The sequence below is a fragment of the Oncorhynchus keta genome, chromosome 26, assembly GCF_023373465.1.
Source record: "Oncorhynchus keta strain PuntledgeMale-10-30-2019 chromosome 26, Oket_V2, whole genome shotgun sequence".
NCBI classification, from domain to species: Eukaryota; Metazoa; Chordata; class Actinopteri; order Salmoniformes; family Salmonidae; genus Oncorhynchus; species Oncorhynchus keta.
Genome location: NC_068446.1, coordinates 11,470,894 through 11,542,488, shown reverse-complemented (window position 1 = coordinate 11,542,488; position 71,595 = coordinate 11,470,894). Strand labels below are relative to the sequence as shown.

General features: G+C 43.3%; 3 protein-coding genes across 5 annotated transcripts in view; 2 read left to right on the top strand and 1 right to left on the bottom strand.

Annotated features, from left to right (window-relative positions):
• Positions 1 to 7,077, top strand: part of LOC118358930 (sarcalumenin-like) — a 17,608-nt gene extending 10,531 nt beyond the window's left edge. For all 3 annotated transcript variants that reach the window (XM_035736950.2, XM_035736951.2, XM_035736952.2), the window contains exons 2-12: positions 1,396 to 1,507; positions 1,756 to 1,849; positions 2,022 to 2,076; positions 2,291 to 2,431; positions 4,110 to 4,270; positions 4,855 to 4,953; positions 5,102 to 5,247; positions 5,417 to 5,588; positions 5,717 to 5,829; positions 5,924 to 6,008; positions 6,103 to 7,077. In XM_035736950.2, the coding sequence (XP_035592843.1) occupies positions 1,396 to 1,507; positions 1,756 to 1,849; positions 2,022 to 2,076; positions 2,291 to 2,431; positions 4,110 to 4,270; positions 4,855 to 4,953; positions 5,102 to 5,247; positions 5,417 to 5,588; positions 5,717 to 5,829; positions 5,924 to 6,008; positions 6,103 to 6,159 (1,235 nt within the window). In that variant the 3' untranslated portion in view covers positions 6,160 to 7,077. The remainder of the gene's footprint in view (positions 1 to 1,395; positions 1,508 to 1,755; positions 1,850 to 2,021; positions 2,077 to 2,290; positions 2,432 to 4,109; positions 4,271 to 4,854; positions 4,954 to 5,101; positions 5,248 to 5,416; positions 5,589 to 5,716; positions 5,830 to 5,923; positions 6,009 to 6,102) is intronic.
• Positions 7,078 to 32,253: 25,176 nt separating this feature from the next.
• Positions 32,254 to 61,894, top strand: LOC118358641 (sarcoplasmic/endoplasmic reticulum calcium ATPase 1-like). The gene is made up of 24 exons (XM_052480241.1): positions 32,254 to 32,531; positions 33,863 to 33,880; positions 35,806 to 35,888; positions 38,125 to 38,229; positions 38,726 to 38,864; positions 41,608 to 41,688; positions 42,158 to 42,243; positions 42,507 to 42,662; positions 43,022 to 43,163; positions 43,357 to 43,523; positions 49,690 to 49,778; positions 49,910 to 50,012; positions 50,154 to 50,285; positions 50,456 to 50,581; positions 50,718 to 50,936; positions 51,258 to 51,369; positions 51,697 to 51,920; positions 52,102 to 52,322; positions 52,608 to 52,810; positions 55,132 to 55,217; positions 58,312 to 58,445; positions 59,185 to 59,302; positions 59,952 to 60,069; positions 61,571 to 61,894. The coding sequence occupies exons 1-24, from the start codon at positions 32,414 to 32,416 to the stop codon at positions 61,606 to 61,608; spliced, it is 3,018 nt and encodes a 1,005-aa protein (XP_052336201.1). The 5' UTR covers positions 32,254 to 32,413; the 3' UTR covers positions 61,609 to 61,894.
• Positions 61,895 to 62,507: 613 nt separating this feature from the next.
• LOC118358929 (rab GTPase-binding effector protein 2-like) lies at positions 62,508 to 70,360 on the bottom strand. Its single transcript, XM_035736948.2, has 12 exons — positions 69,739 to 70,360; positions 68,896 to 69,015; positions 68,493 to 68,575; positions 68,099 to 68,422; positions 66,446 to 66,541; positions 66,250 to 66,348; positions 66,037 to 66,147; positions 65,846 to 65,924; positions 65,717 to 65,728; positions 63,981 to 64,135; positions 63,712 to 63,828; positions 62,508 to 63,507 (listed from the first exon to the last, which is right to left on the bottom strand). Exons 1-12 carry the CDS (start codon positions 69,779 to 69,781, stop codon positions 63,403 to 63,405), a joined length of 1,344 nt encoding a protein of 447 aa, XP_035592841.1. The 5' UTR covers positions 69,782 to 70,360; the 3' UTR covers positions 62,508 to 63,402.
• Positions 70,361 to 71,595: the final 1,235 nt, after the last annotated feature.

Genomic DNA, 71,595 nt, shown 5'->3' with positions numbered 1-71,595 from the left:
CCCCCCCCTGTTCAGGGACACATTATTCAATTTCTGTCAGTCACATGTCTGTGGAACTTGTTCAGTTCATGTCTCAGTTGTTGAATCTTGTTATGTCCATACAAATATTAACACGTCAAGTTTGCTGAAAATAAACGCAGATGACAGTGAGAGGACGTCTTTTTTTTTGTTGCCTAGTGCATATATAAATCACATGCGATTCATAAGACTAAGCAATTAACCCCATTCAATTCTTTATCTGACTCTATAGTATAAATAGGAATATGCAAGGAGACTTGAGTTACACTACGCATTGAAGAAAAGTCTGGGAATGGAATTCTAAATACAGGTGTATTTAAATACTTTATGAAATGGCTGGATTCCCATGTAAGGCCTCAAGCTTAAGTTTACAAGGCGTTAACAAGAATTACAAGGCATTATTCTAAGCATGGTCAGAGAGCGTGAAATCATAGCCTGAAAGGCCATGTCCCAAAAGTCCATGGGTTGGAGAGCGAGAGTGTCTCATCACAGCAGGTCAGGAACAAATAAGAGAAGGAACAATTTAATCTTAGACCCTTTTATAAGCATCTGAGTTTTTTGTTCAAAAATGTAGGTTTTGAATTGAATTGTACTACTGTAAAGTTAACCTCCAATTTGACACTACATGACCAAAAGCATGTGGACACCTGCTCGTCGAACATCTCATTCCAAAATCATGGGCATTAATATGGAGTTGGTCCCCCACAAACTGACATGTTGGAAAGTTGGCATCCTATGATGGTGCCATGTTGAAAGTCACTGAGCTTTTCAAGTAAGACCATTCTACTGCTAAGGGGTGTCCACATACACTATATATACAAAAGGTATCAGAGCTACATGTTAAGGGGGGGAGGGATTTATCTACACAATTTAACAAATTATTTTACCCATTGGTCAAAATATGCATTTTTTGGGGGGGGGCCCTACTTAGTTGCTTATACATTTATGGTATGTAGCTACACATGGATTCCTGAAGAATATGACGTATAAATGCCTGAGCTTAGTTCAACATTCGAACCCCATCAGAACCCTTGCATACATAGCGTAGTCTATGGATTTGAAGTTGTTCTATTTCTCCAGCCACATCCCTCAGCTTTTTACTGAAGCTGGTGGGCAGGACACTTTGTTAATATTTCAATTAGGATTGCCTCTTTAACGTGACTACCAGTAGGAGTTGTTAGCAATAGCTAGCGGTAGTTAGCGGCTAATGCTAGTAAACTAACAAATTTGATCAATCAGCGTTATACGAAACTCATCAAATCGATGTGCAAGTTTACGGCTAGTATTTATCCCATGGCTAGCTAGCCGATGTTCGCTTATCTAACGTTAGCTAATTGTCCTGCTCACATCCCACATCCCCTGCTGTCTCTATTCTAGGGTTGGTAGCAGTGGCCCAGTCAGTTGGCGTGACTCTGCTGGCACCCAGGAAAAAGATCACGGTCATGTTGATGGGCAACCACTCTGCCGGCAAGAGCTCCTTCATCAACTGGTAATGTTCAATCAAATCAAGGTTATCATTGACAATGCCAGAAGGGGTAGAGAGAAGGATGCACTTTGAAAAGTATTCCATCAGGGACAGGGACTTTTCTGTTCACTGATACTTAATGTCCCCTATACTTCCTTTTGCTTCAAAGTCATTGTAATTATGTCCCATGGTCCATTTGTCATTGTGTGTGTGTGTGTGGACATGAATGCCAGAGAGAGTGCTTGTTAATGTCTGCTATAACTTTGTCTCAGGTATGTGGAGGAGCACATCCAGCGCACAGGAGTGGCCATTGAGACGCAAGGCTTCAGCTTTGTTACTAGTGGCCGCAAGAGAGAGTCTCTCACAGTGAGTACTGTTGGTATAGAGTGAATTTCCCCTTCAGTTTGCTCCTCACGTCATGCACTTTGGTTGAGGTACTTTGAGGGGCTTAACCTTTTCGCTGAGTAAGTGCTCACACGGTGGATATTTGTTTTTCTCGCAGAATGTAAACTTTGTTTTGTTTCTTGCTGTATTTCAGGGAAATGCCACGCTGCACCTTTACCCACACTTCAAACCGCTACACGAGATCAAGGGTGAGACTTCAGAGTTGATTCAACCTCATTAGTCTGCGTCATCGTAAGACTCAGGAAACAACTCCCTCCCCTGTATTATATGATGCAATAGAAATACAATGGTAATGGTAGCATGACTGACGACCCATTCTAAACATTAGTCAGCACTTTGTGTGAAATGCATGAAAATACCATTCAAGTAAAGGGCTCTCGCACTCTCGCTCTCTGCCTGTAGGTGTGTCTGAGTACCTGGGCACTGAGATCTGCACCTCGCGGCAGAAACGCTTCAGCCTAGTGACGTTTGTGGACTCTCCTGGCCTGGTGGACGGGGACATGAAGTACCCCTTCGATGTGGACCAGGCCATCATGTGGCTGGGTAGGTCACCACAATATGGTGGTGTAGGGTGTGTAATTTTGTGAATATACAGTAACAGTCAAGTTTGGACACACCTACTCATTCAAGAGTTTCTTTATTTTTACTATTTTCTACATTGTAGAATCATAGTGAAGATTAAATAACCCATCTGGAATCATGTAGTAACCAAAAAAGTGTTAAACAAATCAAAATATATTTTATATTGAAGATTCTTCAAAGTTGACAGCTTTGCACACTCTTGGCATTCTCTCAACCAGCTTCATGAGGTAGTCACCTGGAATGCATTTCAGTTAACAGGTGTGCCTTGTTAAAAAGTTAATTTGTGGAATTTCGTTCCTTTTTAATGTGTTTGAGCCTATTTGTGGTGTTGTGACATGGTAGGGGTAGTATACAGAAGATATCCCTATTTGGTAAAAGACCAAGTCCATATTGCGGCAAGAACAGCTCAAATAAGCAAAGAGAAATGACAGTCCATCATTACTTTAAGACATGAAGGTCAGTCAATCAGAAAAATGTCAAGTACTTTTGAAAGTTTCTTCAATTGCAGTTGCAATAACCATGAAGAGCTATGATGAAACTAGCTCTCATGAGGACCGCCACAGGAAAGGAAGACCCAGAGTTACTTCTGCTGAAGAGGACAAGTTCATTAGAGTTACCAGCCTCAAATAGCAGCCCAATGCTTCAGAGTTCAAGTAACAGACACCTCTCAACTGTTCAGAGGACACTGTGTGAATCATGCCTTCATGGTTGAATTGTTGCAAAGAAACCACTACTAAAGGACACCAATAATAAGAAGAGACTTGGGCCAAGAAACACAAGCAAAGACAGTGGGAAATCTGTCCCTTAGTCTTATGAGTCCAAATTTGAGATTTTTTGTTCCAACCGCCGCGTCTTTGTGAGACACCGACTAGGTGAACGGTTGATCTCTGCATGTGTGGTTCCCACCGTGAAGCATGGAGGTGGGGGTACTTTGCTGGTGACACTGTAATTTATTTAGAATTTAGAAGGCACACTTAACCAGCATGGCTACCACAGCATTCTGCAGCGATACACCATCCCATCTGTTTTGCGCTTAGTGGGACTAGCATTTGTTTTTCAACAGGACAATGACCCAACACACCTCCAGGCTGTGTAAGGGCTATTTGACCAAGAAGGAGAGTGATGGAGTGCTGCATCAGATGACCTGGCCTCCACAATCACCTGACCTCAACCCAATTGAGATGGTTTGGGATGAGTTGGACCGCAGAGTGAAGGAAAAGCAGCCAAAAAGTGCTTAGCGTATGTGGGAATTACTTTTAAGACAGTTGGAAAAGCGTTCCTCATGAAGCTGGTTGAGAGAATGCCAAGAATGTGCAAAGCTGTCATCAAGTGGCTACTTTAAAGAATCTCAAATATATTTATATTAACACTTTTTTGGTTACTACATGATTCCATATGTGTTATTTCATAGTTTACAATGCAGAAAATGGTACAAAAAATAGTACAAAATAAAGAAAAACCCTCGGATGAGTAGGTGTTCATACTTTTGACTGGTACTGTACTTTTGACTTTATCGCATGTTTTCATATTAATCTCTGTCTGTGTTTCATCATGACACACACACCATCTGTGTGTAAAGATTTGCTTTTATCTGGCTAGTTGAGAAGAACATAACATGCTTGTCTCTGTCCCCTCCCAGGCGAGCTGTGTGACCTCATCCTGGTGTTCTTTGACCCCATGGGCCAGGCGCTGTGCAAGCGCACCCTCAACATCGTGGAGAAGCTCAACGAGAAGCACGGTGACCGCCTGCGCTTGTACCTCAGCAAGGCCGACGAGGCCGGGGGAGAGTCGGACAGACAGGTACACACACACTGTAGTGGGAAATTTAAGTTATTAACGCAATGTATTATACTTTTTATTTTCTGTAATACACATGATTCTGTTCGTGGAAGGTTTTTAATCACTAGACTTGGAGGCCAGACGTGAAGGAGAACTGTCCATAACCTATCTGCTGATAGTGTTGGTGCCAGTCTAAAGGTGCCAGTTCCGAAGGACACACGGGTTATTATTGTACTCTGTGAGAGTGTGTGATTCACTGCCTTGTCTTTTATGTGTTTAGAGAACATATGTGCTTGGGATATTAGGGCCAGCTCAGGGAAGGCTCGGAAGACATTTTCTCTGCTTCTGTGCTGGAGGTTTCTCCCTCGAGCAAATTGTACTAAAATATAGATATCTTTTTTAACTTTATCAACGGCCGCTTTTGTGTTTATTTCACCTGGAAATTCTCTATTACACACACCTTATACATATCTACATTATGAGCAAGGTTGACAAGGGGCTGGGAGGAAGTTGGCCAGTTTGTTATAATCTAACAGCTCCCAGCTTGAAGTTTCAAAACATTAGCTAATCAGAAAATATATCCCTGTCGTAATTGGCTCTTTCAGAGGGTGATGATGCAGATAGTCCAGGAGCTGTGCAAGAGGCCGGGACTCAACAAGTGTGGCTTTGATATGCCTACCATCTATGTTCCCAACCCCAACAAGGTAGCCACCGCACCCACCTTTTTGTACACGGCACCTGAAAGTCACTGGATGTGCCAACCTGGGCAATCTTGGACTATCCTAGCTAAATAAATAAAATGTATGTACATATGTTTTGAACTTCACTTCCACCTGCTTGTCCCAACCCCAGCCCAGTCGCTGTGTGAACCAGATTGAGGAGGCATGTCGCACCATCGAGAAGACCATCAACCAGACAGTCCAGAACACACTCAACTCACTAGAGAAGGACTGTGAGCTTATCACTGAGGCCATTGCAGATACACTCAGCCAAGACAGGTAACAAACGCATGCATGCAGTGTGTTTTACACCTACACTTATTCTCAACTTGCTGATAAAAAGACTGTATGACTGAGGATAGTGTAGATGACACACACACATCACTGATCTTCTCTCCTTTCCAACACAACAATACCACCCCCCCCACCCTCTCTCTCTCTCCCTCAGGCAGACTAGTGTAGATAACCGGCGGGCGCGCTGTAAGGGCTGTTTGTTGGCTCTTCTGGGCTTCAGTGTCCCCTTCATGCTGATGGCAGCCCTGGTGCTGGGCAGCTTCTCCAAAGAGCTGCTAGAGATGGCCGTGGGGGATGACGGCATTGAGGCCCTCTCTCTCTACCTGGTCAGTGTATTTGTAAGAGGGAGACGGTGTTAAGGGGTGGTGGTTGTTAGTCTGACCGTGGTTGTGTGTGAGACAGAGTCGTGGAATTTTTGTGTTTGTGTGACTCTCTGCCCCCCCCCTACCCACAGGCTCCTGTAGTGAGAGTGTTTGTCTCCATGTCCGTGGAGTACCAGCTCTACAGTTGTGGCGGACTCATCTTCCTCTCCTTCCTACTCCTCATCCTTGCCCGCTTCTCCTTCAGGTAAGAGCTGGGCACACACAAACTGCTGCATCTTGTTCAAGTACCACCAGTTATCAATTAATTATGCCTAAAGCATCGCTCTCTATCTCTGCAGGACTCAGCCCACTCTCTCTGGCCGACAGAAGAGGCAGCTACAGGAAAAGATGGATTATGTGCAGGAGGTGGTGAAGACAAAGAAGGTAGTGTGTGTGTGTGACCATGCAGTGGTATGTGTGTGAGCATTCAGTGCTGTGTGTGCTTGACCACTAACTGTGTATCTCTCCCTTCCTGTAGAAGAAGCTCTATGAGGAATACCTTCGCCAGAGTGTGGGTGATCAAGATATGGACTGAAAGAAAATGGAGGAAACCACTAACATTCCTACTGTAGAGGACCAAATGTAATGTAGGGTTTAAACTGTTCAGGCTTTATATTCCTGGCCATGCCTTATGGTGCATTCATGACAATTCTGAAACTCAAGAGTTAAAATGAACATAAGTTATTTGTGTAGAGCAGGGCTGTTCAATGTCAGTCATGGAGGGCCAAAGCACTTCTGGTTTTCATCCTTCTAATCAGAGACTGATTCAGACCTGGGACACCAGGTGAGTGCAATTAACTACCAGGTAGAAACAAAAAAGAAACAAAAAAGGGTTTCGGCTCTCCAGGACTGTAATTGAACGGCCCTGGCGTACAGCTTCCTATTGGTTGATTCTGATTCATTCCAAGTGGGAAAACTCTGGCCTCCTCTTTCTACAACGAATGTCCAAGTAGAGAATGTCTGAATTTCTGCGTTGTCTTGAACGCACCATTTACGTGTCCCTCCGGAGTACGCAGGGCGACATGGGAAATGTAATCCTTGTCCAAGTGTTGTCAGTCCAATATCTGTTCATTCATGTAGTTGTAAACCATAGATCGCCTCAATTTCTAATATGAGCATTCAGAACCTAACTCTGGCATGCACTGTAATATTCATTTCTCAATATTTTTCACTACCATGTTACCTGAGAGGTAGATTTTAAAAACAACAAACATCATGGGACCTGTATTTTTGTATGAGATTAGATACGGTTTACAAACTACATTATGAATTGAACAAAGCATTTATATACGTTTTTACAATGTTTGGTATCCACAGTTGTGCCTGTTTGCTACTCCAGGCTTCAACATCTGACTCAGACAAACACCTATGCTGCAATAAACCAATAATAATATGAGGATCATGGTACCTGTACAAGGTGAACTCTCAGCATTAAATTACTTATGCGATACTATTTACTTGCTGTTCCTTTTGTTCACGTAACTGTTCAAAGCAGCAATTGTGCTGTTCCACATGTTTTCTGACCATGAATGTCAATTGTTTCTAACTGTAAGACTAATGAATAAGCACAGCAGCTGTCTGTGAACAAGCAGTTCACAACCATGACACTGAGGATCTGTTGATGATCCGTAATGTTTAACTTTCTTTTCCTACATTGGTAGTACGTTTAATTCAAAATTAACTTGTTTAAAAATAGTTTAGACATTAAATCAACCGGCCTACACCCCAAAGAGCAAGCTAAGCAAAAGCATAATGGCCAGGAAGATCTCTAGAATGAAGAAACTTGGAGAGGAACCAGGGGTGGGTGGCTAGTCCTCTTCTGGGTGTCCCGGGTAGTCCAGGCATACTGTATTTCAGAAGCTGCTCTGAATAGTTGAGGGAACGGAATATCCTGACCATGAGGGTGTTTTGGGGTCTCCTTAGCAGGGGGCAGGTCCTCCTGGGGTGTGGAAGTGGATGGAACCTAACACTCCGCATCTGTGATAAGAGAACAGAAATGAACATGCATGGCTGCGTCTAACTTCTGCCTAAAACTGGTAATGTTAATATGACGTAGCCTACATTTTATCAGGTGAAACCAGGGACGGACTGGTACACAATATAGTCGTGGGAATTTCAAGTGTGAAGGGTGAGGGGGAATGCTGCATAGTGGGATGAAGGCGTGCCGCTGGACTCCCTTCGTGTATCCTATAAGTTTGTCAATAGTAGGCCTAATAATAAGACAGTAAATCTAATTCTAATCACAGGTATGCTCAGTTCTGTCATATGTCAATGTCAGAAACCATTCCCTCAGTTGAGTCATCCACTACGTGGCCACAAGTATGTGGACCCCTTCTCATCGAACATCTCATTCCAAAATCATGGGCATTAATATGGAGTTGGTCCCTCCTTTGCTGCTATAACAGCATTGACCCTTCTGGGAAGGCTTTCCCCTAGATGTTGGAATATTGCTCCAGGGACATGCTTTCATTCAGCCACGAGCATTAGTGAGGTCGGGCACAGAGGTTGGGCGTTCAGGCCTGGCTCGCAGTCGGCATTCCAATACATCCCAAAGGTGTTCGATGGGGTTGAGGTCAGGGCTATGTGCAGGACAGTCAAAGTCCCCCCCCCAGGATCGGGTTTGGGAAACCCTGGCCTAGGTTACTTTTCCATTTGCATTCCAGAAAAAACACGGTGCACCGGTTTAAAGCTACAATCAAATTCATTGCTGTTTGCCGACAGTGACTGAGCAGACTGATTGTTTGACATGGCATTTTCTGATAAACTTTCAAACGTTTAATTGTGACGTAAAGGCTAGACATGCATGATGTAGGCAACTGTTCTTACAGTGCTCAGTAGTTAGAATGTTCGAGATGAGTTCTTCTGTGGGTTTTGAACAAGTAGGCTATTGTTAGAACAGCGGGTATGTGAAATCATTTTATGTTATTGATACAAGTATCAAACTTGCTACACTAATACTAGATACCTTAATAAGGAACATTTTAAAGATTGGAAGCAGTCTAGGAAGGCTGTCAGTCAACCAGGGTGAGATTTTTTTATAAAATGGCTGCCAACCAAATTTCCCATTAGAAGACAATAGGGTAAAATCATTCCAAACAATACAAAAATTACTTTGTAATGTTATTTACCCACAAGATAAATCCCATAGACAATCATTCTGATCATAAAGTACTATTAAAACCTAATCAGGGGCATAAGAGGTAATGTTGACCATAGTCCAGCAGTTATGTGAAGATTTTTTGGACTTTGTGATAGAGCTACCAAATTTCCCACAGCTAGGGAATGTCTAAATAAAGTATTTTTGGCTATAGTGCAATTGCAGATTTTGTTCATTACTCCCCTGGGGGATCATTTCCAATATGGCCGCTGAAAAATAAGCTAAGAAACCCAAGAGAGGTAACTCATTGGATAGGTGTCACTATGGGTACTCTGCTCCATTATGAGAGCACGCAGAAAACAGACAGTGCCAAATTTAAAATATTTATTAACGACTTATGGTTGGACATGGTGAAGTTGGATTTGTGTGTGGCTCTGCAACAAAGGAGAGACACACGCTGGTTGCATAATATAAAAAGGTAATGGTGCTAAGGATGAATCTATTAAACCAATATATGTTAAATAAGTAAATTACATGCCATCTTAATGTTATGACCTAACTAAAATATATATGGACATAGAACCCAAATGTACTCTTAACTTGGACGCAAACAACTGGAAAGAAACTGAAGAATGTCTTGACAGGCTCATTCACACCTTTAGTTTGTAATTAAATCCTATCAGGGCAGTCCTGATAGTTAGTGAAAGCTTTGTGGCATTAAGAGTCAACAGGTGGCATCAAATTGGTTGATCAAGTTCATCTCAGTGGTATGCTGCTCCACTGAGGGCTTTTGTACAACCGTTAACCGGATGTATGGGGCTGTACTGTACACGATTCACATGGACATATCTCCATAAATAGTTGGTATATACTGTACATATGTAACGGATGTGAAACGGCTAGCTTAGTTAGCGGTGGTGCGCGCTAAATAGCGTTTAAATCGGTGACGTCACTTGCTCTGAGACCTTGAAGTAGTGGTTCCCCTTGCTCTGCAAGGGCCGCGGATTTTGTGGAGCGATGGGTAACGATGCTTCGTGGGTGACGGTTGTTGATGTGTGCAGAGGGTCCCTGGTTCGCGCCAGGTATGTGCGAGGGGACGGTTTAAATTTATACTGTTACACATCCCTATATCTGATATTGGCAGAAAGCTTCAATTCTTGTTAATCTAACTGCACTGTCCAATTTACAGTAGCCATTACAGTGAAATAATACCGTTGTTTGAGGAGAGTGCACACTTTTGAACATGAAAAGTTATTAATTAACACATTAGGCACATTTGGGCAGTCTTGATACAACATTTTGAACAGAACTGCTCTTGCATTTTGAACAGAAATCATCTTGCATTTCAATGATGATGGTACAAAAAAAAAAAAAAAAAACGGTTGTTTTTTTCTTTGTATTATCTTTTACTAGATCTATTGTGTTATCTTCTCTGGGATATGTGGGACGCCAACAGCCAGTGAAATTACACGGCGCCAAATTCAAAAGAAAAGAAATCTCATAGTTCGAATTCCTCAAACATACAATTATTATACCCCATTTTAAAGATAAGCTTCTCGTTAATCCAGCCACAGTGTCTGATTTCAAAAAGGCTTTACCTCTTAAGACTCTAGGGGCAGTATTTCATTTTTGGATAAAAAGACGTGCCCGTTTTAAGCGCAATATTTTGTAACGAAAAGATGCTCGACTATGCATGGAATTGATAGCTTTGGAAAGAAAACACTCTGACGTTTCCAGAACTGCAAAGATTTTCACTGTGAGTGCCCTAGAACACAAGCTTTAGGCAAAACCAAGATGTTACTGCAACCAGGAAATGAACAGGATTTCTGAAACTACGTTTTGCATTGTCTCCTTATATGGCTGTGAATGCCCCAGGAATGAGCCTACCCTTTCTATCGTTTCCCCAAGGGGTCTGCAGCATTGTGACGTATTTGCAGGCATATCATTGGAAGATTGACCATAAGAGACTACATTTGCCAAGTGTCCGCACGGTGTCCTGCGTGGAAATTGGTGCGCAAAACTCAGCTGCTGGTATTTTTCCATGGGATTCTGAGAAAAACCATGCTTCCACGAACGGCATATCAATGAAGAGATATTTGACAAAACACCTTGAGGATTGATTCAAACAACGTTTGCCATTGTTTCGGTCGATATTATGGAGTTAATTCGGAAAAAAGTTTGACGTGTAGGTGACAATTTTCGGTTCGTTTCGGTAGCCAAATGTGTAGTAACAAAACGGAGCGATTTTTTCCTACACAAAGAATCTTTCAGGAAAAACTCGACATCTGCTATGTAACTGAGAGTCTCCTCATTGAAACATCTGAAGTTCTTCAAAGGTAAATTATTTTATTTGATTGCTTTTCTGGTTTTTGTGAATATGTTGCGTGCTAAATGCTACGCTAAATGCTAAGCTAGCTATCAACACTCTTACACAAATTATTGATTTTCTATGGTTCAAAAGCATATTTTGAAAATCTGAGATGACAGTGTTGTTAAGAAAAGGCTAAGCTTGAGAACAGGCATATTTATTTCATTTCATTTGCGATTTTCAGAAATCGTTAACGTTGCGTTATGGTAATGAGCTTGAGCAGTAGTCACGATCCGGGATGGGGAGTTCTAAGAGGCAAAAGCACACCTTATGTTAGGTCAGCACCTAGCCACAGAAAAACATACAGCCATTTTCCAAAGAAGGAGAGGTGTCACAAAAGTCAGAAATAGCGTTATAAATATTCACTTACCTTTGATGATCTTCATCGGAATGCACTCCCAGGAATCCCAGGAAGTCCATCATTTATGTCCAAATACCTCCTTTTTGTTTGCGTTTTTAGCCCAGTAATCCAATTGCACAATGCTCGATCACTTAGTTCAGACAAAAAGTCAAAAAAGTTATATTGCAGTTCGTAGAAACATGTCAAACAATGTATAGAATCAAGCTTTAGCATTTTTTAATTATAAATCTTCAATAATGTTTCAACCGGAGAATTCCTTTGTCTTTAGAAATGAAAAGGAACGCAGCTCACTCTCACGGCCGCGCACCTGACTTGGCTCATGGCATTCTGCCAGACCTCTTAGTCAAACAGCTCTTATTTGCTCCCCCTTCATAGTAGCAGCCTGAAACAAGGTTCTAAAGACTGTTGACATCTAGTGGAAGCCTTAGGAAGTGCAATATGACCCCATAGACACTGTATATTGGATAGGCAAAGACTTGAAAACCTACAAACCCCAGATTTCCCACTTCCTGGTTGGATTTTTCTCAGGTTTTTGTCTGCCATATGAGTTATGTTACATCATTCAAGCAGTTTTAGAAATGAGTGTTTTCTATCCAAATCTACTAATTATATGCATATTCTAGCTTTTGGGCCTGAGTAGCAGGCAGTTTACTCTGGGCACCTTATTCATCCAAGCTACACAATACTGCCCCCCAGTCCCATAGAAGTGATATTATCCTGCATTCCTCTCACATTTCCACAAACTTCAAAGTGTTTCCTTTCAAATGGTACCAAGATTATGCATATCCTTGCTTCAGGGCCTGAGCTACAGGCAGTTAGATTTGTGGATGTCATTTTAGGCGAAAAAAAGGAGTGGATCCTTAAGAGGTTTTTAAATGTACCCAAAACAAACACGTAAACAAAATACTGGGATGTACCCAAACAAAAGAGCGAGGGTAAACCTTGTATAATGACACTGGGCAAAACCAGTAATACACAATGCACAAAATATGCAGTACAGGCTGAGACAATGCATAGGTACTCACACAACCAACGGACATGGGAACAATAAATCGACATCCCAATGGAGAAACAAAGGGCACATTTATACAAACATAATCAGTGAGGAATTGGAAACAGGTGTGCATAATGAAAGTTCAGTGCAGCCTAGAAGGCCGGTGACGTTGACCTCCGGAACTGGTGAACAGAATGAATAGCAGTACCGGGGGGGATCCGTGACAGTACCCACCGACGCGCTGCACCAGCAGCGGGACAACACCGGCCTCGGGGATGAACACAGGGAGCGGTGCGGTCCGGTCACTGACTGTGAAAATCCCTGGTCAGCAAAGCATCCAGGATGTCCACCACAGGAACCCAGCACCACTCCTCTGGGCCATACCCCACCCAGTCGAAGAGGCACTGCAGAGGCACATTAACCCCGATGCCTTGAATCCAGGAACTCACGGACCGAGTACGCCGGAGAGACACATGAAAGGTCGGGTTAATGCGATAATCAACAGGGAGTTGTAAACGGTATGTTACCTCACTAACCCTCCTCAGGACTTTAAACGGCCCCACAAACCGCGGGCTCAGCTTCCAGCAGGGCAGGCGGAGGGGCAGGTTCTGGGTGGAGAGCCAGATCCGGTCACCTGGGGATAAAACAGACACTTCACTGCGGTGGCGGTCGGCCTGTTCCTTGTGCCAACGCTTGGCGCTCTTGAGATGAGTTCTCCTCAGTGTGCAGAAACCACTTGTCCACCACAGGGGCTTCGGTTTGGCTCGGATCCCAAGGTGCCAGGGTCAGCTGATACTCCTTTCCAGTGCGTGTTGGGTTGAGGTTAGTAGAGGAGTGGCAGAGGGAACGCCTTCCATACACTTGAGGTGAACTGAGGGCCATGGTCTGACACAATATCCTCCGGGATCCCATAGTGCCAGAAGACGTGTGTAAAAAGAGCCTTCTCAGTTTGCATGGCCGACGGAAGCCCAGGCAGAGGAAGGAGGCAACAAATTCCACAATGACAAGAATGGTTGGGTTCCCGTGTGAGGTGCGAAGGTCAGTGACAAAGTCCACTGAGAGGTGAGACCAGGGTCGTTGTGGAACCGGCAGGGGAAGGAGCTTTCCATAAGCGAGGTGTCTGGGTGTCTTTGACTGAGCACAGATGGAGCAGGAAGAGACGTAAACCCAGACATCCCTAGCCAAGGTGGGACATCAGTACTTCACCGTTAGGCGATGGTACAGCCTATCCCAGGATGACCCGAAACAGGCGCCGTGTGCCCAGGAAAGGTGGCGGTCCCACATACCTGTGAGCATGTAGGCGCGGTTCTCCGGGCACTGTGCAGGTGCAGGTTCCATACGCAGGGCCACACTGCTGGCGTGATGACGTGGAACGGAGGGATGATGGGGATGTCTTCCCCCTGCCTCTCCTTTGCATCTTAGAGGCGAGACAGTGCGTCCACATTCACATTCTTCCAGCCTGGCCTATAGTAAATTGGAACTTGAAGAATAGAGCCCACCTGCCTGTCTCGGGTTTAGCCTCGTTGCTACCCTGATGTACTCCAGGTTGCGGTGGTCCGTCCACACCAGGAAAGAGTGTTTGGGCCCCTCCAGCCAGTGCCTCCACACCTTCAGAGGCTTCTTGACCGCCAAGAGTTCCCGGTCCTCTACGTCATAGTTCCTCTGGGCGGGGCTCAGCTGCTTGGAGTAGAAAGTGCAGGGCCGCAGCTTTGGAGGGGTTCCTGTGCGTTGAGATAACACGGCCCCGGCTCCTACTTCGGAGTCAACGATGAAGGGGAGTGAAGGGGTCGGGATGTGCCAACACGGGAGCAGTAGTGAAAAGTGCCTTCAGCGTCTCGAACGCCCTCTCCGCCGTCCAATGAAGCCGCTGGAGACCTCCTCTCAGCAGGGAGGGAAGAGGCGCGACCACTGTGCTGAAGCCTCGGATGAACCTCCGAAAATATTTGGAGAACCCCAGGAATCGCTGGGCTGCTTTCACGGAATTGGGGATGGGCCATGACCTGACTGCACTGACGCGTTGCTTCTCCAGCTCCACTCCCTCCATGGAGATGAGATAGCCCAAGAAAGACACGGACCACTGGAAAACCAACATTTCTCCTGTTTAACATATAAATCATGCTCCAACAGTCTTTTCAGCACAGACCTGACTAACAAGACATGCTGGTCAGGGTCAGCAGAATAGACGAAAATGTTATCTATATAGACCACTATGCCCCATCCCAGCATGTCTCAAAACAATTTGTTGATGAAGGCCTGGAAGACTGAAGGAGCATTAGACAGTCCAAAGGGCATCACGAGATACTCGTAATGACCTGTGGTCGTGGAAAAAGCCATCTTCAACTTATCGCCTGCACGAATGCGCACCAGATTGTAGGCGCTCCTCATGTCCAGCTTTGTGAAGTACTGCACCCCGTGCATTTGTTTCGATGATGGTTGGGATGAGGGGTAAAGGATAGCTGAACTTGATGGTGGCCTTGTTCAGTGTTTGATAATCAATGCAGGGGCGCAGTCCCCCATCTTTCTTCTTATAAAAAAAAAAAGCTTGAGGAGGATGGTGACAGACAAAACTCTGCTGGAGACTCTCCTGTACATAGGTCTCCATGGCCTCGGTCTCCTCATAGGAGAGGGGATAGACATGTCCTCTCGGGAGGGCTGCGTCAGACAACAGGTCAATGGCACAGTCCCAGGGGTGATGGGGAGGCAGGCGTGGAGCCTGGGTCTTAGATAAAACCCGGTGCAGATCCTGGTACTCCTCCGGTAAATCCACTTGAGGGGCGTGGACCGGACTTTCCACCGTAGTGGTGTTGACAATCAATCCCAGAGCAACAGCAAAGGACCTTGTGAAAATGCTGGAGGAAACAGGTACAAAAGTATCTATATCCACAGTAAAACGAGTCCCATATCGACATAACCTGAAAGGCTGCTCAGCAAGGAAGATGCCACTGCTCCAAAACCGCCATAAAAAAGACTGACTACGGTTTGCAACTGCACATGGGGACAAAGATCATACTTTTCATACTTTTTGGAGAAATGTCCTCTGGTCTGATGAAACAAAAATAGAACTGTTTGGCCATAATGACCATCGTTATGTTTTGAGGAAAAAGGGGGAGGCTTGCAGGCCGAAGAACACCATCCCAACCGTGAAGCACGGAGTGGCAGCATCATGTTGTGGGGTTGCTTTGCTGCAGGAGGGACTGGTACACTTCACATTATAGATGGCATCAATTATGTGGATATATTGAAGCAACATCTCAAGACATCAGTCAGGAAGTTCAAACTTGGTTGCAAGTGGGTCTTCCAAAGGAACAATGACCCCAAGCATACTTCCAAAGATGTGGCAAAATGGCTTAAGGACAACAAAGTCAAGGTATTGGAGTGGCCATCACAAAGCCCTGACCTCAATCCTATAGAAAATGTGTGGGCAGAACGCAAAAAGTGTGTGCGAGCAAGGAGAACTATAAACCTGACTCAGTTAAACCAGCTCTGCCAGGAGGAATGGGCCAAAATTCACCCAACTTATTGTGAGATGTTTGTGGAATGCTACCCAAAATATTTGACCCAAGTTAAACAATATAAAGGCAATGCTACCAAATACTAATTGAGTGAATGTAAACTTCTGACCCACTGGGAATGTGATGAAAGAAATAAAAGCTGAAATAAATAATTATCTCTACTATTATTCTGACATTTCACATTCTTAAAATAAAGTGGTGATCCTAACTGACCTAAGACAGATCATTTTTACTAGGATTAAATGTCAGGAATTGTGAAAAACTGAGTTTAAATGTATTTGACTAAGGTGTATGTAAACTTCCGACTTCAACTGTAGATTCTTGTAATCTTTCCCATCTCCCTCCTCCTCTGTCAGTCTTTCTGTGTTTCAGCACCTCTACTCCCTCCTTCTTTATTATTCTTTATTTCTCTCTAGCCATCTTCTTTACACATCTCTCTCTTTCTTTGTTTCTCCCTCTCTCATTTACTCTATGCCACTGTACCTCTCTGTCTCTATCCCTCCCACCCTCTCTCTAGCTCTACCCCCTCCCTCTCTCTCTACCTCTCTGACTAGGGTGGCATGGTGGGGAGAGACGTTAAACCAGGAATGTGCGTGCAATGTAAATGTAACCTCAGGGACAGAAACACAATAAAATAAAATCCACCCGGTATCAGGTTTCAAAATGGACACTAACAAATCTCTTCTCATTGCTCACACAGACAGGTTAGCATAGAGATTGAATATATTTCATTCTCCTTCAGTCTACTGGCCTGCAGAGGGCAGTCTGCTAGAGAGGTTTAACCAGAGCCCTATGGCCCTGTCAAAAGTAGTGCCCTATATAGGGAATAGGGTGCCATTTTGGTACAGCTCAGCATACATACATCAGAGTATATAGTTTCAGGAGCAATTAGGAACAGTGTACAGTAATTTAATTGGGACTGGCAAACTGTAGTGCACCTAAACAGAGTTTGCAAAGAAAATTGAGAAATAATAGAAAAGTAAAACACGTAATGGCAAAGTAATAATAGATACACAATGAGTGATGATAATTTGACTATGTACAAGTCGTACCAATACCGAGTCAATGTGCAGGGGTGCGAGGTAATTGAGGTAGATATGAGCATATAACTAGGACTACTAGAGCTATTTGGTTAACCATTTAACTAACTCCTTAGCAGTCTTATGGCTTGGGGGTAGAAGCTGTTCAGGGTCCGGTTGGTTTCAGACTATCGCTTGCCGTGCGGAAGCAGAGAGAACCGTCTATGACGTAGCTGGAGTTTTTAGGGCTTTCCTCTGACACGCCTGGTATAGACGTCCTGGATGGCTTTTTTGAGGAACTTTTTGAGGAACTGAGGCTCCATGCCAAATCTTTTCTGCCTCCTGAGGGGGAATAGGCGTTGTTGTGCAGTCTTCGCGATTGTGTTGTTGTGTTTGGACCATGATCATTAGTGAACTGAGGAACTTGAAGCCCTGTCAATGTGAATGGGGGGGTGCGCGTCTCTCCATTTTCTGTTGTCCACGATCAGCTCCTTTGTTTTGCTGTAGTTCAGGGAGAGCTTATTCCCTATATAGTGCACTACTTTTGGCCAGGGTATATGGGGAATAAGGTTCCATTTGGGACTCAGTGTTACGGCTGTTGAAGGATGAGGACCAAGGCGCAGCGTGGTGAGCGTACATTTTCTTTATTCTAAGCAAAATGATGCCAAACAAAACAATAAACACTACAAAAACAAACTGTGAAGCTCACAAGCAAAGTGCTCTAAACAGAGACAACCTCCCACACACACAGGTAGGAAAAGGGTACCTAAGTATGGTTCCCAATCCGAGACAACGATAGACAGCTGTCCCGGATTGAGAACCATACCCGGCCAAACACAAAGAAATAGAAATCATAGAACACAAAACATAGAATGCCCACCCCAACTCACGCCCTGACCAAACCAAAACAGAGACATTAAAAGGATCTCTAAGGTCAGGACGTGACACTCAGGCTATAGAGTAGGAGACCGGTATACTGTAATCTCTTCCCGTGCCTTGCTTTCTCCTCCTATGACCTCAGTCTCTCCAGCAGTTGCTGATAATGCCTCTGACCTTAATTATCCTTATGGCCTTTGTCTTTCACTCCTTTATGCTATCACACGCCTCTCGCTCTCATTCTCTCACTTTCTCCATCTTTCTGTGACTCCTTTTCTCTCTCACTCCTTTTATCTTTGTAATGGAGGTGTGTAATGTTGCACTGCAACAATTCAAATGTTTTGTTGAAGAAGACTTCTTGTATGTGGTTGTTTCAGGCAACACTGAAGCACATTGGTTTTATTAATAAAGAAGCACTTTTGAAATCTACTTCTATTGTCCTCCAAGAGAAGCTGAATATTTTCCTCTCTTCTGTTTCACTCTCTTCAATGTATATTGAAAAAAGGAGGTGAAGGAAGAAGAGGAGGTGGAGTAAAAAGGTAATGCTGCCGGTGGTGATGGTGAAGGAGGAGAAATCAGCAGTGAATATAATAAATCAACTCATTATTTAGAAAGATATAGTAAGTAAGGAGAAGTTTGTTCAAATCCATGCCAACATCGGCATTCCAGTCCTCTGTAGGCAGCGGCTTCAGTAACTGCTAGGTTAGTCCACCCCAGGCCACCATACTTCAGACGACAGTCTTCAAGCACCTTTTCCCCAATTGTTTCAGCACATACAATTCTCCTCTCTAAAACTCACTGAAGCACCGTAGAGGAGCGAGTGGACAGACCGTCGTTCCATTGGACATCTGTTTATCAAGCGGCCGCATTAACACCGTGAAGGATGACGATGAGGACGCTGGTGGTAGTGATGGTGATAATTAGTACGGCGAAGGCTAGGTGGGGGTCGAACACTGGACCTTCACAGCTTAGGTGAAAACATGGCCGGTTACCAGGCAACCGTGTCCCTGCCTAGGCCTTGTAAGGCTCGGAGTGGCAGTGAGGCTGAGGGGTTGACGGCTCTACCACCAAACCCCCTGCGGCTAAATATAACTCAGAGGAGAGAGGGGAGGAGAGAGATTGAGAGAAAGCCTGAGAACAGAGAAGATAAGTGAGTAATATGGGAAGACAGTATTGAGGAGTGACAGTTGAGAAAGCAAGTGAGAGAAAGAGTAAAGAAGAAAAATGAGAGAAATAGGAGAGATAGGGAGAATAAATGCAGTGTTAAAGGCGGCCGGAAGGGTACAGTAACACTAGCTTATCCCCTCTGTCTTCTCTGGGAAATCCTCAACTACAACCCCCACCTGTCTCCTTTTACCTAAAACACCCAAGGATAACCCTACCTATTAATAGCAAGTGTTGTCATCTGTCACCGGAGAAATGGGCCCTTCTGTACAGTTAACTATTTTCCCCTCTGTCCTCTTTGTAGCCCCTCTCCCATTGTGAAATATCCCCAGTCAACAACAGATATTCCCAATTGTTCTCAATCCATTCATAGCCAAAACATTCCTATTTCCTACCGTCTGTCACTAGTCACTCACTCTCCAACCACCATGTTCTTCTCTATTGCTATTGGCCAGGGACACCTGGAGTTCTGAAACCATTTATTTCTGTGTTTTTTTTCAGTATTCAGTTTGAATTGAAGATGTATTTGTATTGATTCATGGGGTCTCCTCAATATTCCATTGAGGCAAGCATCTATCCAAAAAAGTATCTTCAAATCATCGCCGTTTCGCGTAGCTAATTGCGCCCTGGGTCAACAGTGAGTGGCACCCCAGGCTAGCTGCCACCTGTGGAGAAGCCCTCCTCCAATTCAATGTTAGTAGCAGATAGTAAGCATAGCATGTTAGGTCTAGCTAGTTAGCATAGTATATCATGATAGGTCTAGCTAGTTAGCATAGCATGTTAGATCTAGTTAGTTGGCATGACATGTTACTGTAACCTTGGTCTGAGAGCTAGCCAGTTAGCATAACATGTTGCGAAAACAAAGCCAGTTAGCATGGATCATAGCTAGCTAAATAGCCTTTCAAGTACATTTGGTTGGTCAGTAGGGCCTAGATACATTTTAGACATAGACTTAATGGCTGTTTACAAGTGAGGGATCGCTTGTTTACAGTCTCTTTGAGGTGTATTTTGGATGTAGACTTTAGACTGAGGTGAAGATGAAATGGTTGGCAATGGGGGTTAGGAGGTGTTGAAAATAAACAGGGGGGCTCCAATTGCTTCTCTAAGCAAACAGTCTTGCAAGATAAGACAGGTCGTCTATCTCCAAGAAAAACTGCCACTCTCTGGATATGAGAGTAAACCACAAACCCTCAGTGGACAACTGAGTCCAACGATTCCTGCTGATTTATACCCATGTCACACACAGCAATGAGAATAGATACGCAGACCGAAGGTGCTGCCAGAAGCACTGACTCCTCCACGGAGAAGTTGAGTCGTGGTTCTGTTACGGCTAGACTATGCTTAGGTCATTTGCACAGTCACAATGTATCTGTAGGGGCCAGGTAAGGGTAAGGGCCGTAAAGGGAGTGACAACGCAGAGTGGGTCGACCCGGGACGCATGCGTCCCATCTAGACATCTGGAAATGCAAATGCACTACGCTAAATGCTAATAGCACTCGTTAAAACTCAAACGTTCATTAAAACACACATGTAGGGTACTGAATTAAAGCTACACTCGTTGTGAATCCAGCCAACAAGTCAGATTTTTAAAATGCTTTTCGGCGAAAGCATGAGAAGCTATTATCTGATAGCATGCAACACCCCAAAAGACCCGCAGGGGACGTAAACAAAATAATTAGCATAGTCGGCGCTACACAAAACGCAGAAATAAAATATAAAATATAAATAAAATAAATATAAAACTTCATTACCTTTGACGATCTTCTTTGTTGGCACTCCTAGATGGCCCATAAACATCACTATTGGGTCTTTTTTTCCAGATTAAATCGGTCCATATATAGCCTAGATATCGATCTATGAAGACTGTGTGATCAAGGAAAAAAACAGCGTTTTATAACGCAACGTCATTTTTTTAAATTAAAAAAGTCGACGATAAACTTTCACAAAACACTTCGAAATACTTTTGTAATGCAACTTTAGGTATTAGTAAACGTTAATAATCTATCAAATTGATCACGGGGCGATGTATATTCAATAGCTCAACGTCTTCAAATCATGTTCAGAAATTTCTACTCCAAAACATCCTGTCGGAGACCGGAGGAAATGAGCTGTATCTTCTTCGTTTGACCAAGAAACAAAGCCTAGGCAATTGACAAGACTGGTGACATTGTGTGGAAGCTGTAGGAATTGCAATCTCGGCTCCAGGTAATGTGGTTTCCATTCACCAATACATACAAGTGGCGCATTGATATATTTTCCAATTTTCAGTGATCAGATTTTCCTGCGCTTTTCGATGAAACGCACGTTCTGTTATAGTCACAGCCGTGATTTAACCAGTTTTAGAAACGTCTGAGTGTTTTCTATCCACACATACTAATCATATGCATATACTATATTCCTGGCATGAGTAGCAGGGCGCTGAAATGTTGAACGATTTTTAACAGAATGTTCGAAAAAGTAGGGGGTAGGATTAACAGGTTAATTAAGGGTATCGAGGACTGAGGCGGTTATAGAGTACCGGGTCAAAAGTGAAAAGTCATTGGTGGTAAAATGAAGATGAATGAATGATGAGGGGGTCCTGAGGCAAGGGGGTCCTGAAACCAGGGGGTACTGAGGAGGGTGATGGATGCAGGCGGTGATGAGGAGGGGTTGAGTAGGGGGTTGTTCCACCTCAAAAAGCACAAGAAAGAGGATTTCGACACCCACCATCTCAGATTGTTCTGAAATTGTTTCTATAGTTACTAACAGACACGATTAGCATTCCTGAAACATTATTTTATTGAAATGTAGTTTGATCTCCGAGGAATTAAGCTAATTGATGGCACCCAAATTGGCCATTTTAATTTATAGGATTCAGATAATATTCACTAAATATAGTACCCAACATCCGATTTGAACCAAACTTTTTCCTACCAATGAGTAAGATATGAGGAATCAATTTTTTTTTAAAGCCACCCACACCCCATGCCACTCCCACCCCAATAACCAGTATACAGTATCAGATCTCTATTTTTGACAATTAGTATGAAGCTGTAGCTTAGAGTATTTTATTTTACCTTTATTTAACCAGATAGGCAAGTTGAGAACAAGTTCTCATTTGCAACTGCGAACTGGCCAAGATAAAGCATAGCAATTCGACACATACAACAACACAGAGTTACACATGGAATAAACAAAACATATTCAATAATAGAGTAGAACAAAAAGTCTATATACAGTGAGGTCAAATGAGGTAAGATAAGGGAGTTAAGGCAATAAATAGGCAATGGTGGTGAAGTAATTACAATATAGCAATTAAACACTGGAATGGTAGATGTGCAGTCAATGGCAGCAGAGAACTGTAAGGAAAGACGACCAAAGGAGGAATTGGCTTTGGGGGTGACCAGTGAGATATACCTGCTGGAGCGCGTACTACGAGTGGGTGCTGCTATGGTGACCAGTGAGCTGGGATAAGGTGGGGCTTTACCTAGCAAAAACTTGTAGATAACCTGAAGTCAGTGGGTTTGGCGATGAGTATGAAGCGAGGGCCAACCAACGAGATTGTACAGGTCGCAATGGTGGGTAGTGTGTGGGGCTTTGGTGACAAAACGGATGGCACTGTGATAGGCTGCATCCAGTTTGTTGAGTAGAGTGTTGGAGGCTATTTTATAGATGACATCACCGAAGTCGAGGATCGATAGGATGGTCAGTTTTACGAGGGTATGTTTGGCAGCATGAGTGAAGGATGCTTTGTTGCGGTATAGGAAGCCAATTCTAGATTTAATTTGGAATTGGAGATGCTTAATGTGAGTGAGTCTGGAAGGAGAGTTTACAGTCTAACCAGACACCTAGGTATTTGTAGTTGTCCACGTATTCTAAGTCAGAGCTGTCCAGAGTAGTGATGCTGGACGGGCGAGCAGGTGCGGGCAGTGATCGGTTGAATCGCATGCATTTAGTTTTACTTGCGTTTAAGAGCAGTTGGAGGCCGCAGAAGGAGAGTTGTATGGCATTGAAGCTCGTCTGGAGGTTAGTTAACACAGTGTCCAAAGAGGGGCCAGAAGTATACAGAATGGTGTCGTCTGCGTAGAGGTGTATCAGAGAATCATCAGCAGCTAGAGCAACATCATTGATGTATCCAGAGAAGAGAGTCGGCTTGAGGATTGAACCCTGTGGCACCCCCATAGAGACTGCCAGAGGTCCGGACAACAGGCCCTCCGATTTGACACACTTAACTCTATCAGAGAAGTAGTTGGTAAACCAGGCGAGGCAATCATTTGAAAAACCAAGGCTGTCGAGTCTGCCAATAATAATGTGGTGATTGACAGAGTCGAAAGCCTTGGCCAGGTTGATGTATATGGCTGCACAGTAACGTCTCTTATCGATGGCGGTTATGATGTCGTTTAGGACCTTGCGCATGGCTGAGGTGCACCCATGACCAGCTCTGAAACCAGATTGCATAGCGGAGAAGGTACGGTGGGATTCGAAATGGTCGGTAATCTGTTTGTTAATTTGGCTTTCAAAGACCTTAGAAAGGCAGGGTAGGATAGATATAGGTCTGTAGCAGTTTGGGTCTAGAGTGTCTCCCCCTTTGAAGAGGGGGATGACCGCGGCAGCTTTCCAATCTTTGGGAATCTCAGATGATACGAAAGAGAGGTTGAACAGTCTAGTAATAGGGGTTGCAACAATTTCGGCAGATCATTTTAGAAAAAGAGTGTCCAGATTGTCTAGCCCAGACAGGGCAGACAGGTCTGGAGTGAACCAATGACTATATGTATTCCTAGTTCTAAATGTTTTGAATGGGGCATGCTTATTTAAGATGGTGAGGAAGGCACTTTTAAAGAATAGCCAGGCATCATCTACTGACGGGATGAGGTCAATGTCATTCCAGGATACCCCGGCCAGGTCGATTAGAAAGGCCTGCTCGCAGAACTGTTTTAGGGACCGTTTGACAGTGATGAGGAGTGGTCGTTTGGTCGCAGACCCATTACGGATGCAGGCAATGAGGCAGTGATCGCTGAGATCTTGTTTGAAAACAGCAGAGGTGTATTTGGAGGGCGAGTTAGTTAGGATGACATCTATGAGGGTGCCCGTGTTTACATATTTGGAGTTGTACCTGGTAGGTTCATTGATAATTTGTGTGAGATTGAGGGCATCAAGCTTGGATTGTAGGATGGCCGGTGTGTTAAGCATGTCCCAGTTTAGGTCACCTAGTAGCACGAGCTCAGAAAATAGATGGGGGGCAATCAATTCACATATGGTATCAAGGGCACAGCTGGGGGCAGAGGGAGGTCTATAGCAAGCGGCAACAGTGATAGACTTGTTTCTGGAAAGGTGAATTTTTAGAAGTAGAAACTCAAATTGTTTGGGTACAGACTTAGATAGTAATACAGAACTCTGCAGGCTATCTTTGCAGTAGATTGCAACACCACCCCCTTTGGCATCAGAGTGTGCTAAAGCAGTGAGTAAGACAAACTTAGGGAGTAGGCTTCTAATATTAACATACATGAAACCAAGGCTTTTACGGTTACAGAAGTCAACAAATGAGAGCACCTGGGGAGTGGGAGTGGAGCTAGGCACTGCAGGACCTGGATTAACCTCCACATCACCAGAGGAGAAGTAGGATAAGGGTACGGCTAAATGCTATAAGAACTGGCCGACTAGCACGTTCGGAACAGAGAGTAAAAGGAGCAGGTTTCTGGGCATGATAGCATAGATTCAAGGCATGGTGTACAGACAAAGGTAAGGTAGGATGTGAGTACATTGGAGGTAAACCTAGGCATTGAGTAATGAAGAGAGAGATATAGTCTCTAGAGATGTTTAAACCAGGTGATGTCACCGCATATTTAGGAGGTGGAACTGGCTGGTTAAGGCATATTGAGCAGGGCTGGAGGCTCTACAGTGAAATAAGACAGTAATCACTAACCAGGACAGTAATGGACGAGGCATATTGATATTATAAAGAGGCATGCATAGCCAAGTGAACATATGGGTCCAGTGAGCGGTTGGGCTGACTGGGGACACGGCAATTCAGACAGTTAGCAGACCGATGCTAACACGCTAACAGTTAGTAGGCCGGGGCTAAGTATTGCTTCTCCATACTATGTAAAGTGAATCTGGTCATGTTTTTTTTCTCCTGTTCAGAAAGTTTTGTCATTTAAATTGCTTGCATTTTTTACCATGAAGTAGTGTGAAAGTAGATACTGTAGATTTGTCTCATTATAAAAATAAATTGTCACAGTTTGAGCCAGTCCTCCTTGAAAGCAATTCAATTTTTCCTCATAGCAACCTAATGCTTAGTGGGGCATAGCCTAGTGGTTAGAGCGTTAAGGCTTGTAGCCAAAAGTTTGCAAGTTCAAATCCCTAAGCTGACAAGGTACAAATCTGTCGTTCTGCCCCTGAACAAGGTAGTTTTTCCTAGGCTGTCATTGAAAATAAGAATTTATTCTTAACTGACTTGCCTAGTTAAATGCTTCAACCCAACTCTCCTTGAATAGATCAACAAATGGCAGCTCTCTGAGAGGGCTACCCTGATGCAATTCTCATACAAGCCCAAACCTTTTGATGGGCTTGGGACTAAAATGTTGTGACAGCCCGAATAAAATAAATAATTGGCAGTCATATTTTTCAATAGAATTATCAGGAAACATCTCTATATGTATTGTGATTAGTGATATTTACCATTGAATACTATCAGACACCATAACAATGAAACCATTAAAACGGCTGTAGCCTAATGGTTTGCTTGTTCACCAGACCTTTTTTGAAGGGAATAAACCACACACAAAGGGGCCACTTGAATTGTGAGAATGACCATGTAATTAATTTTCATCATGAGCCAAATATATTGGTTTTCTACCCAAAGTTGCAAAGAAAATGTTGTGAGCTATTTAATAAACACGAGACCAGCAAAATGGATAAAAGAGTGTGCAGTATAGCAGGAACAGCGGCATCAAGTGGTCAAAACCTGGTACTTTCACACTACTTTATGGTAAATAATGCAGGGGGGCCATCACCAGATTCACAGTGAATATATTACGTAGTATGAAGCTTCATAATACTTGTCAAACATAGAGAACTGATACCGTATACTGGTTGTTAGGGTGGGATTGGCATGGGGTGTGGGCGGTCCGCGGGTGGCTTTCAGATGTTGGATCCAGATGTTGAGTACTAGATTAACTGAATAATATCCGAATCCTATAAATTAAAATGGCCAATCAATTAGCCAAATTTCTCAGAGATAAAACTTTATCTCAAAAAAATTGTTTCAGGGATGCCAATCTTACCTGTTTCTAACTACATAAACCATTTCAGAACAATCTGAGATGGTGGGTGTCAGGGCTTGCTGAAATGACATGGAACAACTTGTAGGGCAAGTCCCACAACCTAAACATGGGACAGAAGTTTGTGACAATTCTATTGTTCTTTTATTAGAAGTTATTTTTTTAGATGTAATACTAGTCAGTTCCAACCACTACAACCCTGGCTGGATAAAACTGTAACAAACATGAAATCACAATGAGAGAAAAGGAGGTTGGGAATGTGGTAGGCTAAGAGAATCATATTCTAATATGCATTAGAATAGTGTGAGCCTCAGAGCATATAAGCAGGTAGCATGTAAGTTTGTCAAAATGACAAGATGTCAGGTCAGCCTGCTTAAAGGAACTGTCTGTTCACTTCACTCTACCCGTTCCACCCACCACAACTACAAACAAGAACAACCTTAACCTAACCTTCAACGCTCAACCACTACATACAGTTGAAGTTGGAAGTTTACATACATGTAGGTTGGAGTCATTAAAACTCATTTTTTCAACCACTCCACAAATTTCTTGTTAACAAAACTATAGTTTTGGCAAGTCGGTTAAGACATCTACTTTGTGCATGACACAAGTCATTTTTCCAACAATTGTTCACTGTATCACAATTCCAATGGGTCAGAAGTTTACATACATTAAGTTGACTGTGCCTTTAAAAAGCTTGGAAAATTCCAGAAATTGATGTCATGGCTTTAAAAGCTTCTGATAGGCTGATTGACATCATTGCTTGCCTCTTTGCTTGACATCAAGGGAAAATCCCCAAAAATCAGCCAAGGCCTCAGGAAAAAAATGTAGGCCTCCACAGGTCTGCATCATCCTTGGGAGCAATTTCCAAATGCCAGAAGGTACCATGTTTATCTGTACAAACAATAGTACACAAGTATAGACAGCATGGGACCACGCAGCCGTCATACCGCTCAGGAAGGAGACGTGTTCTGTCTCCTAGAGATGAATGTACTTTGGTGTGAAAAGTGCAACTCAATCCCAGAACAACAGCAAAGGACCATGTGAAGATGCTGGAGGAAATAAGTAAAAAAGTATATATATCCACAGTAAAACGAGTCCAATATCGACATAACCTGAAAGGCCGCTCAGCAAGTAAGAAGCCACTGCTCCAAAACCGCCATAAAAAAATACAGACTATGGTTTGCAACTGCACATGGGGACAAAGATCATACTTTTTGGAGAACTGTCCTCTGGTCAGATGAAACAAAAATAGAACTGTTTGGCCATAATTACTATCATTATGTTTGGAGGAAAAAGGGGGAGGCTTGCAAGTCTAAGAACACCATTCAACCGTGACGCACGGTGTGGCAGTATCATGTTGTGTTGGTGCTTTGCTGCAGGAGGCCTGGTGCACTTCACAAAATATATGGTGTCATGAGGGAGGGAAATTGTGTGGATATATTGAAGCAACATCTCAAGACATCAGTCAGGAAGTTAAAGCTTGGTTGCAAATGGGTCTTCCAAATGAACAATGACCCCAAGCATACTTCCAAAGTTGTGGCAAAATGGCTTAAAGTCAACAAAGTCAAGGTATTGGAGTGGCCATCACAACGCCCTGACCTCAATCCCATAGAACATTTGTGGGCATAACTGAAAAAGCGTGTGTGAGCAAGGAGGCCTACAAACCTGACTCAGTTACACAGCTCTGACCCAAGTTAAACAATTTTAAAGGCAATGCTACCAAATACTAATTAAGTGTATTTAAACTTCTGACCCACTGGGAATGTGATGAACGAAATAAAAGCTTAAATAAATAATTCTCTCTACTATTATTCTGACATTTCACATTCTTAAAATAAAGTGGTGATCCTAACTCACCTAAGACAGGGAATTTGTATTAAATGTCAGGAATTGTGAAAAACTGAGTTCAAATGTATTTGGCAAAGGTGCATGTAAACTTCCGACTTCAAGTGTATGTTGCGTTATCGGGGTTAACACATTCCCCCACCACACCGGAATAACACAGAAATGTCTGAATTGTGCTGTATGTATGTGTGACTGCGTCACAGAGGGTTATTTATACTGAGGCAGTACAACTGCTACTGTAGCTACGGTTACCTCAAACTTTACACTCTCCGAATAATACAACACACTATTTGAATGTGTTCAAATACTTTTAGCATTTGCTTTAGCCTGCCTGGAATTCCAGATGGGCGGGGTTTGCAGTTCTGCGACGTTCTATTGCAGGTATCATCAACTAGATTCAGCCGCAGGACAATATTTTCTTCAGCGGATGGTCGGGGTGCTGGAACATAATAATTTGTAGACTACAAATTGACCGCAAGAAGCCCATACAGATAGGACAATATTTTCTTCAGCGGATGGTCGGGGTGCTGGAACATAATAATTTGTATACTACAAATTGACCGCAAGAAGCCCATACAGATATAATATTTGACTAAGACATAATATTTTCAAACATGGCTTACATTGTCTACGATCACGTGTATAGTATGTGTAGGAAGACTTGGGAACAGATTTCCAAACTTAAAACCTATTGGAGCTGTTTTCCTGGTGTTTTTACAGTCTTTATATCCAAACAATGAAGCGATCTGAAGTGAATAGCCACATTCATTTATTAATTGCTCATATTTGCCCATCATATTCATTATCAGTCGTTTCTTTTTATCTTTAAATTCTTGTTTTGAATGTATTTTATTCTCAAATATTTTGTTGTTGCGTTTTACTGTCAAGCAGTGATCATTTTTAGCACTCTTATTCAGATTTAGTTTTGTCAGTCATTTTGACAGAAATTTAACTCAATTATATTTTTGTCAAAAAAGTTGAATAATAATTTAGTCTAGTTATTGTCAAAATTATATAAACAGTGGACAATTCTAGTCAACTAAATATTGCACATTGAGAGAGAAAGAGAGAGTATTATGTATTATGGGTCATATCTTTTCACCAGTAAGGGCTAGAATCAAGACGTTTTATCTGCAGAAAAGAGGGAGACTTGGCTACAGAACCTGGCTATGAAGTGCAGTGTGAAAGTGGAAGAGTTGAGCAAGACAACAAATTCAAAGACAGCTACTATTTTGCTTTTTTCTATACTCAAGGGAGAGAAAAACATAGCTAGACTTTTGTTTTACTATTGCCGCTAGTGCTTTTGATTTCGTAAAGCAGCTTGTGTTTCTTAACCAGGCAAAGGGCAGTTAACTAGAAGGCTGGTGGTAACTGGTTCGCTCAGGGGAAGCAAGAGAGTCACCTGCAAGATGTGTATAATCGGAGGCGGAGCCTGTCTGCCTGTCACACTCATTGCTTGCTCCTCCTCTGCTCACCAGCTGATGTAGGCTGTGTGCCGGGTCCTTCCCACTGCTGAACAGAACTGCGCTGCATATATGTGCTGCTAATATTAATTGTGCTTTTCACTAAAAAGCTCTCAATCTCTCCAGAAACTCTTGTTCAGTCGACCGAGTCGTCAGATTTTAGCCACAGATATGTCTCTTCTCGTTTTAGTCAACTGAAATGAAAAATAATTATACTCCGATATAGCCGGCTTCACTAGAAAAATCAAGTTTCCCCATCATCAAAGGCATATGTATAATCTCTAGGAACTCTGTACTTACCAGACATAATGTGAACCACACCATATTCCTGCTGTGTAAACAGCAGGGCTGGGGCCAATTCAGAATTCTATCCAATTCAAACAATTAATTTTAATTCAATTTGAATTGACCACACCTACAAGAAGCAGGATTTGAATTACAGGAAGTGGAATTTAACTAAAAGCAATTCAAACCAATTCAACTGAGACATGAAACATGAAAGTATCTTTAATCTTTTATCAAAGGTATATGCCACCTATTAATGCAGAAAATACACATTTATAATATTAGTTTGAACTTTGATTATAATTTAAAGATGTCAAACAGTATTATTCTTTGTCACTGTAACGGTCTTCTTCCTCCTCTGAAAAGGAGTAGTAGGAAGGATCGGAGGACCAATGCGCAGCGTGGTAAGTGTCCATATTTTGAATAAAGAAATTGACCACTAAACAAAAAAGTGAACGAACAAAACCGAAACAGTTCTGTCTGGTGCAGAATACAAACACTCAACAGAAAATAATCACCAACAAATCAAGGGTGAAAACAGGCTACCTAAGTATGGTTCTCAATCAGGGACAACGATTGACAGCTGCCTCTGATTGAGAACCATACCAGGCCAAACACAGAAATACCAACTCATAGAAAAACAAACATAGACAACCCACCCAACTCATGCCCTGACCATACTAAAACAAAGACATAACAAAAGAACTAAGGTCAGAACGTCACAGTCACGAGATGTCCCCTTCCATGTCCCCTTGTTTGATTTAATGCATTCTGGGATTTTTATCTGGATATTTTAAAAACATTAAAGGAATTATGAATTATTATAGACAACCCACAACCTGATCTTGGAATATTTCCAGACCACTATAATTAAAAAAAATGTGTTCAATACCACATTAGATTAGTTTGAACCAAATTTGAATAGGTATTTTGAATTTGAATTTGTTTTTTAATGGTGTAGAATGACACGCGTGCTTTCCCTCTCAGTTCATTCTCTGCCTCATTTAGGTGTCCAATTGAGCTTAGTTTTAAACCTGAGTAATTGGAGTGTGTGCAGTACTCTATATTTTGTGCAAATTGAGAACTTCGGTCTAATTCCCTGATCTGGATCTTCTCTGGAAAATCATATTATTTTAAATATTTTGGGGATTTACTGCCAGGGCCCAGGTCTAGCAGTACTGCTCTAGCAGGTCCAGCAGGTCCAGGCTCTGCTAGAGGCCATGTGCTGTGGGTGACAGCAAGCACAAGTCATCTGCGAAGAGCAGGCATTTAACCTCTTAATTGTGGAGACTAACACCAAGGACTGAGGATTTTTCTAGAATAGTGTCCGAATTCATTGATGTAAATATTGAAGAGTGTGGGGCTGAGATTGCAACTATTCCAAAGGCCCCACCCTTGGTTAAAGAATTCTGTTCTTCTCTTGCCAATATTGACGCTGCACCTGTTTCCCCCCTAAATAGTCATATCTGTTATGCCATTTGATTTAATTATGTCATAAGTTTGACCCTCTACACCGCTTTCAATAACTTTATAGAACAGTCCTGTACGCCAAATAGAATCAAATACTTTTTGGAAGTCAATAAAGCGAGCATACACTTTGGTCTTATTGTGGTGGACATGTTATTCTATCAGGATGTTTAGGGTGGAAATATGATCGGTCGTGCGATGTTTGGGCATAAATCCAATTTGTTTTTTACTCGAGACATTGTGCTTATTAAGGAAGTTTAAAACTCTCTCTGTACTCTCTGTCTGCCTTTCTCTCTGTACCCCCTCTCTCTCTTTATCTCTATCTGCCTCTCTCTCTGTACCCCCTCTCTCTCTTTATCTCTATCTGCCTCTCTCTCTGTACCCCCCCTCTCTATATATCCCTATCTGCCTCTCTCTCTGTACCCCCTCTCTTTCTTTATCTCTATCTGCCTCTCTTTGTACCCCCCTCTCTTTATCTCTATCTGCCTCTCTTTGTACCCCCCCCCTCTCTTTATCTCTATCTTTACCCCCCTTCTGTCCTATCTGCCATACATACTGTAGCACACTGGACCCATCATTCTTTAATCTTTACCCCCCTTCTGCCCCCATACCTGGACTCATTCAAAGCACCCTACCTCTCCCCATCTCCCCCATCTCCCCCTCCCTGTTCTACTGACCATGCTCGATCCAAAAATGTATCTCATTTTCAGTTTGACGATACACAGCGGACCCCCTCTGCAGTTGGTGCCCAATTCCTCCACGCGTGACCCCCCCCCCCCCCCCATAGGGCCCTCCCGGCCCACCCACCTTTGCTCCCCTCAGCCAATGAGGTGCAAGCGCATGGTGAGAGAGCACCAATCGCCTCACTTTTGTGTCCGTATATAAAACTTTTCAGGAGCTTGTGCCAGGTTGCACTTTCTGTCAGTCCAGGGCTCCAGTTTTGCCAGAGAAGTGAGAGAGAAAGAGCAGTGAGAGAGAGAGGGGAGAGAGCGAACGAAGGGGATTACCGGATAGACGTGTCCTAAACGTATCTTTGTTTTGTTCTCTTCTCCTGAAGAGTCTCCTGTTTGGTGAGGATGGAGAATGCACACGCAAAAGATTCGGAAGAGGTCGTGTCATACTTTGGTGTCGACCAGACCACCGGCCTCACACCAGAACAGTTCAAGAAGAACCTGGCCAGATATGGTCACAACGGTGAGAAAGAGAGACTGTGATGGATGGATGGATAGATGGGTGGATTGATGGAAAAGCATAGAGAGACCAAGGGATGGACAGAGAGACATGGAGGTGGATAAGAGGAGGGATAGGGCTTGTTGGAAAGATGATGGTGAGGAGGAAGAAGAGAAGGGGAAAAGGAGGAGGATCTGGTTGGGTGTAGAGGTTCGGACCCAAAATGGGATTCATTGGTGCTAAATGCTGTGGAAAGGATGAATGCGATGGAGGGACAGACAGACAACAACAGGTGTTCCACTGGCGTGGACAACAGCTAGTCTTTGTTTTGGTTATGACCAGGGGAAGGTCGGATGTTGTCTCTTTGTGATTGGCTGCTGGCTAGCTGACTGACACATTGGCGCGCGGCAACCAAAATGGTTCATGTGACCTTGTGATGGTGTGTCAGATACCATTTCAAGGTCAGCGGCACCAAGGAATGCTTGGGTAGTGTAGTTCGTGATCAGTCCAGTACAGGCTCCCTATTGTGGTTGATTGGTTGGTTTCCAGAAGTTCCTGACAACTTCTACTTGCATATCTGTTGTATCAATCCTTTAATTTTTGTATATTTGCAGTTAGCACACTTTATAATAACATTGAGTGGCTAAGCATCAGCCAAGATATACAGAGGCAAAAGTTAAGTTATGAGGCTTATGATAATATTTTATAAAAATGTTTCCTCTTGGTCATCCATGCGTAAATCATGATATGAAGCATTGGCATAGTCATTGTCTCATCCAACCAATGAAAAGCAATGACAGACTCAAGACTTTAATTGGCTAACCAATCAGAGGTCGGCGAGAAGGACAAAGGTTTTTTTATGGCTACTGTAGGGTCGAACTGGGACAAACCAAGTCCCTAACACTTGTTTGCAAAAGAAAACCACTTAGTTTGCCCCTTTAGAAATAAAGTAGAATCACAGTTGTGCAATGCCAGTTCTTTTTTTTCTTTTTTGTTGCTTTTGCATAATTTGAAGATTTGAAATTAGTTCAGAGAGCTTTCAATCCTGACGTAAGTTATCAATGAAAAGGTGGATGACATGAGCAAAGTAAAGGTTTTTAGCTAATTAACTATAGTCATGTGTATCAAGTGAAAATGTTTGCACCTGTATTTTCAAAGACCTGATCTGACCGTTAAACAAGTGGAAACAAAGGCTTCGTAAATCTAGTCCTTTACATTTAATCACAATGTATAATTAGCATTTCTGCTATCAAAGATAGAGGTAGTAGGCCTAATGCTATCCTCAATTAGCGATGTTAGTAACAAATAGCAATGCTATGCTAATAATCTCCTCTCTTCGCTTTCCCCTTTTACAGAGCTCCCAGCTGAGATTGGTGAGTTACCAACGTTTATCTTTGCCCCTCACACACCTGTCTGTGGTCGGTCTGCACACACACTCCTATTTCCGTCCCAGTGTCCGGGAGGTTACATCATCCCATCAGTCACCCTACCTCTTTACGAGCCTTCCTCCCCTCAGCAACCTCCGGTGTTTTAAACCTAACCCTAACCTTAACATTACGCTTAACCACACTTCTCTTTAATGCCTAACCCTAACCTTAACCAAAAAAGGTCATTTTTGCTTGGATACAATTTTTATGAAACACACCACTTGACTTTGTGGCTGTGTTATCTAGTGGGAACCTTCCAGTTGTGTTGCGTGTGTCTGTCTACCATGAGAGATTATTATCACACTGACTATCCCTCCCTGTAACAGTTATGATTCTCACATCTGACAGTACTAAATCATCATGATGCCAATAGAGACATTAGCAATGGTCATCGAAATAGTTAAAAGGTTTTAAGAACAATTCTAATTAAATGCAACAGTTGGACAATGGATGAAGGTACTCCAAACTTTTAGAATTTGTATAAACCATCAGATATTGACTGAATTATAGCACATAAAACATTTTACTGACACAGACAAATATTGAATGGAGTCCAGGGGTTTAGGTGGGAATTTAGGTGTTAAATTTATTGTAAAATTTCAACAACAAAAATATTTGTTATATACATATATTTTTAAATTGTGTGTTACAATAATGGAAAGTATATGTGCCTAATTTGCATAAATACACTGGGTGTATTTGCATATATTAGCACACTAACATAAAGGAGAGAAACAAGGCTGCAGCAACCAAACACTTGCTCTGTCTACCCTATTTGCACTCACCTGCGCTGTCTATAGGCTGCCTCATTAATTACTGTTGTTGTCACTTTATTTAGCATAATTGAACAAGTGTGTCAATAACAGGATACCTTCGGATTAAAAATGAACACGCTTGGCTCTAGATTAGAGCTACTTTGCATTGTTTGCGAGATCAGACATGCACTACATGATCAAAAGTATGTATGCTCGTTGAACATCTCATGCCAAAATCAGGGGCATTAATATGGAGTTGTTCCCCCCTTTGCTGCTATAACAGCCTCCACTCTTCTGGGAAGGCTTTCCACTAGATGTTGGAACATTGCTGCGGGGACTTGCTTCCATTCAGCCACAAGAGCATTAGTAAGGTCGGGCAAGTGATGTTGGGAGATTAGGCCTGCCTCGCAGTGGGTGTTCCAGTTCATCCCAAAGGTGTTAGATGGGGTTGAGGTCAGGGCTCTGTGCAGGCCAGTCAAGTTCTTCCACACCGATCTCGACAAACCATTTCTTTATGGACCTCGCTTTGTGCAAACATTATCATGCTGAAACAGGAAAGGGCCTTCCCCAAACTGTTTCCACAAAGTTGGAAGCACAGAATCGTGTAGAATGTAATTGTATGCTGTAGCGTTAAGAATTCTCTTCATTGGAACTAAGGGGCCTAGCCCGAACCATGAAAACAGCCCCAGACTATTATTCCACCTAAACCAAACTTTGCAGTTGGCACTATACATTTGGGCAGGTAGCATTCTCCTGGTATCCACCAAAGCCAGATTTGTCTGTTGGACTGCCAGATGGTGAAGTGTGATTCATCACTCCAGAGAATGCTTTTCTACTGCTCCAGTCCAATGGCGGCGAGCGTTACACAACTCCAGCCGATGCTTGGCATTGGCATGGTGATCTTAGGAGTGTGCAAAGCTGTCATCAAGGCAATGGTTGGCTACAGCATCCAATGACATTCTCTCTCACTCTCTCTCTCTCTCTCTCTCTCTCTCTCTCTCTCTCTCTCTCTCTCTCTCTCTCTCTCTCTCTCTCTCTCTCTCTCTCTCTCTCTCTCTCTCTCTCTCTCTCTCTCTCCTCTCTCCTCTCTCCTCTCTCCTCTCTCCTCTCTCTCAGGTAAGACCATCTGGGAGTTGGTCGTAGAGCAGTTTGAGGATCTGTTGGTCAGAATCCTTCTGCTGGCTGCCTGCATCTCTTTTGTAAGTAGACAAAATGTTGTCACTGATTTTGACTGACTATGGAGTATAGATATTGCTATGAGTTACAGGGAAAATATTGCAGAGTAATGACACAAGACAGGGTAAAGTGATGTTATCTGGTCTGCTCCTCAATAATTGGTGTAATGAGAGCAAGGGGAAGATATTCATGTATTGATAATACCTACTGAGTCCTCTCAGATCTCCACAAGTGCATAGAGGGTAGGGTCTACACAGGTCGATATGTTTGGGTGTATTTATGTGTTTGTTGGTGTTAGCACCTGTAAGATCATTGTGAAGTCACTTCCTGTCAATTTCCTCCGTCCACGTCCTCTGCTTACCCCAGTGCAGGATGGGTAAATGTTTCAGCGTAGCAGGTGTGCATGGTGGGAGAGGCTCTGAGATGACACTGACAGCTAACACACACACACACACACGCGCACACACACATGCATGCACACAAGGTTACATACCTGCACTATGAAAGACACATACTGTACACACACAGGTCAGTTATGCTTTGCGCACACGCACATACAGAACACATGCTGTGACCGGTCAGGCTATATTTCGTATGGATTGATGTCCTCCCTCTTTCCTTCCCTCACTCCCTCGCTTACTCACTCACACACACTCGCTCATTCACTCTAGGAATCCCTCCCGCCCCCCTCCCTCCCTCTCTCTCACTATTTCATTTCACTGTTGTCTCCCATTTGCCCTCCTGTCTAGCTCTCTCTCTCTTCAAATCTGTTTTGGAGTAGAGGGGTGACATAATGTTTTAACCCCCCCACCCCAACCCTTTACACTCTGTCCCTGACCAGCTGTCATTATGGCCTTAGAAAGAATGGTGTGTGTGCGATGTACTGTGTGTGTGTGTGCGTGGTGTGTGTGTGTGTGTGTGCGATGTACTGTGTGTGTGCGTGGTGTGTGTGTGTGTGTGTGTGTGTGTGTGTGTGTGTGTGTGTGTGTGTGTGTGTGTGTGTGTGTGTGTGTGTGTGTGTGCGTGCGTGCGTTTGTGTGGCAAGAGGGCGCGAGGGGAGAGAGAGCGTGTTATTTTAAGAGAATCTCAAGCCAGGCCGAGAAACTGTATCCTTCCACAAAGGTCAGGGATGAAAGGAACAAAGGATTGCTGGCGAGAGAGCGAGAGAGAGATAGTATTGCACAATGGCATTGTTTGTTTCAGATGACAGGTACATATAGTATATGGTTGAGAAAGACACTGTAATGATAGTAATATGTAATTAATAAATGCATAATATATAGTTAATATACTGTATAAATATATAAATGCATTGGCAATATCAGTGTAATGTTTTTCATGTGCTTTCAAATAAAGTTTTGGAATGGAAAGGTTCTATGGTACGTGTGAGTAGGCTTCAATGGATTTCAATGCAGTATATTTTAGAATAGAGAAGACAGAGAGGATGAATGATATAGAGATCTTAAAAGAGAGGGAATAACAGAATAAATGGATAGAGACAACAACAAAAAATGTACAAACAAAAGAAAGAAAGAAAGAGAGAGAGAGAGAGAGAGAGAGAGAGAGAGAGAGAGAGAGAGAGAGAGAGAGAGAGAGAAAGAAAGAAAGAAAGAAAGAAAGAAAGAAAGAAAGAAAGAAAGAAAGAAAGAAAGAAAGAAAGAAAGAAAGAAAGAAAGAAAGAAAGAAAGAAAGAAAAAAGAAAGAAAGGGAAAAGAGGATGGAAGAATGAAATCTTTGCACTAAGGAACAACAGAGTAGAGAAGGGAGAGGCGATGGAAGAAGGTTAAAGAGGACGGTTTGGACAAAGGAATAGGGAATAAAGGATAATGGATGGTTGTATACAATGATGGAGGGATGGAGGGATATCTCTCTTCCTCTGTGGGTTAGATTGTTTCTTCCTCTGCTTCAGTGGACCATAACTGATCTGTGTCCATGTCAGCACAGCCCCTTTCCTAAACAGACCAGTGACAACAACTCGTTACACAGTCACGTACACGGACGCGCATACACACGTGAAGAAACACATACACACACACACACAAAACTCCCTCTATCACACATGCACGTGCACGGACACACAGACAAAAAAGGCTGGCATATAGTGGGAAAAAAGTGTTTCTGTTACGGGCGCATATTGTCAAGTGTCATAAAAGTGCATTCCATTCCAATATCAATAAACATAAATTCCCTCCCTCCCTCCCTCCCTCCCTCCCTCCCTCCCTCCCTCCCCCTCCCTCCCTCCCTCCCTCTTGCTTTCAGGTGCTGGCCTTGTTTGAGGAAGGTGAGGAAACAGTCACAGCCTTTGTGGAACCCTTAGTCATCCTCCTCATTCTCATTGCTAATGCCATCGTTGGAGTCTGGCAGGTCAGTTAGTTGAAACACATACGCACGCACGCACGCACGCACGCACGCACGCACACACACACACACACACACACACACACACACACACACACACACACACACACACACACACACACACACACACACACACACACAATACATCACGTGCGTTAGTTTACCCGTTCAGGGTCAGAATGTATTACCCGCGGGGGTGGGGGAGGGGTGTTATAGGGGAAAATGCATCAGCGCCCAAACCCACAGTAAAAAATACAGAGGGACGATCGGGTTACCGCAAGCCACAAGCAGCGGGTCCATATTGGCCTTGTGGTGGTCATTTGGAAACTATGCACAAGGATTCACACATAGGGGGGTTATGAGACAAGGGAGCGGGGAGGGGGTGGATTTGATGGGTGTAGGGGGTGGGCATATTGGCAGAAGTCAGGCTTTACACTTCTGGAAGGGATGTCAGGAGGAATAGGAGGAACTGATGTTCTGTGGGGTTATTGTTGCCCTGAAGGAGCGCAATGCAGAGAGCGCCATCGAGGCTCTGAAGGAGTATGAGCCTGAGATGGGGAAGGTTTATCGGTCGGACAGGAAGAACGTCCAGATGATCAAGGCCAGGGAGATTGTCCCTGGAGATGTGGTGGAGGTGTCCGGTAAGATTCAGATTCAGAGATTCAGATTTACGTAATAACTGTATAACCCCATAAACACTGATCTGGGTTCAGTGTTTTTTCTCTCCTAATGACTAAAGGGCTCAGATTTTGGCGTAAGCTGATCCTAGATCTGTGCCCAAGGGCAACTACTACCCCTATAAGCCCAAGAGTTGTAGGCCCAGTTCCAAGTCGACCCTTAGCTCCAATACCCACAAGCCACTAAAATAAATGTAGATCTGATGTAAGCAAGAAAAAATCTACTTTGCCTATCAGAGATTAAGGTGTAGAGATTAAAGCATATGGCCCCTTTAACAGCCATTATTATCACAAAGTGTACAATTTTTCACAAAGTGTTTGAATGGGTCTAATCCTCTCAGATGGACATCACGTCTTTAGGGTTTGCTGATATATTATACCACCTCTTCCAAAAAAAACAAGGCCTAATACACATACCCATATAGCCAGTCTACTGGTTGACAGGCACATCCCAAAGGGCACTCTATTCACTTTATAGCCATAGGGCTCTGGTCAAAAGTAGTGCACTATATACTGTAGGCCCTAGAACCCCTGAGGGTACTTGGACTATCCACAGAGTGTACTTGAGAAGACTCATGACACCATAGAGCTACTGGTAAAATGCACATGAGGGGGTACTTCAGGGGTACTCAGGGCAGAGTACAATTCTGTACTGTAACTGAAAAAGATTTGGAACCATTGATGCAGGATATAGAGTGCCATTTGGAATGTATACCAGCGCCTGGTCCTGGGTCAGACTGGTTTATCCCTCTAATGTTTAAGGTTAGGTTTAGGGTTGGCTAATCTGATTCTAGTATAGATTAAGGGACAGATTTAATAAGGGCACATTCATTTGCAGGCACAATTTCCAAATTTAGCAGGTGTTTTTATTTTTTGTTTGGTTATAATGTGGTTGGATCAGACTGTCTGAGTGCTGTCCTGAGGCTTTGTTGGGTTGGTAGAGGTTAATAAACTTAGTCTCGAGAGTCAATATTAGTTGGATGAGGGGACTTTTCTCTATTATCAATTCTCTCTCTCTCTCCTTTCTCTCTCCCTCTCTCTCTCTCTATTTTGCCATACTGAAGAATCAAAATGTCAAATGGGGACATTTTGACAGTGTTAAAAAGCAGTGTATTGTCAGAATACACTGTAAAAATTCAGAACAAGCACAATGTTAACCAGGGAAAACCTTGATTGTGATAAAGACTGTGAATGAAAATGTAGTAATTATGTTTGAACATACGTTAAATGAACTCTGAAGTGGAGTGGAGTTTGTGTGTATATGCATAAAGTTGAGACAGCTACCTTGAACTAAAAATCAAATCAAACTTTATTTGTCACATGCGCCGAATACAACCGGTGCAGTAGACCTTACAGTGAAATGCTTACTTACAAGCCCTTAACCAACAAGGCCGTTCAAGAAAGAGTTAATTAAATATTTACCAAATAAACTAAAGTACTTTTTAAAAAAGTAACACAATAAAATAACAATAACCAGGCTATATACAGGGGGTACCGGTACCAAGTCAATGTGAGGGTACAGGTCAGTCGAGTCGAGGTAATTTGTACATAGGGGGGTCAGTCCAGGTTGCCATTTGATTAATAATTTAGCAGTCTTATGGCTTGGGGGTAGTAGCTGTTAAGGTGGCTTTGGTCCTAGACTTGGCGCACCAGAACCGCTTGCTGTGCGGCGGCAGAGAGGACAGTCTGACTTGGGTGACTGGAGCCTTTGACAATTTTGGGTTTTTTCCTCCGACAACGCCTAGTATATAGGTCCTGGATGGCAGGGAACTTGGCCCCAGTGATGTACTGCGCTGTACGCACTACCCTCTGTTGCGCCTTACAGTCAGATGCAGAGCAGTTGCCATACGGTGATGCAATTGGTCAGGATGCTCTCGATGGTGCAGCTGTATAACTTTTTGAGGATCTGGGGACCCATACCAAACCTTTTCAGTCTCCTGAGGGGGAAAAGGTGTTGTTGTGCCCTCTTCACGACTGTCTTGGTGTGTTTGGACCATGATAGTTTGTTGGTGATGTGGACACCAAGGAACTTGAAACTCTTGACTCGTTCCACTACAGCCTAGTCGATGTTAATGGGGGCCTGTGTTTGGCCCGCCATTTCCTGTAGTCCACGATCAGCTCATTTGTCTTGCTCATATTGAAGGAAAAGTTGTTGTCCTGGCACCGCACTTCCGGGTCTCTGACCTCCTCCTTATAGGTTGTCTCATTGTTGTCGGTATCAGGCCTACCACTGTTGTGCAGTCAGCAAACTGAATGATGGTGTTGGAGTTGTGTTTGGCCACGCAGTCGTGGGTCAACAGGGAGTACAGGACAGCAGGTGAGCAATACCTCAGGACTTCTTTAATATTAGACATTCTCACCCCTCGTCTTACCAGACGTAGTTTCTCTGAATTCTCCGAAGGCAGCCGACCTTCGCCCTCTTTTTCGCCGTCTTTTCTTCATGCAAATGACGAGGATTTTGTCCCGTTCCCGAGAAAGCAGTATATCCTTCACGTCTGACTTGTTAAAGAGTAATCGATGTTCAGAAGTTATTTTCGGTCATAAGAGATGGTAGCAGCAACAATATGCACAAAATAAGTTTAAAAATAAATGACAAACAACACAAAAAAACGAACAAAATAACTCAGTTGGTTAGGAGCCCGTAAAATGGCAGCCATCCCCTCCGGTGCCATTTCCACAGTGTTTTTTTCTTTTTTTCTTCCCCCAGTTGGTGACAAAGTCCCCGCTGACATCAGACTCATCAAAATAAACTCTACTACTCTGCGTGTTGACCAGTCCATCCTCACCGGTGAGTGATTATGATCAACTCTGTCTTAACCCTTTTTACACGACTACAATGGAAATAAATTAGGTCTGTCAGAGTTAATCACGTTTTTGTAATTTCAGTGTACTTTTTTTTTTCTCTCTCTTTCGATTAATCGCATTGTCTAAAAGCGTTGAATCTGAAAACACTGAAAACATCCAAAATACATAATCTATACATCTGAAATCTACAATGCCATGTAAAAACAAGTTGACATTGAGGTTAAATAAAGTGTGCTTTCTCAATTTGGCCAAAATAAAATACATCTATTTGACTAACCATTATTTCAGACAAAATCAAGACAAATCTTAAATTACATTCGGAATTTGCAATAAAATCCAGAGAGTTAACTTTATTAAGTGTTTTTAATCTTTTGACAGCCCTAATATAAATACATGTAAAACTATTTTGTTGTAAAAATCACTCTATCTGCTCTGTCTCTCTCCTCGCTCAGGTGAGTCTGTCAGTGTGATTAAGCACACCGATGCCGTCCCAGACATGAGAGCTGTCAACCAGGACAAGAAGAACATGCTTTTCTCTGTGAGGAACTCTCCTATATATTTATCCATCTATCTATTTTTCTATTCCTCCATCTCAGAATCTCTGTCAATCTAACTGTTGTTTTCCACACTCCTGCCCTTCTCTATATGAGCCTCTTCCACTCTCCATCTCCTCCACCTTTACAGCAATTAATTGACCACTCCCTCTTTTCCCCTCTATCTCCTTCTCCCCACTCTCTCTCCCTCCCTTTCCCTCGCTCCCTCTCTCCCTCCCTCTCTCCCTCCCTCTGTCCGTCCCTCAAGGGCACCAACATCGCTTCAGGCAAGGCTATTGGCATAGCCGTGGCGACTGGTGTCTCTACAGAGATCGGGAAGATCCGCGACCAGATGGCTGCGACAGAGCAGGAGAAGACCCCCCTGCAGGCCAAACTGGACGAGTTCGGAGAGCAGCTCTCCAAGGTGAGACAGACAGCTACTACTACACTACTACTACTGCTACTACTACTACACTACCTTGGTTGTTGCAACTTGACAAGATTAGTTTCCCCGCTGCCTTAAAATGGTCAAGTAGACCATTTTTGCCCGTTTTGATTTGATACAACTTAAAGGGATATTTCACCCAAATTACAAAATGACAGTGGGATTTGAGCCACAAATGGTAAAATGTAGAAAAAGTGTCAGGAAAATCCAACCAAGTCATACCTTGTCCATAGACTTACAATGTAAGGAAACCAATAGTGTAATGATGACAATTGCATTATATATATATTTTAAACCAGGCTTTATCTGACAACCTTTTGTTGTCTATTCCATAACAGGTCATCTCCCTGATCTGTGTTGCCGTGTGGATGATCAACATTGGCCACTTCAACGACCCCGTTCATGGAGGCTCCTGGATCCGCGGGGCCGTCTACTACTTCAAGATCGCTGTGGCCCTGGCTGTGGCTGCCATTCCTGAGGGTAAGCAACTGATACTGGACTAGCACTAATCTAATCTAAAAAGTCTAGATGGGTCAAAATAAAGTGGACAAAAGTCAATCAACCAATCACAACATCAGAACATGAACATGGTTCACTGCCTAACTAATAACACTCTTTCCCCTTCTCTCTCTCTACCATCTGTCCCCCTTCTCCCCCCTCTCTCTCCCCCCAGGTCTGCCCGCTGTGATCACCACTTGCCTGGCTCTGGGTACCCGCCGCATGGCCAAGAAGAATGCCATCGTCCGCTCCCTGCCCTCTGTGGAGACCCTGGGCTGCACCTCCGTCATCTGCTCCGACAAGACCGGCACCCTCACCACCAACCAGATGTGTGTCACCAAGGTGGGTAAACACACACACACACACACACACACACACACACACACACACACACACACACACACACACACACACACACACACACGTCGAACAAACACAAAAATGCACACGTGCGCTGTGCGTTCAAACACACACACACACACACACACACACACACACACACACACACACACACACACACACACACACACACACACACACACACACACACACACACACACACACACACACACACACACAAACTCAAATGCACCAGTGATCCACCACACTGTAAAAAAAAAAGGATTCAACATACAATTGTAAGGCAACCAGCCGCAATAGGAGTCCTATCACAATCCTATTGCAGCTGCGTGCCTTACAATTGTACGTTGAATCACCTGAATGCCATTATTATTATATATTTGTATTATTTATTTATTTAACCTTTATTTAACTACAATCCTATTGCAGAACACTCACAATCCTATTGCAGCTGATTCCCTTACAATTGTACGTTGATATAAACCTCAATGCTGGTTTGCAAAGTGATGTTTAATTCCTATTGGAATCCAGAGCGAGGATATCCAGAAATTGTAACTTTTATTCACCCGCAACCTGCATTGAGAATAACTGCTGGGGTAAGGAAGATTGATTATTGAAACTGCCTAAATCATATACACTGGAACAGACAGCTCAATAATTGGTGCAAAACGTCCAACTACTAACACATTAGATTCGTTTCTGAAAATGTACACTGAGTGTACAAAATATTAGGAACACTGACCAGGTGAATCCAGTATGAAAGCTAAGATCCCTTATTGATGTCACCTGCTAAATCCACTTTAACCAGTGTCGACGAAGGGGATGAGACAGTTTAAATAAGGATTTTGAAGACAATTGAGACATGGATTGTGTATGTGCACCAATATACCTGTACATGACCATCTGATCATTTATCACTCCAGTGTTAATCTGCAAAATTGTATTATTCGCCTACCTCCTCATGCCTTTTGCACACATTGTATATAGACTGCCCATTTTTTCTACTGTGTTATTGACTTGCTAATTGTTTACTCCATGTGTAACTCTGTGTTGTCTGTTCACACTGCTATGCTCTATCTTGGCCAGGTCGCAGTTGCAAATGAGAACTTGTTCTCAACTAGCCTACCTGGTTAAATAAAAGTGAAATAAAAAAATAAAAAAATTCAGAGGGTGAATGGGCAAGACAAAAGATTTAAGTGCCTTTGAACGGGGTATGGTAGTAGGTGCCAGGCGCACCGGTTTGAGTGTGTCTAGAACTGCAACGCTGCTGTTTTTTTCACGCTCAACAGTTTCCCTGTGTGTCAAGCCTGATCCACCACTCAATGGACATACTGCAACAGCCAACTTGACACAACTGTGGGAAGCAATGGAGTCAACATGGGCCAGCATCCCTGTTGAACGCTTTCGACAACTTGAAGTCCATGCCCCGATTAACTGAGGCTGTTCTGTGGGCAAAAGGTGGTGAATATTAGGAAGGTGTTTCTAATGTTTTGTACACTCAGTGTACGTTATTTATTTGTAATCAACTAATCCGTGCCTTAAGAAAGTATTCATACCCCTTGGTTTTTCCCCACATTGTGTTGTTACAGCCTGAATTTAAAATACCTTAAATTGAGATTTTGGGCTCTATTTCAACAAACCTAATGCAGCGGTAAATGTAAGCACTGGCGGTAAGCACTATAGGTTCAGGGGTATGGCAGAAATATTTTTGCTATTTTCACCACAACAATTATAGGCACAGTTGCTGGTGGTGGTGCGAAAGGGCTGGGTTTTGATAAATAAACCAGTTGTGGGTGTGTCGAGGCTTGCCCCTCACTGGCCAATCAGAACATGCTCCATGGCTAAATAGGTGGTTGCTTCAAGTCGTGTGTTTACAGTCTTTTGTGTATTTGAATGTTACTCCCTTATAGCCTAGTTCGTTAAATAGCCTGCCCCATATTTGCAACATACGTTGAACATGTTTGCAGTCGACCTGTTTATATAAGCATTGCATTGCTTCAGAATGGAAATACATTGTTAAATAGGCTATAGCATTTGCACTGATATAGGGGCTCCTAGGCCCACTGTAAATTGCAGTCTGGACATGCCAAACGTAGTCAATAAGCAAGATTACATTCACTAGGCTATTGATAAGGCCTAAAAAGACTGTGTATAATTGTAATCAAATCCTGCCCTGCCTATCTAAGGTCTTCTTCTAAAGCCACGTCAACAAACAGGTCACTGACCATCTCGAATCCCACCGTAACTTCTCCGCTGTGCAATCTGGTTTCCGAGCCGGTCACGGGTACACCTCAGCCACGCTCAAGGTACTAAATGATATCATAACCGCCATCGATAAAAGACAGTACTGTGCAGCCGTCTTCATCGACCTTGCCAAGGCTTTCGACTCTGTCAATCACCATATTCTTATCGGCAGACTCAGTAGCCTCGGTTTTTCGGATGACTGCCTTGCCTGGTTCACCAATTACTTTGCAGGCAGAGTTCAGTGTGTCAAATCGGAGGGCATGCTGTCCGGTCCTCTGGCAGTCTCTATGGGGGTGCCACAGGGTTCAATCCTCGGGCCGACTCTTTTCTCTGTGTATATCAATGATGTTGCTCTTGCTGCGGGCGATTCCCTGATCCACCTCTACGCAGACGACACCATTCTATATACTTCCGGCCCATCCTTGGACACTGTGCTATCTAACCTCCAAATGAGCTTCAATGCCATACAGCATTCCTTCCGTGGCCTCCAACTGCTCTTAAACGCTAGTAAAACCAAATGCATGCTTTTCAACCGTTCGCTGCCTGCACCCGCACGCCTGACCAGCATCACCACCCTGGATGGTTCCGACCTTGAATATGTGGACATCTATAAGTACCTAGGTGTCTGGCTAGACTGTAAACTCTCCTTCCAGACTCATATCAAACATCTCCAATCGAAAATCAAATCAAGAGTCGGCTTTCTATTCTGCAACAAAGCCTCCTTCACTCACGCCGCCAAACATACCCTAGTAAAACTGACTATCCTACCGATCCTCGACTTCGGCGATGTCATCTACAAAATTGCTTCCAACACTCTACTCAGCAAACTGGATGCAGTTTATCACAGTGCCATCCGTTTTGTCACAAAAGCACCTTATACCACCCACCACTGCGACTTGTATGCTCTCGTCGGCTGGCCCTCGCTACTTATTCGTCGCCAGACCCACTGGCTCCAGGTCATCTACAAGTCCATGCTAGGTAAAGCTCCGCCTTATCTCAGTTCACTGGTCACGATGGCAACACCCATCCGTAGCACGCGCTCCAGCAGGTGCATCTCACTGATCATCCCTAAAGCCAACACCTCATTTGGTCGCCTTTCGTTCCAGTTCTCTGCTGCCTGTGACTGGAACGAATAGCAAAAATCGCTGAAGTTGGAGACTTTTATCTCCCTCACCAACTTCAAACATCTGCTATCTGAGCAGCTAACCGATCGCTGCAGCTGTACATAGTCTATCGGTAAATAGCCCACCCATTTTTACCTACCTCATCCCCATACTGTTTTTATTTATTTACTTTTCTGCTCTTTTGCACACCAATATCTCTCTCTACCTGTACATGACCATCTGATCATATATCACTCCAGTGTTAATCTGCAAAATTGGAATTATTCGCCTAACTCCTCATGCCTGTTGCACACAATGTATATAGACTCCCCTTTTTTTCTACTGTGTCATTGACTTGTTAATTGTTTACTCCATGTGTAACTCTGTGTTGTCTGTTCACACTGCTATGCTTTATCTTGGCCAGGTCGCAGTTGCAAATGAGAACTTGTTCTCAACTAGCCTACCTGGTTAAATAAAGGTGAAATAAAAATGTTAAATAAAAAAAAAAAACTAAATGACATTTAAATAGGCTCTGTCTAAATACAGATACAGGAACCATAATTGCTCCCTGTGGGCATATAATACAGACAAGGCATCTTAGACTATGAAGGGTTTTTAAAGATCCAATATAAAGAGAAAGGGGAATTGTCCACAACATCATACTACTGGCAAATGTAATATTTTATAAACATTATGGAACCATCTTACAGATAATATCTGCACTACAGAAATAGCAGATGAAAATGGCATTGCATTTGAACCATGTAGCAGCTTACTTAATCACCATAAACCCATGGATGTGAATATTTCTAAGTTTGAAATATTGGATGTGAATATTTCTACGTTTGGTTTTCAATCAAATTTATTGAAAAACAATCTGTTTTTTTAAACCAATGTCGTGGAATTATTCTAATCAAAAGGAGAGACTTTTAATTTCTTTAAAACAAGTTAACTTTATGATTTAATTATTGCAGTAACGGAGCTTGTCAACGACCTTCCCGTAGGTGATTCGTCGAGAGCCCAATGAGCGGATTTGAGCCACAACATTTTATAGCAAAGTCCATCCTCTTGGATGTTCATGACAAACAACAGATGTATGGAATGGGTCACAAGGTTAAGATTCGTATGAAAGATACTAATAATTCACAGCAAACAGTATCTGCTGTAAAGACTGCTCTCATTGTGTAGAAACTAGGGTCTGGCCCCCAACTCCATACTGGAGCCATCTCCACCCTGGCACCTCACTACAGAAACACCAACTCATGCTATGGAATGTAGTCTTGTTAGTTTTATCACCCAAAGACATTGTAAATATTCTGTCAGCATTAAATCTCCCAGAGGCCCATTCTCAGTAAAATACACACAGATGAGAGTGTTCTATGAACCCCTTATTCTGTTGCATAAAATAACCATTTGATGCAATAACAGTATTTCTAACATAATCTTGCAACACCAACAACAACATTTCTAATGAGGATTGGGTCAGATGCTTGATATCATAAATCACTTATCTCATTCGTTAGCATGTGTGCACAGGGCAAGCCTAAATGTCTTTATGCATAACATTCACGTTTATATACAAACTAGACTCCAGTCAATTGTATCGTTGCCTATGTCCTAGGGAGATTCTGAAAAAAATACAGCATTGATATGGCATTATAGGAGGTTGGAATAGTTTGGAGTAGCGCGGGTGTCTTTGGTAACGTTAATTGGGTGAGGGGCGCTCTTTGAAAATGGAGATGGAAAGCGTACTCAAACAAGCGAAATTAAGTATGCAGGTATGGGAATTTTGAATACCAAATGAAAAAGCATGAGGGCCAGGCTAAAAAATATACACCTATGTGATGGTGCTAAACCAGCCTTGATTAAGGGAAGGATAGGCTATGCTTGGTTCTTAATCAAAGTAAACTGAATGGGGGGAAAACCAATAGTTTATGTTTCTAAATACTAGATTCAGCAGCATTAAATCACATCTCTCTTCCATGGGTACTCACCGTGCATCACGGCTGGATAGGCTGCACTTTCTCTCTCAAAATCCATGTAAGTATCAACTGCATTACTGCTAAGACCTGCTTTTTATGAGTCTTAAAACTTCCCATTAGCACTGCATTAAATTGTAACTTTTGCATGTGTTTTTAAGGACACATCTCAAATATTGCCACCCCTCCCCTACAAAGCAAGAGAGCTGATGTTAGACAGGTAAATTGCAGAACCTGGAGTTAGGGCTGGAAAATGCTAGTGCGAAATTGACAAAAACAAAAATGTCTAAAAACATGTTTTCACTTTGTCATTATGGGGGTATTCTGTGTAGATGGATTAGAAAATGAATCCATTTTGAATTCAGGCTGTTACAACACAACGTGGAATAAGTCAAGGGGTATGAATGCAAAAATACAGATATTGAAAACTCAAACTGCAATAAAGCGTGCTGGGAAACAAGATAATGATGGCTCTGCTTTTCAGTGGTTTTGAGCAAACATACATTTTGTAATTTTACTCATCAAGCTTGTTCAAATTCAGCTCATCTCGAGCAGAGTTTGTTGATTCAAAGTACAATTGTAAGGCAGCCAACTGCAATAGGATTGTGAGTATGCTCAACATTTGGGCATATACCGTAGCGGACCCAACATACATTGTTGCCTTTTAAAAATGTACTCACACATACATTAGATCAATTTATTGTCCTTCCAAAGTCCACCCAACTCACAAAATAACGGTGATTAAGAAATTGGTTCAGTTGGCTTTTTTAAATGCATAGTTAAGTAGTGTGTGTGTGTGTTGTCTTTGTGATGTGGTTCCAGATGTTCATTATTGACAAAGTGGACGGAGAAAGCGTTTCTCTGGGTTCTTTTGACATCTCCGGTTCCAAGTACACTCCTGAGGGAGAAGTGTGAGTATAGCCTGGAAATACACACACACACACACACACACACACACACACACACACACACACACACACACACACACACACACACACACACACACACACCTGACTTACTGTCTTCTCCATCTCTCTCGCAGTACTAAGAACGGTGCGTTAGTGAAGTGTGGCCAGTATGATGGCTTGGTGGAGCTGTCCACCATCTGTGCTCTGTGCAATGACTCCTCTATGGACTACAACGATGTAAGTGTTTGTGAGTTTGCGTGCATGCGTGTGTCAGCACTCAGTATCTGTATATATATATGTGTAGCTGTTATTTTATGTATCTGATATGTTTATTAGTCTAGCCCAGATCTGATAGTGTCTTTCCCCTCTCTCCTGCAGACTAAGGGAATCTATGAGAAGGTGGGCGAGGCCACTGAGACCGCTCTGTGCTGCCTGGTTGAGAAGATGAATGTGTTCAACACTGAAGTGCGCGGCCTGTCCAAGCCCGACAGAGCCAACGCCTGTTGCTCTGTAAGTCTTCCTCCCTCCCTCCACCTTTCCTCTATCCCTCATTTCCTCCCTCACTCCAGTCCACCCTCTCTCACCTCCCTCTTTTCCTTCTGGCTCCCTTCTCCAACCTATTCCATCCCTCTCATTCCTCCCTCTCCAGCCGACCCATGTCCTCTCCGTCTCTCTCCCAGGTGATCAAGCAGCTGATGAAGAAGGAGTTCACCCTGGAGTTCTCCAGAGACAGGAAGTCCATGTCAGTGTTCTGCTCCCCAGCCAAGTCCTCTAAGGCCACTGTCGGCAACAAGATGTTCGTCAAGGTGATAGAATACCGGCAACCGTCTCTATGGAAATGCTCAGAGTAAACGCTCCAGTGACGTTGTCATATCAGTAATCTCTATTAGCAATCTTGCAGTCCTGACTGTTATCTCTCTCCCTCTATCTCTCTCTCCCTAGGGCGCTCCCGAGGGTGTTATTGAGAGGTGTGCATATGTGCGCGTTGGTACCACACGTGTGCCCTTGTCCGAGCCTGTCAAGAACAAGATCATGGCTGTGATCAAGGAGTGGGGTACCGGCCGTGACACCTTGCGTTGCCTGGCACTGGCCACCCGCGACACACCCCTCCGCATGGAAGAGATGAACCTCGAAGACGCCACCAAGTTCGGCGACTACGAGGTGAGAAAGGAGAGGAGAGAAGGGCGGGAGCGCTTCAGGGAGAGAGGGGGGGAAGAGGAATTTAAGTACGTACTGTATTAATTACTAGGTAAATAAAGGGGTTCCTGAGTTGCTCAGCGGTCTAAGGCAATGGATCGCAGTGCTGAGGCGGGGGGGGATTGGCCGGGGTCTTTCTTTGGGTCATCGCGCTCTAGGGACTCCTTGTGGCGTTGAACGGGTGTTTCCTCCGACACATTGGTGCAGCTGACTTCCGGGTTAAGTGTGCAGAGTGTTAAGAAGTTTCAGAGGACGCATGTCTCAACCTTCACCTGTGTTCCTCAGACTGACCTTACCTTCGTGGGCTGCGTGGGCATGCTGGACCCCCCTCGTAAGGAGGTCATTGGAGCTATTGAGTTGTGCAGGGCTGCTGGCATCCGTGTCATCATGATCACTGGTCAGTATACTGGACAGTACAAATCTGCTGCTTTTCCTAAAGTTCACTGGTTTCCTAGAAAACCCGGTTGGAAGTTCCCGGAATAAAGACAGAATAAACAGGAAATCCGGTATCCTCCAACCAGGAATTCTGGAAAACCTGGGATTTTGGGAAAGTTACCCAATTTTTGCAACCCTAACTCACTTTTTCTCTCTGTCTCCATGCCTTTATCATTCCCACTGTTTCCATCCATCTACCTCTTCTCTGTTGGTTGTCTTTCCTCCATTATAGTTCATTCTGAAATAAATTGAGAAACAATATCTTACAATTCATTATCCTCCCTCCCAGGTGACAACAAGGGAACAGCCGTGGCTATCTGCCGTCGTATTGGCATCTTCACCGAGGATGAGGACACTACTGGCCGAGCCTTCACTGGCCGTGAGTTTGACGACCTGCCCCTCCACGAGCAAAAAAAAGCAGTCCGCAAGGCCTGTTGCTATGCCCGCGTTGAGCCCTCTCACAAGTCCAAGATCGTTGAGTTCCTGCAAGGCTTCGATGAGATCACCGCCATGGTGAGGGGAGGAAACAGGAACAGAGGAGACATCTATTGAAAACTCAAAAGCTTTATTGTACAACCATCCAAATGACAAAAAACGGAACATTTGCAGTAATACGATTCATATCATCCAGAACACAACACAAACAGTCATCTTCCTTCTCTACCTTCTTTCTCACTTCCTCCCCCTCCACCAGACCGGAGACGGGGTGAACGATGCCCCCGCCCTGAAGAAGGCCGAGATCGGCATCGCCATGGGCTCTGGCACTGCCGTTGCCAAGTCTGCCTCTGAGATGGTCCTGGCCGACGACAACTTCTCTTCCATCGTGGCAGCCGTCGAGGAGGGCAGAGCCATTTACAATAACATGAAGCAGTTCATCCGTTACCTCATCTCCTCCAACGTTGGTGAGGTCGTCTGGTGAGTGTCCGGGGTGGGGGGTGTGGGTGTGGAGGTGGGGTGAAGTGACCACATCACAACTGAGACATAACCGTGGTTGACCGCTAATCCAGAGGGATTTATTGGAAGACAGAGATTCACTGTAGTAGCAGCATAACCACTTGACTGCCAATACATGAGTGACCAAGACACCACTGTGAGCAAGAACATCAATAAGACGGCCACACACAGTGCTAGTCACAAATGACTCTTCTTTTTTCTTTCTTTCTTTCCCTCGCTCATCATCCATTCCTCCATCTCTCTCAGTATCTTCCTGACCGCTGCCCTGGGTCTGCCGGAGGCTCTGATCCCTGTCCAGCTGCTGTGGGTCAACCTGGTGACTGATGGTCTCCCTGCCACTGCCCTGGGCTTCAACCCCCCTGACCTGGACATCATGGGCAAGCTGCCCCGTTCGCCCAAGGAGCCCCTCATCTCTGGATGGCTGTTCTTCAGATACCTCGCCATTGGAGGTACGATACGATACCATACCAACACTTTTATTGTCCATTTTCATGGAAATGTATTCTGTGAAGTCAGGAACACGTCAAAAACACCAAATACAAAACAAAACGATACAATTACAAATGCACTGGCCATTCTGCTTTCCTCCTACTCTCCTTTTCTTTCAACAACTATTGATTGGGGTCACTAGAATATCATGGTGAATGCATGACCAATACACTGCCTCATTCTAAGTAGTTTGCTAGTGTGGATGTTGTTTCTCAGTAGTATGCTAAGGTGGATATTGTCTCTAAAGCCCATCCTTTGTTCCCATTCTAATTGTGCCCACATTTTTAGACAGGTGTAGACAATTAAAAGACTCATTGCGATCTAATTGTAAATCAGATCTTCCAAGTGTAAACAAACAAGGTCAGGTCAAATTTTTTACATTACATTTTTTGTTGTCATTTAGCAGACACTCTTATCCAGAGCAACTTACAGTAAAGCACATACCTGTTTCATAATTGTGCCCTGTGGGAATCAAACCCACAACCTTGGCATTGCAAGCTCCATGCAAAGCCAACTGAGCCACATGGGACCTGTTAGCAGTAGGTATAAACAGGGGTTATGTAGAATGCTAGCGTGGATATTGGAACAGAGCCATGTTCCAGGTTCAACATATGCTCACTATCATGTACCTCATGAAGCTATGTCCGACACTCCAACCCTGAACTATGCCTGGCTCAGTCGTAAATCTAACTGCAACCCTGACCCAATGTCAAACACTTAGAGCCTCAACCCTCACCGACTGCTGCTTTGCCCAACAATGGGCGTACAGCAATGGCGGTCGGTGCCATTTAACATGAGGGAGGACGATTATGTTTTAATGAGCATGGCCTTATTTTTATTACAGCACATTGGACTGTCATTCATATTCCATTCACCAAGTTCAATGTAACATTGCTAGGTTTAGGCTACTACATGATACTACATTTTCTCTTTACCCATCATTAGGTTGCTACAACCTAACCTATGAATGAACGTTTACAACGTATGTGCACAGGTTGAGAGAAAAATTTGAGTAATCAAGGTGACAGACAGTCGCACATTCAATACCGCCTTGCACACTCTTGCCGACATCTAGCTGATCTAGGGTGTATCATTAGTCCAACAGTTACAGCTAAAGTTAGCTAGCTAACAGTACACTTTAACTTGACATTAGGTTTATGCCGTTTTACGACGCAATATATAAAGAAAGCAGCGTTTCACACGAGTACCTAGACATACTGACCAGCTCCAGTGGACAGAAGCGTGCCATATGGCAGACCAATCGAAACTCATCTCTCGGCATGTCCCCAAAAAACGCATTTTGATAAAACAAATATTTTTTTACGTTCAAACAGCTCTCCTGTGAAGTCGTGACTTGCGACATATGCCTAGTGTCTTGAATCGGGTCACATATAGCTAGCTTAGCCGTATCTTATGCTTTCAGTACTACATTCATTCTCTGATGCTTTGATTGGGTGGACAACATGTCAGTCCATGCTGCAAGAGCTCTGATAGGTTGGAGGACATTCTCCAGAAGTTGTTATAATTACTGTGTAAGTAAGTCTATGGAAGGGGGTGAGAACAATGAGCCTCCTAGATTTAGAATTGATGTCAATGTAGCCAGAGGAGGACGGAAAGTAGCTGTCCTCCGGCTATACCATGGTGCTACCCTAAAGAGTGCTGTTGAGGCTATTGTAGACCTTCATTGCAAAGCAATGTGTTTTATCAATGCTTTCAGTACTTGATTCATTCTCTGGTCCTTTATTTGGGTGGACAACATGTCAGAGGAGAACGGAAACTAGCTGTCCTCCAGCTACACCATGGTGCTACCCTACAGAGTGCTGTTGAGGTTACTGTAGACCTTTAATCAATTATTTGGTGCCGTGAATATATTTAGAAAAGTTACATCTAAAAATTATAATTTATTTTGTTTCACAACAACAAAAAATACCCCTTCCTCCTCTGAGGAGCCTCCACTGGTGTACAGCCTAGACACCCTGCCCCCATCTACCACACCACATTTAAATGGAGCAGTGCTTTATTGGCATGGTGGTGGAACACAAACTGCAGCCAAAGCAATAATCAAATTAATGTTACACCATTTCTGTACATCCTAGAGATAAAGGAACACGATAAACAAAATACACATTTAATTAAAAGTAATGAAATTCTACACAAGCAAACAACAAAAAAGTATGCAATCATCTCATCTCGATACTTCAACAGGAAAAGGTAATCAAATCTATTGGACAAATGACAATTTAGATCAATGTTACCTGACTTCCTGTGGTGTGTGTTCCAGGCTACGTTGGTGTTGCAACTGTTGCTGCTGCCGCCTGGTGGTTCCTCTACAGTGAGGACGGCCCTGGTGTGTCTTTCTACCAGTTGGTGAGTAGTAGCATTAGATACGGAAGAGGAAGCAAGACCTCCCACTCCCTCATTTTTATTTCAATGGAAGTCAATGAACGAAGCAGACTGCTATCACATTGGTGTCTATAGGAGGAGCACCCCCTTAAGCAAGTCCTGACCAAATCTGACCAAGTCCATACCAATGGGACTCCCTAAATCTGTCTCAGATTATTAAACAATCCCACAAGGTATGACTCCAAACACTCAGAAAAGACTACTGTCCTCGATGTTATCCTGACAAATAATCCTGATAGGTACAGTATCGGTCTTGTGTTTTCTGTAATGACCATAGTGATGATCATTGTTTTACAGCCTGTGTTCATAATTGCTTCTCAGTGCAACGACCTATCCTGATTTGTCATAGACGCTTGCTAAAAAAAAAATATGAGCAAGCCTTACTTCATGAACTGGCCTCTGTAAAATGGTATAGAATCAGCTTGATCCTCCTCTGTCGAAGACATTTAGACATTATTTTTTTATATTTTCAGTGGTATTGTTAACAAACACGCCCGCATAAAGAAAATGAGAATTAAAAACAGGTTCAGCCCCTGATTCGACCGTGATCTTGCAGAGTTACTCCACCTCAAGAATTGCATTTGGCGAAAGGCTCGTTACACGCATACTCAGGCTGGCTGGCTATCGTTCAGGCAAATGAGAAATAAGGGCACTCAGGCTACCCGGAAGGTCAAAGTTAGTTACTTTATGGAGCAGTTCTCTCTCTGTGGGTCTAACCCCAAGAAGTTCTGGAAAACAGTTAAAGACCTGGAGAATAAACCCTCCTCCTCACAGCTGCTCATGTCCCTTAATGTTGATGATGTGGCTGTTACTGACAAGAGGCACATGGCTGAGCTCTTTAATTAATCACCACTTCATTAAGTCAGGATTCCTATTTGACTCAGCCATGCCTCTTTGCCCATCCAACATTTCCTCATATCACACTCCTTCTAATGCACCTATCCCAGATGCTTCTCCCTATTTGTCCCCTGCCCCGCTACAAAGTTTCTTCATGCAGGAAGTCACTGAGTCTGAGGTGCTAAAGGAGCTCCTTCAACTTGACCCCCAAAAAACATCTGGGTCAGATGTTTTAGACCCTTTCTGCTGTCCCTACCATCGCCAAGCCTGTCTCTCCTTTCTGGGGAGGTTCCTATTGCTTGGAAGGCAGCCACGGTTCGTCCTTTATTTAAAGGGGGAGATCAAGCTGATCCTAAATGTTATAGGCCTATTTCTATTTGCCCTGTTTATCAAACGTGTTGGAAAAACTTGTCAATAATCAACTGACTGGCTTTCTTGATGTCAATAGTATTCTCTCGGGTATACAATCTGGTTTCCGCTCAGGTTGTGGATGTGTCACTGCAACCTTAAAGGCTCTCAATGATGTCATAATTTCCCTTGAGTCTTAGCAATACTGTGCTGCTATTTCTATTGACTTGGCCAAAGCTTTTGATACTGTAGACCATTCCATTCTTGTGGGCCCGGCTAAGGAGTATTGGTGTCTCTGAGGGCTCTTTGGCCTGGTTTGCTAACTACCTCTCTCAAAGAGTCCAGTGTATAAAGTCAGAAAATCTGCTGTCTCAGCCACTGCCTGTCACCAACGGAGTACCCAGAGGCTCAATCCTAGGCCTCACGCTCTTCTCAATTTAGATCAACAACATAGCTCAGGCAGTAGAAAGCTCTCTCATCCATTTATATGCAGAAGATACAATCTTGTACTCAGCTGGCCCCTCCCTGGATGTTGTGTTAAATGCTCTTCAACAAAGCTTTCTTAGTGTCCAACAAGCTTTCTCTACCCTTGACCTTTGTTTTGGAGGTGTTCAGAACAAGGTTATGTGGTTTGATAAGAAGAATGTCTCTCCTCCCACAGGTGTTAATACAAGGGTTTAGAGCTTGAGGTAGTCAACTCATACAAGTACTTGGGAGCATGGCTAGACGGTGTACTGTCCTTCTCTCAGCACATATCAAAGCTGCAGGTCAAAGTTCAATCTAGACTTGGTTTCCTCTATCGTAATTACTCCTCTTTCACCCCAGCTGCCAAACTAACCCTGATTCAGATGACCATCCTACCCATGCTAGATTACGGAGACATCATTTATAGATTGGTAGGTCATGTTGCTCTTGAGCGGCTAGATGTTCTTTACCATTCGGCCATCAGATTTGCCACCAATATTGTTGTCTTAGGCCTCACTTTATGTATTGTTCTGTTGTCTCTCTTGTTGTGATGTGTTTTGTCTGATATTTATATTGTATTTTTTTTAATCCCAGGGACCCATCCCCACAGGAGGCCTTTTGCCAGGCTGTCATTGTAATTAAGAATGTGCTCTTCACTGACTTGCCTAGTTCAATAAAGTTGAAATAAAATAAAAATGAAGCAGACAATCCCAATCCCAAATCGGAACCCTAGTCTGGCTCTCTATGTCGCTCTGAATTCATGTATTTTTGCCCTATACAGTCCTGGGGGTAGGGGCTACCTAGGACTTACATTTCAATTTGTTATTGAGCAAAAATGTGGAGTCTGGTGTGTAGAACAGAGGTTGCGTCCCACCCTATTCCCTATATAGGGCCATGGTTAAAAGTAGTGCACTATTGGAAATAGTCACATTTGGGATATAACCACTCTGTAGAACAGGGATTGGTCTCCACTTTTTGTCCCAGCCCAGCACCAACACACCTGTATCACATAATAAACTATTGCTTTTTAGAATGAGAAAAACTTTGTCCATACAATGTAGAAATTTGTCTTTAGCTTCACCAGACAAAAACAGACATGAAACGCCATCCCAGATAATGAAATAAACCGTACAAAAGTGCTACAGTGCCACTGTGGTTCCAAATTCATATATGTTGAGTCATTGGTCTAAAACCACAATCATCATCAAGAGATCCTCATTTAAAATACACCAATAGTCAAAGACCTTCATCGTGATCATCAATTTTGGGGATATTTAATGTTATGGGTAGGGGCTACATAGGATCTAAATTTAAACTTCTTACTGAGCAAAACAAAAAAATGTAGTGAATGATTCTGTGATAATCCAGTAAATGGTTCCATCCTAATTCTCTTGATTTTTCTCTTCAGTCCCACTTCATGCAGTGCCACGAGGAAAACGAGGACTTTGTCGGCGTCCACTGCGAGGTGTTTGAGGCCGCTCCCCCTATGACCATGGCCCTGTCTGTGTTAGTCACCATCGAGATGTGCAATGCCCTCAACAGGTCAGACTGCAACTTTGGTTCCTGCCTGGTTCAATATAAAGGAATGTTTGAAGATTCATGTTAGAAATGCAAGATTCAATTATGCATAACATTAAGGGCCCGTATCCCAGATTAAGCTTACTCCTTGACAACAAAAAAGCACTTTCAATGGAGATGATCCATTTGGCATGCTTTGTAATGCCGGACAGGAGTAGGTTTAATCTGTGTCCTCAAAACTTGCCACATTGGTAGTTTGTTAGCACTGTAATTCTTGATACACAGTATTTCAATTTAGAGGTAGAACAGTAAAGTTACATAAAACACTTGTTTATGTTTATAAATTATAGCACTTCTATAACAGTGTGTTTTGAAAACACAGCGTATCAAGAGTATGATATGAAAGCCTAATCCCAGAAGTAGCTATAACATTGAAAGTGTAGTCTAACCCCAAAGAAATTGGAAGAGTAATTTTAGAATAAACCTGCAGAACAAACATTATCCGCCATCCCTCACCATGTAATGTCAGATCACACACTTCTGCACACCTCTTGGCACACACCTGCATCAACACACACCTGCATCAACACACACCTGCATCAACACACCTGCATCAACACACACCTGCATCAACACACATGTTAAATACTTTATTTGGATCCACAAATCAAATGTACATTTAAAAAAGGATTCAAACATCTCAGCACGCACACACAGTGTTTAGCCAGCGTGCATTACGTAACCCCTCTGTACCACCCCCCAGTTTGTCTGAGAACCAGTCCCTGCTGCGCATGCCCCCCTGGAGCAACCTGTGGCTGGTTGGAGCCATGTCCCTCTCCATGTCACTCCACTTTGTGATCATTTACGTGGACCCCATGCCCGTGAGTCTGCCTTACCTCGCACCACAACCCTCACATACTTGTCCTGTCCGGCTCCAAGGACCACTCGTTTTGATCCCAGATCCAGCTCTCTCTGCCTCCTTTTTGTCTTACTCTCTCAATCTCCTTCTGTCTGATTCTCTCTCAGCCAAACATTTTTATACAGTCCCCTTGACTGTGTTCCCTGACACGAAGGGCTATTTAATTCGTATTGCGGAAATGTAGCGTTAGAGCGCGATTGAAATTTAAAAAGCGATGTCCCCGCGTTAGCCGAGACTGCATTCACGGTAAACGCTACATATCTTGGCTCAATCGGAAATTACCTGAACATTTCTATTGTGTAATCTGTAACGCTTCAGCGATACAGATTGAATAGAGCCCTAAGTAAAAGTGATACTTGGGTTAGAGTATTTGACAATTGAGTAAGGCCTAGATTCAATCTGGACCGTTATAGTGCGATTTACATTTAAAGGTAATTTCAGATTGAGCCGACATATGCACGGTTTACAGTGAGTGGTCTACGAAAGCGCGGAAACATTTCTTTTAAAAAGGTACATAGCCCGATCGGATTAAATCTAGCCGTAAGAGTATGTGATAACTAAGTAGTAGTACGTGATATGTGTCTGAAATGTGCCTGTCCTCTCCGCTGCAGATGATCTTTAAATTGACCCACTTGAACGTGGAAAAATGGATGGTGGTGCTCAAGCTCTCGATCCCCGTCATCCTCATTGACGAGGTCCTCAAGTTTGTGGCCCGCAATTACCTGGAGGGTAAGGACACACAATAACATTCCTTGTAATTATATCCACAGAAATATTCCCTCTAATTATTTTTGGCACTGAGCAAATTTCAGGTCTTGCTAGTGGAAACTGGAATGTTGGGAGAAATGTGTAACTTTACAGTTTTAGACAGTAGCCAATAGGATATTGTGGCTATTTGAGCATAATGTAGACCTATCAGAGTGGCCTATCAACAAAACCAATAATGCAAAATCCCATAACATTTTCACAATTCTGATTTCTATGATATAGCCTACAGTAGCCTATATGGGGTGTTCAAAGCAGTCTTTTAAAAACGTTTTTACATTATGCTCTTGTAGGAAGCAGTAACACCCCATCGCTGACCAATTGAAGAAAAGGCGTTAGGGCTGGGGTGGACTGTAAAATTAGGTTTAGGACTGTTCCTGACCGATGTTTATGATTCAATGGTTTTGTATCCAGATGGTGTCAACACTAAATTTACACTGATAATATATAATATCCACTCATATGTATTCACTAAAGTCTGTGTGAGTGTCTTCCTACAGGTTTCTATGTATCCCCATATTGCTTCATAAAAGTTTGTCTAATTTTATGGCTGTGTCACATTTAGGTAGTAATTGCCTTTGTAGACTCTTCCACCAGCAAGATCTAGCTTGGGGACAAATCAAATGGTCACATGCTCCAAAATACAACAAGTTTAGACATTACAGTGAAATGCTTACTTACAAGCCCTTAACTCGTCTTGAACTGCACTGTTGGTTAAGAAAATATTGACCAACTAAAGTCAAAAATAATAAAAACAATAACATAACGAGGCTATATACAGGTTACTTGAGGTAATTCGTACATGTAGGTAGTGGTAGGACAAGGTTAGCCTTTGCAGTTTGCAGTTTTAACTTTGTAATATTACAATTCTCCAACATTAACATTTAACTAAAGTCAACACACAATAGTAGCCTATTATTGTATGGAAAAGTCAGGTTTATTTTATGAACATAGTAATACTTTTGGTATCATTTAGCAGATGATTTTATCCAAAACTTGGTCATGCGTGCATACATTTTAAGTGGGTGGCCCCTGAGAATTGAACCCACAATCCTGGCATTGGAAGCGCCATGCAAGTTAACCCACTGTTCCTAGGCCGTCATTGAAAATAAGAATTGGTTCTTAACCGACTTAACTGATAAAAGTTCTGTACCAACTGAGCTACACAGAACCACCAATATTTGCTGTTGAGTAGGTAAGTGTTGTCAATTGAGCAGAACTAAAATGTAACTAAATGGCCAGAATAATAGATGAATGCCCAACTCCACATCAATCAATAGTACTTCATGTAGATCTAAAAAGGACTGTATTTCTAATAATATGGGAATTTTAGGCTGGGTTGGAATGTTCCCCATATTGCTTATACTTATCCTCCAAATTGATCCCTAGGGGCTAGTGCTCAATTTGGGACTTAAGTCTAGTCCTACCTTATCCGGTTGCCAATACCCTTCTCTTTCCCTTGCAGTTGCTGATGACAATCTAGTAAGCAAGAAGTGGGACTAAAAGAACACCAGGAGTATAAAGGAGAGAAAAGAATAAGAGGAAGGGTGGAAGCACTTCCCAGAAAACCAGAGCGCAGACCATCACTAGAAGTGAGAGAAAAAAGTCCAACAAGATCAAAGGAAACAAAAGCCACCAGAAAATTAAAACTAAAAACTAAAAATGTAAAATTAAAAATATATTTCTTTGTGTATGTATTGAAATTAAGTTAATATAAGAAAGTGTTATGAACAATATATTCAAATTATTCTGACTATTCTTAAAAAATAAAAGCTGTATTAAAAGAGAATACAAGAGTAGCTGGTTAATTGTTATTGGTTTGATTCCCAGTATCTCATACTTGCTTATGGTTGATGAGAAGCATCTTCGCCTTCACTTATGAATCCTTTGGTGTCTGTGGAGATCAACCATGGATTTACAGCTGCAGACAGCGCATGTGAAGGCTTGGTTGAAGGGGGCAGGAATAGCCCTGTGAGCATGCCTCAGGTGGCTAGGTCTTCTATACTGGATGGATTGATCTTGCACCTCTTCAGAGTGGTTTTAATTCGTTCCTGCATCCATTTCTTCTGGCCACCAGCAGAGCGTTGGCCTTCATGTGGCCGTTGAGCACTTTCGGCAGATGTCGGCCCTCTAGGACACAGATGACATGACCAAGCCATCTTAGTTGGTGATTGTTTAAGGTGGACTGCATGCTACCACTGCCAGCCCATTTCAGTACCTCCGTGTGGTGTACTGCATCCTGCCAGGTAACACAGAGGATCTTCTTGAGGCCCTTTATTTGGAAGGCCTCCAGGGTTTTCATGTGCCAACTAAGGGATCCATGCTTCACCGCTGTATACCAGGGTGGACACACACACACACACACCTCTCATTACACAAGAAAAACATGATCCTGCAATGAGTAGTTTTTCAATGTATATTTATATATTAAGGCAATTAGTATCAACAAGAGAATGCAAAATTCATTTACAGGTTTCTTCTCTTATTCTTCATTTTAAAATGTGGTAAAGTCTAAAAAAGGTATAAAGGTAATTGTGTCACTGGAATGGTTGTTTAGAGTTTAGTGTTACTCGCTGGTATCAACAAGGGCAGTGCTTTTAGATCAATGATTGGAAGTCAAACAAAGTGCCCACTGGTCCTGAGAGGTGGGTGAGTGTGTGCATTTCCATGTGTCAGAAGTATCATAACTTACAGTAGATACTGGCCTTTTTTCAACATATTGAATTTTAGTGACTTCCACTAAAGCAGTAATGGAGTGTTTCTCATCACATCCGACTGGCGGGAATGTCGAGTCAGGAACTTCAATACAAATATTCAAGTTCTCAATGAGTCCAGTTAAAAAAGGGGGTTAAGGCCAGTCTTCGAATGAATGTTTGGTCATTGAACATGAGAAAATACATTTTTTAAACTCCCAAATATGGAAAGATGTGGAGGGCGCTCAAGCAACAAGTCAAGGTGCAACCAAAAATATATCATCATTGAACAGCTCCAAAGTACAAATATTCCAAGTCACATTACAAGCTGAGGTGGTGATTCACAATGTTGGAGAGGATTAGCCTGAACAAGGCCAGCAAAGATCTGACTCATTATTAGTGGTCTGGAAGGAAAGGTGCTTTGTCTATCAGTGATTAATTCAGTGCCTTGCTAAGCCCACTCCTCTTGAAAGCGGGGATAGTAGTCACGTCTTTCTCCATGGTTACGGTTGCACTTCATGTCCAGCCTCGTTCTTATTGGTCACCCTTGGAATACTTCCCGTTTCTCCCGTCGCTTTGGCTCTGTTGTGCTGCTCTGATAGACTCACGTGGCATCAGTGGGTGGGGCACCCCCTTCAGGAAGCCCCTCCTCCAAGATGTCCCTGACCTGGTCCAGAGTTTCAGCCTGACGGATCAACTCCAGCTTCACCTAGAAGAAAGCGATGAAGGACGGAGAGACAGACAAAAGGGAGAGAGAGAGGGTGGAGTAAGAAGCCTCATGGTCATTTGACTATGGAACAAAAATGATATGGAACCCAGCTGGACTTGACCTAGATCAGTGCTGTAAAATAACATAAACCAACCCAATGTGAATACACCCCCAGTGGGCTGGTCCTGAATCTGTGTAATGTACCTGCAGTGACTGTGAAAGCTGGACAAAGTCCCTCTGCACCATCTGGCTGGTGTCCACCTGAGAACGCATACGGATGATCTGGCTACGCAGCTCCAAACACTGCTGCTGGAGGGACGCCTAGGAGGGAGACAGAAAGGGAGTGAGAATGGTGAGAGGGAAATAACTACAGTAACATGTGTTATTTTTCCTACTTTGGGAACACTAAGTACACAAAAGGTACAACACGGACGGACGGACACAAATCTATCCCTGGTCCCCCTGTACAGTACCTTGTCATGGCTGAGAGTCTTGCTGTCTCCTTGTAGGTGTGAGAGCGCCACGCCGAGGCTTTGTAGCTCGGTGCGACCGTTCTGTAGCTCCAACTGCAGCGTCTCCTTTTGACACTGGACCCGCTCCATCTCGGTCTTCAGACTGGACAGCTGCACTGCAGAGGGCAAAGCTTTCATTGAACAAGGAAGTCCCATCGAGGTTAGAAGACAACGGGCGTGTTCGGGGCAGGTACGTTTTGTCAAGTCACCGCCTTTCAAAGTGTATTGCATTATGTGGATAACTGCTTGAACGTCACAAAAACAACGATGTGATCAAAGGTTATGTGGTTTGATGAAGTCTCCTTCAATTGCTGCAGTTGCTTTTCACCGACGGCACCATGCAGCCATCGCCTGGCTACTTGTCAACCAATCACTGTTTTTGGTATTTGAGACCTTTTACAAATGCTTTACACACTACCTTCAGAAAGTATTCATACCCCTTGACTTATTCCACGTTGTTGTGTTACAGCCTCAATTCAAAATGGATTAAATAAAAAAAAATCCTGCTCACCCATTTACACAATACCCCATAATGACAAAGTGAAAACATGTTTTTTTTAATGTTAACAAATAAAGTAAATCCAGAAATATCTCATGACATAAGTATTCACACGTTAGAATCTCCGTTGGCAGCGATAACAGCTGTGAGTCTTTGTGTTTTAGTGTCTGATGGAAAGATGCTCACCAGCCTGTGCAGGTCTACAATTTTATCCCCGATGTCCTTGCATATCTCTGGTCTTGGCCATTGTGGAGAGGTTGGAGTCTGTTTGATTGAGTGTGTGGACAGGTGTCTTTTATACAGGTAACGAGTTCAAACAGGTGCAGTTAATACAGGTAATGAGTGGAGAACAGGAGTGCTTCTTAAAGAAAAACTAACAGGTCTGTGAGAGCCAGAATTCTTACTGGTAGGTAAGTGATCAAATACTTATGTCATGCAATAAAATGCAAATTAATGACTTAAAAAGAATGATTCTGTATTTTTTTGTACATTTTTGTCCATCTCTCACAGTTGAAGTGTACCTATGATAAAAAATTACATTTACATTTAAGTCATTTAGCAGACGCTCTTATCCAGAGCGACTTACAAATTAGAGACCTCTACATGATTTGTAAGTAGGAAAACCTGCAGTGTATCAAATACTTGTTCTCCCCACTGTATATATACCATTTTCTCGATCTGAATCTGTACTTTTATCCAATATGATTAACACCGTTTCAAATGTTGCTCCATAGGACCAAATCCAAGTGGTAGGTCACATTTCAGCTTTACATGTTTAATTAATTTGTACATATTTCAAAAAACACAATTCCACTTTGACATTGCGGTGTACAGTGACAGATCTCAATTTAATAATTACATTTTGTCGAACAATATGTGGAAAAAGTCAAGGGGGGCGAATACTTTCTGAAGGCACTTCAGAAAGTATGTTTTCAGTTTGTGTGATCTGGGGTTAAAGAAAAGCTTAATAGACCTTTATAAAGGTCTTGGCTGTGGCAGATGCACCTCCCTGACTTTCGTCTACAGTCATCTTCGTTAGCCTACCTAATCTAACGTAACCTATGAGTTTACTACGGTCATCGCTTGTTATCAACTGCCCGTGTGTGATGCATTACTGATTCATTCCTATGGCCTTCTATACCACACACTTACATATAATCTCTCTCACACACATAAATATAAAATAATGCCCACTCACCTTGTAAAACTTCTGTTGAGGCAGAACCATAGGAGAAAGAGAGAATGTATGTTGGTTTTGAACCAGCTGGCAAGTTCTATTACACGTATAGACACAAAGAAAGAGCAAAGGAAAGGCAGATGAACAGACCGCTCTCCTCCACGCGGGTCTCCAGTTGTTCCTTCAGATTGACGATCTCAATACGCAGCCTCTCCTCACTGTGTGCCCCCTACAGGTGAGAGTACAGTAGTGCATACAGTAATAGTATATTTCCTTTGTATTGCAATGATTCTTGACTGTATGAACACACACAAGTGCACGCATATACACACATACTGTACCTGTAGTGTAGGACCAAGGGGTGTGTTGGCGTCCCCTGCCCCAACCATCTCTTCCCCTTTTAGCCTGGACAGCTCGTTACACACCCTCCTCTGAGAGAGAGACAGCTCTGCCTGGGAACACAACACACAAGCACACACACAAAACATCTCAAACACACATTACATGAACCTCATCCTCCTCCTCCCTGGTTGGACCAAGTGCCGGTCACTCACCAGCCTGCTATGGATGGCATTCTGTGATTGGTTGAAAGACTTCTGCAGCTCCTGTAGGAGGGCCTCGGAGGTCTGAACCTGAGACTGGAGAACTGAGACCTGACACACACACACGACACACAGTAACATTCAATTCCGTGGATAACTGACATTTCTCAATATACAGTATATGCCATGTGTGTAAAGGTGTGTGTACGTGTTTGTGTGTCTCAGTAGTCTGTGTGTCCAGCTCGCTCTCCAGCTTGGTCCTCTCTTCCCTCAGTCGACCCAACTCTCCCTCCCGCTCCACAACCTGCACATCAGACCACACCACATTAGACACCATGAGTCCACACCACGTCAGACGTCACAAGACCACACCACGTCAGACGTCACAAGACCACACCACAGAAGACGTCACGAGTCCATTACAGACCTGTACAGTTCAGCTCACCTGTCTGTCAAACACAACAATGTTGGCTGTTTTAACAGGCTTTAAGTACACTTAAAAATAACTGCAATAATTTCAAAAACATTTTACCGAGTTACCGTTCATATAACGAAAATCAATTGAAATAAATTCATTAGGCCCTAAACTGTGGATTGTACATGACTGGGAATATAGATTTGCTCTGTTGGTCAGAGATGACCTTTTTTTGGCTGAGGCATGGATCAGAAAAACAGTCAGTATCTGGTGTGACCACGAATTACCTCATGCAGCACGACATCTCCTTGGGAGGGAGTTGATCAGGTTGATTGTGGTCTGTAGAATGTTGTCCCACTCCTCTTCAATGGCTGTGCAAAGTTGCTGGATATTGGCGGGAACTGGAACACGCCGTCGTATATGTCGGCGGATAAATGGCACGACAATGGGCCTCAGGATCTTGTTCTGGTATCTCAGTGCATTCAAATTGCCATCGATAAAATGTAATTGTGTTTGTTGTCCATAGCTTATGCCTGCCCATACCATAACCCACCATGGGGCACTGTTCACAACGTTGACATCAGCAAACCGCTCGCTAACACGACACCATACACGCCGTCTGCACGGTACAGTTGAAACCGGGATTCTACCGTGAAAAACACTTCTCCAGCGTGCCAGTGAAGGTGAGAATTTGCCCACTGAAAGTCAGTTACGACGCCGAACTGCATTCAGGCCAAGTCCTTGGTGAGGACAACGAGCATGCAGATGAGCTTCCCGAAGACGGTTTCAGACAGTTTGTGCAGAAATTCTTTGTTTGTGCAATCCCATGGTTTCATCAGCTTTCCGAGTGGCTTGTCTCAGACAATCCCACAGATGAAGAAGTCGGATGTGGAGGTCCTGGTGTGGTTACACGTGGTCTGCGGTTGTGAGGCCGGTTGGACGTACTGCCAAATTCTCTAAAACGACGTTGGAGGCAGCTTATTGTAGAGAAATTACCATTAAATTCTCTGGCAACAGCTCTGGTGGACATTCCTGCAGTCAGCATGCCAGTTTGCACACTCCTTCAAAACTTGAGACATCTGTGGCATTGTGTTGAGTGACAACTGCACATTTTAGAGAGTGGCCTTTTATTGTCCACAGAACTTGTGTAATGATCATGCTGTTTAATCAGCTTCTTGATATGCCACACCTGTCAGATGGATGGATTATCTTGGCAAAGGAGAAATGCTCACTAACAGGGATGTAAACAAATTTTTGCACAACATTTGAGAGAAATAAGCTTTTTGTGTTTATGGAACATTTCTTGGATCTTTTATTTCAGCTCATGATACATGGGACCAACACCTTATATATTTTTTCAGTATAAGTCCTAGTTGGAGTGTGTTTGTGTGGCTGGTGCTCACTTGTTTGCTTAGTGAATTGATGTCAATGTGTGTGTGTGTTCACCTGTGTGTTAAGCGAGTCCCATTCGGTGTGTGTGACCAGACGGTGGCCAGGCGGGGGCAGGTAGATGGCCTCGGGCACCAGGGTTCCCGTGGAGACCAGGGAGGCGGTGTCTTCCTGGGAGGGTTGGCGGCGGGGCAGTGAGGGCGTGTCCAAGGAGAAGGAGGAGAAAGAGGCGAAGTCACAGTTCTGGGAGAAATAGCCCTCCAGCCCTGCCCCTTCACCCTCCCCTGATCCCTCAGCCTCCGCTGGTTGGCTATCCCATTCTGTCGACTGGCCCTCGGACTGCATAGCTCCTGCCTCCACCCCGTCCTTCTTTATACTGCCCTGAGTGAGAGCGAGAGAGGTCAGAGACAAGGAAATGGGTTAAGTAACGTTGAGGTGAACACACACACACCTGAGACTGCACACTGGCTCTCCTCCACTGGGCACGCTCAGACTGCAGAGTAGATATTCTAGCCTCATACTGAGAAGCCGTCTCTGAGAATAGAAGAGAGAAACGAGATGACAATAACAGGCCATCTAGGTGGGTCCTACACATTGTCTGCATTCCAAATGGCATACTCTTCTCTATCTAGTGCAAAAATGTTGACAGTAGCCCCCATTGGGAATGGATAATGAATAGAACGGAGCAACCTTCCTCAGAAGAGAGGGGACCCGCCCCATCTATACAATGGTAGGGAAACACTGGTATGTAGACAAAATGTCTTCGACCTCTGACTGCATCTCCTGGTCACACTGTGTGTGTGTTGTGGTGTGTGTGTGTGTTATATGTGTGTGTGTGTGGCTCTCTCTCTGACCTCTGAGGGCCTCCTGAAGAGACTGCATCTCCTGGTCACACTGTCTCTGCAGCTCTCCCAGCTCCTCCTGTTTGCTCACTCGGCAATCTGCTAGCTGGGCCTGCAAGCTCTCCATTGCACCTGACAAGAAGGAAAACAGATGATGTTATCTCTCATTTTATGGTGAACACAGGACAATGGGGTTCAACAGTCCCAGAGAGACAGGCTTCAAGATATCTTATGAGCTGCGTAAAGCATGATCATGCAAGCAATTGCATCTAGGCCTACTACACAGGCTATCCCTAACAATGTCAATAACATTATAAAACACCCCATGCAAAGCAATTCACGAATGTAATAATACACCTGTTGACAATCGAACTGACAGATAACATTGTTTTGACTGTCTCAGTGGAGACATGGCAATCCTTGGCACACCCCTGCCACAGCTTCTAATTAGGCTGACTGACGTCTCCACAAAAATCATACTTATTATGGCTAAATCCCTGCCTCTTTCTACAATTCCTCTTCTGAAAATCTGATTTTAAACCTAACCACAATGCTGACCTTACGCCTAACTAACCTTAAAATTAAAGACCTAAAAGTACATTTTAGTTCATACATTTTTAGGATATAGGCATTTTGACTTTGTGGTAGTAACAGGAAGGTCAAAAGAGTTCACTCAGCAAGTGACAGCTCCAGCAATAGCAACATTTCGTACATGTTCAGTGGTCTGTAGCTACATTCCGAAATTCGCACGCATTTGTGAGATTTGGCTATCACAAAGGGTTAACGTTAGTTAGCTAGCAATCAAGCCAGCGTAGCTAAAGCACTTGTTGAAGGCTAACTTGGTGACTTTCTTACCAGTGTCGTCCTTCTGAGAGTTCACCGACGGTTCCATTATCATTTGTTTCCGAGCTGTTCTATAATGGCACCAACTGTCTTAGTCGTGAAAAACATCTACTGGTTGGGTTGGTGTGAGAGCTCAAAGCATGACTTACTCACTCCTGGTCAACCTCAGGAAATAACTTTCCCCGGTTTAAACCCACGGATATTACTTAACATCCTTCCTAAATGCCGACGACTGCATTGAATTTTCCTTTATTCTCCCCAGTTAAACTACCGTATTGTGAAGGGATAAGCAAATCCTAATATGTGGGTTATTAAAATGCCAACCATTTTAAAAGGGAGAGAATCTGTATTTTGAATACAGCTAATAAGTGCTGTCTAGTTTCCGTATGTCTGTTCCTGCCACGAATTTTGCGTAGCTGTGTCAAATATTTTTTTATAATGGACTGTATGTTATTTATTAGGGATACCTGGAGAAAATTGGATCTCTGAAATGAAAATTACGGCCCTCCTTTCAGTAAAATATATTTTGACCTGACCCTATCCGAAAACACTTAAAAAAGTGACCCTCGCCTATACCCCAAATAATAATTAAAACATAAAGTGGATACCAGAGAAAATTCCTACATTTTACCCTCACTCCTACGACAGACCAGAGCCTTGGAAAATATATATAGTACCAGTCAAAAGTTTGGACACACCTACTCATTCCAGGGCTTTCTTTATTTTTTAAACTATTTTCTACATTGTGGAATAATAGCAAAGACATGCATCTCCTGGTCATGAAATAACACATATGGAATCATGTAATCAAAACAATGTTAAACAAATATATTTTATATTTGAGATTCTTCAAAGAAGCCACCCTTTGCCTTGATGGAAGCTTTGCACACTCTTGGCATTCTCTCAACCAGCTTCACCAGCTTCCCACATATGCTGAGCACCTTTTGGCTGCTTTTCCTTCATTCTGCGGTCCAACTCATCCCAAACCATCTCAATTGGGTTGAGTTCAGGTGATTGTGGAGGCCAGGTCATCTGATGCAGCACTCCATCACTCTCCTTCTTGGTCAAATAGCCCTTACACAGCCTGGAGGTGTGTTGGGTCATTGGCATGTTGAAAAACAAATGATAGTGGGACTAAGCGCAAACCAGATGGGATGGTGTATCGCTGCAGAATGCTGTGGTAACCATGCTGGTTAAGTGTGCCTTAAATTATAAATAAAACGCAGGCAGTGTCACCAGCAAAGTACGCTACACCTCCACCATGCTTCACACTGGGAACCACACATGCAGAGATTACCGTTCACCTAGTCTGCGTCTCACAAATACACAACAGTTGGAAACAAAAATCTCAAATTTGGACTCATCAGCCCAAAGGACAGATTTCCACCAGCCTAATGTCCATTGCTCATGTTTCTTGTCCAAAGCAAGTCTGTTCTTATTGGTGTCCTTTAGTAGTGGTTTCTTTGCAGCAATTCGACCATGAAGGCGTGATTCACAAAGTCTCCTCTGAACAGTTGATGTTGAGATGTGTCTGTTACTTTTATTTGTGCTGCCAACTTTAGGCTGGTAACTTTAATGAACGTATCCTCTGCAGCAGAGGTAACTCTGAGTCTTCCTTTCCTGTGGCGGTCCTCATGAGAGCTAGTTTCATCATAGCGCTTGATGGTTTTTGCGACTGCACTTGAAGAAACTTTAAAAGTTCTTGAAATATTCCCGTATTGACTGACCTTCATGTCTTGAAGTAATTACATTTACATTTAAGTCATTTAGCAGACACTCTTATCCAGAGCGACTTACAAATTGGTGCATTCACCTTATGACATCCAGTGGAACAGCCACTTTACAATAGTGCATCTAAATCTTTTAAGG

Coding starts and splice junctions, on each gene's coding strand:
- LOC118358641 (XM_052480241.1), top strand. CDS start 32,414: ATGGAGAATGCACACGCAAAAGATTCGGAAGAGGTCGTGTCATACTTT. Junction 42,244..42,506: donor AGAAGAACATGCTTTTCTCT/GTGAGGAACTCT, acceptor CCGTCCCTCAAG/GGCACCAACATCGCTTCAGG. Junction 43,164..43,356: donor TGTGGCTGCCATTCCTGAGG/GTAAGCAACTGA, acceptor CTCTCCCCCCAG/GTCTGCCCGCTGTGATCACC.
- LOC118358929 (XM_035736948.2), bottom strand. CDS start 69,781: ATGATAATGGAACCGTCGGTGAACTCTCAGAAGGACGACACTG. Junction 66,349..66,445: donor CTACTGAGACACACAAACAC/GTACACACACCT, acceptor TGTGTGTGTCAG/GTCTCAGTTCTCCAGTCTCA. Junction 63,829..63,980: donor AGACTCTCAGCCATGACAAG/GTACTGTACAGG, acceptor TCTCCCTCCTAG/GCGTCCCTCCAGCAGCAGTG.